Below are 72089 nucleotides of genomic sequence, written 5' to 3'. Positions count from 1 at the left end.
TACACTGGCTTTCTTCTTTTAAAAGAAGCACTTTCGAAATTAGAATATGCAAATGAGGTGTCAAATATGCACATTTACACCTCATTTGCATTTTGGCATACCTCATTTGCATACCTCTTTCGAATGAGAAATGCAAGTGTAGACGCATCCTAGATGATGATTGTTCCTCCGGCCTTGTAGTCTGTGGGTATGTCACGGCTACAAAGAGAGACCTGCCCCACAGCTATGGCTGGCCCAGCTCAGCTGACTCAGGTTTGCAGGGCTTGGGTTGCAAGACTAAAAATTGCAATGTAGGAGTTCAGCCTCACGCTGGATTCGTGGCTCTGAAACCCCACAAAGGCCAGCACAAGCCCAAACCTCTACAGAATGGTTTCTCAAACTGGGGGTGGGGGGTGAAGAAATTTCTGGGGGGGTGGCATGAGGCAACCCAGCCCTGCCGCCATTCCCCACCACCTGAAGAAAGAACCAGCCTTTTCTTCTGGCTCTCAGGCCCTGCCATTTCACATGGGTGACCCGGCACAGCTGCTATAAAAAGCAGGCAGCAGGTGAAGACCCAAGTAGAGCTAGCTGCCTCCTGCAAAGGTGAGTGAGTGTGGGTTGGGGGAAGGAAGCGGGAGGATGGGGCTAGATGCGGGGGTTGGTGGTGCCTGGCTTTGTGGGAGGGGAGCTGGCTCTGGCGGGCAGCTTGTGGGGCTTGGGCAGCCGGCTGGTTTTGGGACTCATGGTGCTTGGGCAGCGGGGCCTGGCATCAGAGGGCTCAGGTGTCTCAGGCTGGCAGGCAGGTGGCTGACCCTGGCAATATGAGGCTCAGGCGGCTTGGTCTGGCAGGCAGGCAGGCAGCTGGCCCCAGCACAATGGGGCTTGGGTGGGCAGCTGGCCCTGCCAGTGTGGAGCTTGGGTGGGCAGCTCGGGCCCCTGGCCCACAGCTGGGGATGGTGGCTGGTGTGCATATGGCTGGCCCCAGCAGCGCGGGGCTCAGGTGGCTGCTGGGTGGGCAGGTGGGCAGCTGGCTATGGCAGCTGGCAGGCGAGTGGCTCTGGCAGTGCAGGTCTCAGGTGAGTGGGCAGCTGGCATGGGAAGCTCAGGTGGCTGGGATGGGGCTCAGGCAGCTGGCCAGCTGGGGCTGCACCAAGCACCCTTCAAGGGGCCAAGTAAAACTATTTATGCTTATTTTTAATTTTAAATCATATTTAAAAATTTGTTTTGTGTTTATTTTAAATTATGAATTAAACTGTTTGTTAAAAGGGGATTGGATGATCGTAAAGAGGAGGTGGGGGGGCATGAGGGGTTCTCAAAATCAAAAGGGGAGACATGATGCTGCAAAGTTTGGGAACTACTACTGTGCTGTGTGTCGGCACACAGCCTGTGCCCTGTGAGGCCCAGTCAGGTGACCTGGGCTTCGAACCTCAGTGCTGAGGGTTTTTTTTATTGCAGTACAAACGTTCCTGTCATATCTAGAGAAGAACTTTTCCACCCTGGAATCCCCGGCGGGGCAGCCCTGAAGGTGGTGGCAGCTGAGGCATAAAATGTCAGAGTGTTGTCTACAATATACTCTTTGCCATCTCTGCCATTACCTAATGAGACTATTTAGTCCAAAAATCCTAGTAAATTCTAAACCCAGGGTAAGAAGCACAGCCAAGCCTGTAGGGCCCTAATGCTGCTATGCATATTAATGTCTATACAGTACGCTAGGTGTTTATTGTTAGTAGTACTGTTGGCGTCCACTTCTTACCTTGGCTGAATCACTGCACTATACCCCGACACCTCACTCCTGCCTATCGACCATATATGTTCTTACACCAGCCTTTTCATCCAAACATTTTTGTTACAATTGCTGGGTCCAGGCTAGGAGCACTGGGAACTCCCTGGTGCATCCAAGCTCTGGAGCTGGATGTGGGCACAACCAAAGTTATATGAGCAACAGGCAGTGGCTGGTCCAGCTGCAGTCTGAGTATGGTAACCATATTGGATGTGTTACACCCAAGCAGTACCCTGATGTTAATATATGTGTCCTCTAATTATCTGGTGTAATATTAGTTTTCCTTCCAGAAGTTTTAACTGCTCCTGGTCTGATGTTCAATATCTAGTATAAATTATATTAAATTAAGTAGAATCATAGAAAACTAGAACTGAAAGGGATCTCACGAGTTCCCTGCATTCATGGCAGGACCATGCATCATCTAGATTGTTCCTGGCAAGTAGTATTTTGAATTCAAGTTCACATTAGAGATGGACCCAGTCACTGCTTTCTGACCCAGCTGTTGGCCTTGACTGAGCGATGAACGTCAGTACATGTGCAGATGTAAGCATGTGAGTACTCCCACAGGGGTCACATGCATGCGCTCAAGTACCTTACACAGACCTGACTCTGAACTTCCCTCAAAAACTGAGGTAGCTGGTATTTGATCAGCATTCGTGGTTAGTCTCTTACCTATGTAGGCCCAAGCCATGGTGTTTGAATCAGAGCAACTCCCAAAGCTTCTGGAGGTAGAAGAGCTCACATGGGTGCTTTGCTCTGAAACTATTGATCGTTTTATAGAGAATTTAGACTGCCTAGTGGAAATTCCTGTTGAAATTTGTCAGCTGTTTTTAGCTGGCAGGTAGGTTTTGGAACAAAACAATGTATTAGTCTACTGCTTCTTGATCTTCAAACAGAGACCATGAGAGCGCAGCTGAAGAACTCTGATGGACTCAACTGAAAATGATAGTAGCCTCTTGTGAGGCAGAAGATCTTTGGTCAGAAAACTAGAATTATAGCATTCCATTACAGCTCATTTTTGTTTAAGACCAGCTACCTGCCATGGCTCACTTCACATTTTAAGAATGCGAGAGGCAGTAAATTTTGACCTTTGCTGAACTTTTGACATGAAGACACAGTACACCTTGGAGAGAGAGAGAGCTCTAGCAGATTCAAATAACAATATTCACACTGTGCCAGTTATTTGATACCTGTACGCAGCTTAATGCTTTACAAATCTATGGCTTGATCCTGACAACACCGGTATACGTGAATAACCGTGTTCACAGGGTCCCAAAGTCTTCAAAAGAAGCACTTGTAAAAGTAAATGCTCCATGTGTAGGGTCAGGCCTCATAACTCCTCCAAGATGGAGAAAGTGGAGCATCAAGAAATGAGGACGAACATGTTTCTGCATGATCTTCAGTGTGAAGATCTACACGAATTCCTGGAAGTGCTTGACTGTGTTGTGCTAATAGTTTCATTTCTGAGGTTTTTCCAGGAATTGTGCAAAATATCAGATGAGGAGAAAAAGTCAGACAGTTCTGAATTTTTTTAAATCAAATAACAAGTCATTTCAAGTTCAATAATTTCAAGGTGCATTACGAAAAAAATGGAAATTTTGCAAGATACTTGAGAAAAATTCATCAAATCCATGGCATTCCATTGTGAATGAGACTTCCCATTCTGCAGAAATATGGCTTTGCTCCCCATTCATTTTATTTAGATTAAGTTTAAAAGTGCCTCTTTGACCCTTGTGAATGTTTTATAAACACCTGCTAAAGTTACACAAAAGACTTGCTGGAAAAGAAAGTAAACAAATAAAACTCCCACCTTCTTGTTCCTCACATAGTCCATTGAAGGCACTTCCTCCAGGAAAGTCTTGTACAATAGATTGGCCCTGCAGTGTGCTCAGAGGTCACCAAAGTCAGGCTGTGTCAGACCAAGCAAGGAAGAAAGGGAATTCCAGATTTCAGGGATCCTTACTAAAAATGCCCTTCCTCCTATTTAAACATGTGGCTATTAATTCAAGTGTCCCAGCTAATTGCAATTATCGCAGTACACTGCAGGAGAGATGTAGTTTCCAACATACCCAAGTCTGAGCCACTCATTGTAAGCTGTGTAGGTCAAAACTTTAAAATTGCCCCAGAGATCAGTTGGAAGCCAATTCAAACTGAGAAACATCCGTTTAATGTGCTGTCTACTTTAAGTACTATTAAACTAATTGACAGCTTTGGTGCCTAAGTAATACAGGACAAAATAAGTTAATTTTCGCTAGTTTTTGTAAAGCTGAATAAAGGGTTAGAGAACCTGTGGTAGACTGATGGAGAAGAGAGTAGGTGGAATTCACAAGGCGAGTTCAAGGTGACAAAACTTGTAGACATGTGAAACAGCATATCCAACGCACCAGAAATGAAATGGCTACATTATCATTACCCCATTGCTATCATACAAAATGCCATGGAAACATTAATTTGGATAATGTGGAACCCTGTTTAACCAGTCTAATTGGGGCTATAGCTAAATATGATACTCTAATGTGGCTAATCAGGCAAATGAGCTGTCCATTCACTTTCTACCTTGCACCTGCAGCCTTGGGTGGGGGGCCTGACCTTGCAACAGAGGGGACAAAGGGGCCTGGAGCCTTCAAGGGAAGCTGCTGTAGCAGTGGCAGCCACAGCCCCTGGTCCATTTGAATTGCTGTCAGGGCACGTTTATTTAATGGGAAGAAGGATTCTTTTGAAGATGGGTTTACTTTCAAAAGAGCAGCGTCTACACTGGCTTTCTTCTGTCGAAAGAAGCTCTTTCAAAATTAGAATATGCAAACGAGGTGCCAAATATGCAAATTTTATACCTCATTTGCATTTCCAATTTACCTCATTTGCATACATATTTCAAAAGAGGACTGCAAGTGTAGATGCACCCTTTGTGTGTAGCAGCCCTATTTCAGAATACCTCTTCTGGAATAGCTTATTTCAAAATAGGCTACATCTACACAACAGCCCTAAGTGGCCTCCATTACCATGATACCAGAATAACTCAACATCTTTGTAGCATTTAGCCTCACCACACCCCAGGAGATAGCACTTCCCTATTATTACCATTTTACAGCTAGAAAACAGAGCCAAAGAAGATGACTTAGGGCTTGTTTGGTCTGAAATGCCATAGTGGCACAGCTGCATCAGTACTGAGCTTTCAGTGTGGGTAGCATGTATGCTGACAGGAGAGATTTGCCAATCAGCCTTCACTAATCCAACTTGTCAAGAGCCAGTTAGGTTGATGGAAGAATTCTTCCATTGACCTGAGATTGTTTACCCTGGCGGTCAGGTTGGTTTTACTCTGCTGCGGGGGGAGGGGGTGGGAGGTGTCATTAACCTGACCTAATTTTCTAGAGCAGGGCCTTAGTGACTCTTTAAGGGTCACAAAAGAAATTATGGAATTTTAACCAGGGTCTCCCAAGTCCCTGACTACAGCCCTTAGCAATTGGACCATCTGTTCTTTTACCAAAGATGATTGTCCCTGCTCTGGAGCATTTACAATCTGAGTACCAGACAGGACGCCACAGAGAAGTAAACATTTAAGCAAGGACGGGGGTGGGGTGGGGTGTGAAATCTTCCATGCCCAGCTTGTGGCAAACAGAGGCTAAATACAGTATCCCCGCTTACCCTGGCTAATAGCCACTGATGGACCTATCCTCCAGGAACTTACCTCAGTCTTTTTTTTTTTTTTAACCCTGTTACTATCTTGGCCTTCACTCAAAAATCGAGAAGAAAAGCAAAGGCTCTGCTTACCAGGAGCCTAACCAAAGCTAGATGGGAGCAATTTGTAGTTTTCCCCATGCAAAGGGAGGTGGCATGGGAAAAAGCAGAAAGCAGACAAATGGGTAATCGAGGCTACTATCATTGGCTGAGCAAAGTCAGTGATGTAGATTCATTCATAGAGTTTAAGGCGAGAAGATTAGATAATCGAGTTTGACTTCCTGTAAAACACAGGCTATCAAATTTCAGCCAGTTATCCCTAGATAGCCAAACAAGTTATTGTGCTCAAAAACATCTTCTCAAAAAACACCCAGGCTTGCTCTGAAAACACCCAGAGGTGGAGAAGCAACCACTTCCCTTGGTAGCTTTGTTCCTATGGTTAACCACTCTCTGTTGAAAATTTGCGCCAAAGAAATTTTCAGCTTCAGCTGATAATGTTTTTCTGCCAGGTGAAAGTGCCTGTTACCACTCCATCTTTTTCTCCTTGTAATTCTTATGCAGTATAATCAAATCACCTCTTGAACTTTTTGGCCAGATCTCACTCTCAGGCATTGTCTCCAGCTCACAAGCGACTTTTGTGCCTTTTTTTCCTGCCCCTCTCAAATCTTTCAACATCCTTCGTAAACATGGGCACCAGAATGATCAGCATACAGCATTCCAGTGTTGGTTTCATCAATGCTGAATACAGAGCTAAGATCACAACTAGCACTCTCACTTCGTCCCTGCTTATGCTACCAAGGATCATGTTGGTCCTTTCTTGCTACAGCAACTCAATGAGAGCTTCTGTTTGGTTATTTTTCCTCTATGATCCCTAAATCCCCTTCAGTCTTTTCTTTCGGGATGTATTCCCTCATTCCTTGTCCCTTCATGCATTTGGTGGCACTGACACTAGAGCTGCGTCTACATGTCCCCTCCCTTTCACAAGGGGCATGCAAATGAGTAAGATCAGAAATGCAAATGAGGCAATTTAACTATCTCATGCCTCATTTGCATATTCCCTCATGATCTGACTTGTGGAAGAGCCATTTCCAGAAGCCAAAGCAGCCGTGTGGCCAGGGTTCCTTTGAAAGGAAACCCCCTTTTTGAAAACACCTTCTTCCTATTTTCTTTCAGGAAGAAGGGTGCTTTTGGAAGGGGGGATTTCCTTTCGAAGGAACCCCTCCTCATGGCTGCTTTGGCTCCTGGAAATGGCTCTTCCAAAAGTCATATCATGTGGGAATATGCAAATGAGACATGAGGTATCTAAATCTGTGCCTCATTTGTATTTCCAATCACACTCATTTACATGTCTCTTCCGAAACCGAGGGACTGTGTAGACGCAGTTTAGGTGCGGCTGAATTCTATTTCTATTTTTTTTTAGTAGTTTCAACAAATATTGTTTTAAGATTTTTTTAATGTTTTGTTCTTTTAACTTGTCCCAATTATAGGAAATTATGAAGGATCATACAACTGGGGGAACTGGACAACTATTCCATGACAGTAGGTGTTGGAGATATAAAAAATCTGAATTTTTATAACTATTAATATATAAATTGTCAACATCACTTGTCAAAAACTACAAATTAAAACTCCTTAACTCTAATCAGTTCTCAAGTGGCGCTTTCTTATTTTGCCTGTCTAGACATTTTGATTAGCACGAGAAATACACGTTGCTGGATCTAACCAGTTCCATACAATTGCCTTTTTCTCATCATTATTTACCTGTCTGCCAATCTTGCTGCACCCTGCAAATCTGATCAGCAGTGAGCTCATATTTACTTCGGGGCTAGTGCCAATCCCTACAGAACCCCATTTAAACACCCTCATCAGATAATGATTTTCCATTAAAAACTTATTATTAAGATCTGTCACGTACCATTTCCAAAACGATTTAATACAGGCTTTATTCATATTATACAGAGTTCTTAATGAGAATATTATGTGATGTTAAGTCACACACCTGTCAGAAATCTAAGCATGTTACATCTATGTGGTTTCCTTCATCAACTGTATTTGTGATTTCCTCAAAGAATGAAGTCTGGCTCATTTGACAAGACCTGTTCTCCTTAAAGTTATGTTGAATGGCAGCAATTACATTCCTATCCTTTCATTATTTATTAATTAAATTCCGTATCAGTAACCAACTTTGTTACTCTGTGTGACATCACACGCAGCATCATTTGGCAGAAAAGTCTTGTTTTTAGGAGCAAAGCAGATTCTTTCTTTGTTTCTTTCCTTTTCCCAACTCAGTCTTCTGTTTCTCTCCATCTTCCCTGGTATTTGTGGGTTGCCTCTGTTCTTCCCTCTACATTTCCTTCCCTGCAGTAACACCCAGTTCCCATGCCCTGTGAATTTCACTCCCACCTGTTCCTTGGTTTGGACTAGTACTGTGAATGACTCACAGAGGTTCAGAATAGATTGTTAATTATCTATAGCACTATGTGCTTTCCAGTCAAATAAAAATGCTGAGCCCCTGCCCTGAAGAGCCTGCAATCACTTATGTGTGTGCTTAACTGTCTGTTCCTAAATATCATATTGTGTTTAGTGGGAAGCACATTCATAAACAATTGCAGGACTGAAGCCTAAATGAAGACATAACTTTGAGGGAAGTAGTATTGTAGGAGGCATGGCGAAACAAGATAAAGAATTTGCTTGCACTGTGTATCTGCTTGGTTGTACTATTTTTACTCTTTATTTTATTCCCAATTATAATTTTATGCATATGCAATATACACAGGACCAAGGGATCATAAGTACTTTATTAAAGTTGAGACAGGCTCTAGTGAGAATAAGAAGCCTCATTTGTGTTTGGCCTGTAGAAACACACAGGATGACATGATTTTCTTCTTTCAAAAGAAGCTATTTTGAAATAAGAGCATGCAAATGAGGTATCAGATATGCAAATGTGTCCCTCATTTGCATTTTAATGTACCTCATTTGCATACCTCTTTTGAAAGAGGAATGCAAGCATAGACACAGCCATAATGTTGCATTGCTATTGGTTTTAATTCTTAGTTGCACGCAGACTATTATATTGGTCAGAAACTTGCAAACGACACAGTTGTCTTTCTCTACATGCAGACGTTCTTTCTCTTCCAGTGCTTCACTAGTACTGTTGCTTGCAGCACTGGGACTACTAGTGTCGAGTGACCATTGATGTGTCTACTACCTTGTCATGCGGACATTGTCAGTGTGACTCCAGCAAAGGAGGAGAGAATGTGCCCAAATGCTCATTGTGGAAATTGACAATGCAATTTGAACAAACCAACCATCTTGCTTTCAAGGCTTCTGAAGAAAATTTTGATGAGATACACAATTAACAGAAAAGAATAATTCCTTTGGGTTTCTTTTTTTTTCATTTTTCATAAATATTTTGCCAGTGAAGGTGGTTTTATTTAATTTCTTGTGTTTTCTCCTCTTGTATAAACTGGCTGATCTGTTAAGTTAAGTTGGTATCAGCCTGCTCCACGATTTAGCAGTTACCTACAGCTTTGCTCATGACTGAACCATACACAGGGGTAATTAGCAGTCCAAGCTGGGTATAATGGAGTTAAAGCAATTGTAGAGGACTGCTTAAACAGCACTGATCTCAACTAGAAGAGAAACGATAGAGAAGGTAGGAGAATTACAGCGAGAAGATGAAGCTTCTGTGGGGGAGCCCTGAGATGTCCTACAAAGACTGGGAAGAGCCCTCAGGGAAGCTGTCAGAGTCTCCAAAGAAGGACGACTGTAGAGGAGTTCTGCTGGGGAAGAAGTAAGAGACGAAAAGTTTTGCAGGGGTCAAGATCAGCAGCCATAAAGTAGAGGGCTTCACTGAATCCCATGGGGACTAGATGACCTGTGAGTTTGGAAATTTGATTTGGACTTTCAGTTGGATCTTTTGTTACCCTGGGAGGGGACTGAACTTTGTGAGTTGTCTAGGGAGTGGCACCATAGAAGACTTGCTGTGAAGCAGAGGTGCCTGGGATGAGGACCCCTTGTAACTTAAGAGCCTGATAACAAGGGGTGATATGAGTGTGATTTTGTGATCTTACAGCCTCCTTCTAAAATGACCAAATTCTGTTCCCACACTCATGCAACTGAAAGAAGAATGTGGTCCATAGAAACTATAAGCCCTGAGTTTGTTAGGGTTAGGCATTTCCTGGTGTGATGGGTGGAATCCAAAAATCTACTCACTACAGATGCAAACTGGCTTCCACACAGTTTCAACTTCAGCTGTATCACCTCTCTTTACCAGGGACCTTGCTTTGTCTTGAACATCACAGTGTACAAAAGCATTTAGTGGCTGACTAATAGAGTCAAGCAAGCAAACATGTCACAACACTGGCTGCCAGATGCAGATGTCCTCTTCTCCCACATATCTAGTACATATAACTACTGGCTCAATAGTATTATTATGTTTCCCTCTAATGGCTGAGCCTAGTAACTATTATAATTTGCTCCTTGGTAGCTCAAGTGATTGAGATCAGAGCTATATGGCTCTGAAAGTCCTATGTTCTATTCTTGTTGACAAAACTTGTTGAGTTAGTTACAAAAGGGTGGCATGGTTGGTGACTTAGCGCTCATGGAGCTTGGATATGTGGGATGAGCTTCTCCCAACAGAAGGTTTGTTAGGCTAACAGAGCGCCCAGAAGGGAACTCTGCTCACATGTTCTCAGTCCTTGAACAAACGAAAAGAACAGGTTTATACACACAAATGCACTTTATTTTCTATAGCGCTGGGTGTGCTTTACACTTTTTACTTCTGTTTTTAATATGAAATAATACAAGATGAAATTTACATTTTGGGGAATGGACTTTTCCTGTAGGGGTTGAGTGTGGGGTTCTGGAAGATGGCATCTTCGCTTTCCACTCCCCACGTTGCTGACTTAAGGTACCCAGTGGGGAATGAACTGTAACTGCTTCATTAACAAATGAGGTAGCTGCAAGGTTCAGTGCATCTGGAGATCCTCTCCGGTCTCTGGTAGGAAGTAAAATAAAAAGGAGGTTGATGCTAACAGCACACAGCACTGGAAAGCTGAGGAGCCCTAGCTATGGAGTGAAGTCATACCTAGCTCCTGGGTGATAAATTACCATTACTGTTGGAACTTCCCCATCTCTCATCTTTGAACATTCTGGCACTTCTTGTGGAGAATGCTACATTAAGCAACTGTGGCCCATCAAGTGGCTTATTTGCTTGATTAGGATGATGTGGAAAGGAAAAAGAAAGAGCTCAGATTCCCATTCATAGATCCTTGAGAACTAGCTGCCTCTGGCTTTGGGACAGCTTGGTTGACATTCATGGGTTTTCAGACCTTTCTAGAGCTTTTTGGCATGGTATTCTGGCTGCAGCTGCGTCTGGAGCCTTTCACACTGCATTCAGTTTCAGGATGTTCTAGTAGCCTGTTTGAAGGTCTGAGGTTATGGGGTAGGCTTGTAGTGGGGTTATGTTTTGGAGGAATGGGCTCTGAGAGGAGGGCTTGGTGAAGATAACTGGCTAGATTCCCTTTTGCATAAGTTCAGCGACCAAAGAACCGTGGTCTAACCCAGGTGTGAAGCTATTGCTTCTATGATTTGTTGCCAATCTTCTGCGGACAATCTGGGAAACAAGGTGTTTCAAAGAGGGAATAATCTCTGACAAGCTGCTCCAGCAATTCCCCAAGTCTAGGAAGAGTTTGGGGATGACTAAGAGGTAAAAGTGTTTCAGAAAGCAGGTAGAGTAGGTGAGGGTTGTGATTTCTATAACCCACCCATGCTTACACAGTGTGGCTGTTTGTTCCACTCCAGTAGCTGGACCACATAGATCCAAGCTGCAGATTTATAAACCTGAAGCAGTGAGATCATTTAGCTCAGGTGATGGATGCTTTGGGCTTTAGCTCTGTAGGTCTCATGTTAAGTCCCTATTGCTGGCTGCTCACCTGGTGCACTGCTATGAGGGCTACTGCCCAGTGTAAAAGATCCAGGTGTGAGCTCAAAGCTGGTAGTGGACTTATGAATCTCTGTGGTGGCCAGACAGCCACAGTGTGATGCGTTTCACCTGGTGTATGCCAAGGGAGCTGAGATCGCCTGGGACAGTGGGCAAATGAACTGGAGTTAGGGCACCCACAGTGAGGAAATGGAATATCCTACTCCAATTTGCAAAAATCTGATTATTATTTGTAAACCTTCGGTGCCTTCTCCGGGGTTGATTTACATGGGTACTTGCATGCAAAAGGGTTCACTGGGTTGTACACCTACCTATTTTGCCCATACAAGTGCATGTTGAAAGCTTTCAGGGGAAACAGAGAGGGTTGTTTGTTTTTTTTTAAATGGTCTGTGAGATCATTTGAAACAACGCTGTGCACAGGAATTTTCTAGTGTGCGAAAGGTGCTAGGCTGACATTGCTGCGAACTGAAGTCTTCTAACCATGGAACAGGTTCAAGTTTTCATGTGGTGCTTCCATCACTTCTTGTTGCAGTTTGAGTTCTATGATCATTCAGGGCTCTCTCAGGCTGCCAGTAGAAATGCTGATTAATATCAGCTTGTTAGCCACTGGGCTCAATGAGTGACCACTCCTGCTCACTACACAGCCCAGTCCTGGGGCTCAGTCATAGAATCATAGAATCCTCAGGCTGGAAGGGACCTTACGAGGTCATCTAATCCAGTCCCCTGCCCAAAGCATCATCAACCCCAATTAAATCATCCCAGGCAGGGCTTTGTCCAGCTGAGACTTAAAAACCTCTAGGGATGGAGATTTCATCACCTCTCTAGGCAACGCATTCCAGTGCTTCACCACCCTCCTGGTGAAATAATTTATCATAATATCCAACCTACTCCGCTGCTTCTGTAACTTCAGACCATTGCTCCTTTTTCTGCCATCTGTCACCATTGAGAAGAGCCTCTCTCCATCCTCTTTCGAGCACCCCTTCAGGAAGTTGAAGACTGCTATCAAATCACCCCTCACTCTTCTCTTCTGCAAACTAAATAAGTCCAAGTTCCTCAGTATCTCCTCATAGGTCTTATGCTCCAGCCCCCTAATCATTTTCATTGGCCTTCACTGGACCTGTTCCAATGCATCCACATCCTTTCTATACTGGAGGGCCCAGAATTGGATGCAATACTCCAGATGAGGCCTCACCAGTGCTGAGTAGAGGGGAGTAATAACTTCTCTAGATCTGCTGGAAATGCTTCTCCTAATTCATCCCAGTATGCTGTTAGCTTTCTTGGCTATAAGGGCACACTGTTGGCTCCTATCCAGCCTCTCATCCATCATGATCCTCAGGTCCTTTTCTGCTGCACTACTACTTAACCAGTTGGCACCCAGCCTGTAACAATGCTTGGGATTATTCCATCCCAAGTGCAGTTGACCCATGCCCATCTCCTGGCTGGCAATGCAGGTAGCTCAACCCAAAGTCAAAAAGCCTGGGCCCTGGCGCAGGGCAGGGTAACAAACAGTCACTATGCCCAGGCCGTGGTGCAAGGCAGGGCAACAAACAGTGTCAATACGAAGGCTGGAAAACCAGGCCTTGGTGCAGGATGGGGCAGCAAACCAAGAGAGTCAGTACAGAGTCCATAAGCCCAGGCCCTGGAGCAAGGCAGTGCAGCAAACTGTCAGTAAGCCCAGGCCCTTCCAAAGTGGAGAACGCCAGATGAACCAGGCAGACACCTAGATCACTGAGGAGGAGGGCAGGGTATTCGAGGGGCACAGTGCACAGGCCATCCTACTCCTCTGCACCCTGGCCCAGGGCCCTGTTAACAGCAGCAGTCCGCCACCATGGTGAGCAGGGATCCACACTGCAAAATACCACCCCTTGCTATCCCTGGGCCACTTCCATATCTCCTCCTCTCCTCATACTTGGTTGAGTGCTGGTTGGGCTCCTCTTGGTTCAGTGTATTGCAAGTCTTCTCCCTCCAGGTTGTCTGGCAGGGGGCCTGGTGGTCCGGCCCAGTCCTCAGCCTCCTGGCGCACAGGCTTCACCTCCCATCCCTAGAGCTCAGGACCTGCCTCTGGCTCCTCTGGAGGCTGGGCCCCTACTGATCCCTGAGCTGGGGTTTCAGTATTGCTAGCCCTGCTTCTTGCCTTCTGGTCAGGTAAGGGAGTGGGGCTAGGTTCTTTCCACCCAGGTCCAGGGAGGAGTTCTTCCCCTTCTGGTTCTGTGAGAGGCCACTCTTGCTCACCACACAGCTGTTACAGTGCATGTTGTGAGGTGGGGAAGGCTACCAAATCACCTTGCACAGAACATCACTGAGCTGCCATTGGGTTGTAATGAATTTCAGATGCCAGTAACCAGCCTTTTCTGAGATCAGCAAACTTTTTGGTTTGTGGGCCACATCTAGATAGGGAAAGCGAATGGCAGGCCAGGAATGTAGGGCTGGGGAAGGGTGTTGGGGTGTGGGGAGCAGGAAATGGTTTGGGAGAAGGAGTTGGGGCTCAGTAGGGGGCTCCAGGCAGGGAGCTGGGGTGTGGGATAGGGAACTGAGGTGCAGAAGAGGGAGAGCAGCATGAAGGAGGTTCAGGACTGGGGTTGTGCTGATCTAGGTAACTTTCTAGAACCTAATGTCTGGATCCTGGTCTTTGGAAACGTATAATAGAAACCCCAGATGAGGAAATCAACAAAAATAGCAGAGGAAGAAATGTAATTATAGGCTCTTTACCCTCAGGCTCTTGGCTCAGCATTTCTGATTTCAGTAACTTGCAGTCAGATAATTCCAGGCCTGTGGGTGAGAGAGGTAAATTTAGATCTAAAATGAATGATCTGCTTCGTAATCAAATTCAGTCCAGGTAAGAGCTCATCAACAGTGAGTTATTTAAGTGGAGACAGAATCTGTGAACACCCTGTTTCTAGGAAGACACCAGATAGATTCCAGTTACTTTAGGACTTGATGAGTAGGCTTTCTCTTCCTGATAACACAGCCTGCGGCTGAAAGGCACTTTGTGAAAGGTTATTAGGTAAGTGGCAAGGAAAATTCTGGGTTTGATATGAATGATCAAGGAAGGGTGCAACTTTCCACGTTTCATTGGCAGCAGGCTAACAGATGGCAATTACCATATTCAGTTTGTGGCTTATAAGCAATATTACTTTGAGTAAAGAGTAAATTAAGTGCTCTTTTTGGCTGTGTCAATAAGGTATCCAAATATGATGAATATGCAGCTATTGCTTAGCATTTTTACTTTCCCTGATTTGGGGCCCACGAATAAAAATGGAGGATAGAAATCAGACCTCTGTGGTTAACACTATTTCTTGCTACTGAGTGAATAGTGATAGTGAGACAGTGTACCAGGCTAATTTGCCGTCTGAGGCACCTACCATGCTTTTGGTAGCAGTGTAAATAATTAATAATCCTTTGAGTTTATGACATATCTATGACTCTAACATACACTTCAGTAAGGCCCTTCATCCTGAATAATCCCCCCCGCTAATTTTTTACTGCCCATTTGTACCAGTACAGGCCCCATTCACCCGCTAGTGAAATGCAGCCACCTCAGGGGTGGAATGTGACACTCATGCTCCATCTATAACATTGCAGGGCAGTTCTTGCTTGGTTGAGAACTTCCATTTTTGTCTACAGGGTGAATTCTTCATTACTCAAATTTGGATTTGGTCAGGGTCAAGAAACCATGTTTATTGGGAGGCAGGAACCCCAGAAATAGCTTTTACATTTTTCAATACTTATGAGAGGTGGTAGAGCAACAGATCTGGAGAATGAACTTCTCTGCTCAGCCATAATATTCATGGCCAGAACGTGGGGGAGGGATAACTCTGTGGTTTGAACACCGGCTGCTAAACCTAGAGTTGTGAGTTCAATCCTTTAGGGGGCCATTTAGGGATTTGAGGCAAATAAGAGGAGATGAAAATGGGGGGAAGGATGGTGCTTGGTTTCCACTAAGAGGTCAGGGAACTAGACTTAACAACCTCCTGGGGTCCCTGCCAGCTCTGAGAGAGGTGTATCTGCAGAATCCTCAATGACTGCCCCTAGTGTTGGGGCCTCAAATGTATGTCTACACTGAGCAATAAACTTCTGCCTACACTAGATTGGAGCAGTGGTCAATTTAAGTACTGTTCCACTTATATCTGCTGAATCATCATTACAAAAGAGGTGTACCTTTGAGTGCTAAAGCAACAGTGGGCTCTAATGTGAATCATCAGTTGCTAAAGCTTGAGTCATCATTTATCCCATCCAGTAAATGAGGATGAGGCTATGATTTTTTTTTTTTTTGCCTCACAGGTGTGTTAATTTGCTATGCTGAAAATAGTCTAATACATCCACAGTTTACAAAGGTCTACATCAACATAAATCTTGCAGAGGGCCCTGAGTCAGAAAGTTCAACTGAAGAGATGTTGTGGTACAGATTTAACCTCTCTTGTCCAGTGTCCAGGGGACCTAACTGGTGCCTAACGATAGAATTTGCTGGACCATAGGAGGTCAATAGTGTCTAGCACATTGCCAACACTTTCTCTATTTACTGAGCTCTTAGAAGACATTTAGGGGTAAATTAGAGCTAAGCAACAGCACAGAACACCGAGAGCTGGGACTGGTGGCTTGAAGCAAACTTTATGGGACCATGGAAACTTGGCCACACCCGTGATAAGTGGCCGTCTGGCTAACTAAAATCATGCCAGATTACAGATGTTGCTGGACAAGAGTGGTGTGTCTTAAAGAAGTTCAACCTGTAGTAGAAATTAGTTAAAAATGTAGGCAGGATGAGATGAATCAGCAGCTAACCCGTTATAGACTTGGGTTTTTGAGACCCCACTGGAGCACTGTCTATAAAGTCCAGCTGCACCCAATGCAGAAAGACTCCAAGGAAGAGTGCAGTTGAAATGTTACCTGCCCTCCTTTGCGTTAATCTGCTGGGAATACAAGGGGCCTTGCTACTACAGGAGCACCAGCTTCAGCAAACCTCGTCCAAGCTCTGTCTGCCTTGGTCAGCTGAAAAAACCAGATGATTAACACAAAAATAAGCTAAAAAAGTCAGGGATGGGGAGGGGAAATGCCCCAAAGGCTCTTTCTTCAAACTTTTTTCCCCTTTAAAAATATTCTGAAATGTGTCTCTTTCTTCTTTTCTCTTATTTTGCCAGCTCTGTAGCTGACTGAAGGGGGGAAATTTTCTTGAATCTCATTGAACATTTTCATTTTTTTTAAAAATGTGCGTTGAAATTAAGAAAAACATTCACCCGTCCAAGATCAGTACCTTTCTTGGACAAACTCAACTTACCTTTCATATCTAATTGTTGTTCCCTCTCTCAGGTGCTGGCCCCGGTGTGCTGTTTGCTGCAATGTGTTACTTTCATCCCATGCAGGAAGGCAGTCTCAAGGGCTGCTAGAATGTGTAGATGTGAATGTGAGCTCATGCTCTGTTACAAGGATTGGGCCATAGGAGAAAGTAAACTCGAGCTGTGTGTTTCCCTGCTTATAGTTTGATTGAAAGTTCCTTGAGATAGAGACTATAGGCTCCGGACTATCAAACCTTGAAAAGGGGATCCTGCTGTGACTTGGCTTATATAAACTCTCATATTCCACAGAACCTCTTTGCTGTCAGCATAGCAAGAAAAGGGAGTGAATGCAAGAGGGCATGGTCAGTACAGCCCAGTGTGCAACAAGATCGGGGCGAGGTTTTGGTTACAGCTTAATGTATGTTAGAGCAGCCTTTGGTCAGCTCTAGCACAGCTCAGGATGTAAGGAGCACACAAAGCAGTGCAAATGCAAGCGTTGAAGCCTGTATGGCATACTGTAGCAGTAGCATTTATTACCCTCTCTATTCAATGCTGTATTTTAAGCATACCCAAGTCTGTGGCCTTATATGGCCTTTGTTACCCGGACAGCGCCAGGAACATCAGTAGTAGTCCTATAAAAATAACCACCTCTGCAGATGTACTATTTGTATTCTGTTTGTATGAATGGCAGGGAGAGTGACTCTGTTCCATCTTTGAGCACCCATTCGAAAAGTGTCTGGGAAAACCCCAGAGAACTGCAAACATGTCCCATAAATCAGATTGTGTTATATTAACAAATTAAAAAAATTAGCCCCATTTTACTTCCTGTGGCTGTTTCTAGTGACTGACAAAAGGGAGTGCTTCCTGCAGAGAACAGCTAGGAGCGTGGGGGGAAAAAAATAATCCTGTGAAAATGCGTCCTGCCTCTCTTTTGCTAAATAGAGATATCTGGTATTTAGCAGCAGTACTTTGTGATCGATGGACCTCTCTATGGGCCCCAAACAGGGTGTTATTCAGCTAAGACGTGTCTCTTAGCTGACAGATTCCAAACTGCTGCTTAATGTGTGTTAGAGCAGCCTTTGGTCAGCTCTAGCACAGCTCAGGATGTAAGAAGCACACAAAGCAGTGCAAATGCGAGAGTTTAAGCCTGTACGGCATACTGTAGCAGTAGCATTTATTACCCTCTGTATTGCATGCTGTATTTTAAGCAGACCCAAGTATGGGGCCTGGAGGGGGAGTGACTGGATGTGTAGGTTTGTTTCTGTTTGTAACTATTTTGAGGGTTTCTAAGGGGTAATAACTGAAATATTATTACTTTTCTGCACATAATATGATGGCTAAACACATCCTTTCTCCATGAGGTTCATAGAAGGCTGCTGCAACACAGGCTGGAACCTCACATAAGAGGTCAGGTGTGACTTTCCTCCCCAACATGCTATTTTGTGTGCATTGTGTTTTTACATTTTGTGTGTCTAAGCAGTGCCAGAAGCAATATGAAAAGAGAGAGGCAATAAGCCAGTTGAGTGGGGTTGGAACTGGGAATTTCAGGACACCTCTCTCTTCCTCTCCCCTCCCTCCTTTGAGTAACAGGAAACTTGCTTTAATTACATGGTGGAGATATTGTACGTGGACAGAGTCAAATGTTGATTAATGTTAATTTTAGAGTAAACAGAGACAGGAAAGGCTGATGTACTCCACAGCTAAAAATACTCCCCGGTTGAGAGACATGACATCTAGGGATTTACAACCCAGCAATTATTTGTGAATAATGATTAGCTGCGCTCACATAATTAACCTGTGGGGCTTGAGCCAGGGATACTATCCTTGGAGATACCAATCAATAAAGTACTTCAGCTTAATCCAGAAACACTCCTAAATCTAGGCAACCTTCTTTTCTTACCTATAACTACTAGCTAGTTACTCTGAAACATGGGAGTAGAACTGTTCACTAAGGCAGGGCCATTTCACAAACATTCAGGAAGCTGCAGACATTTGTGTTGTTCCTGGGGGAAGACCTAAAAATTCATACTGTACATCACAGATTAGCTAGAGGTGTAAGAACTGAGTCCATGCGAGCCATCATCCTTGTGCCTTAGTGCCCACCAACGTGCTGTACTACATAGGTTTAAGATGACACTGACTGTAAATCAGAACTTGAGTACCTCAGAGAGGTAGACATCGAGCTGGACAACTGGGAAGATCTAGCAGACGACCGCAGCAGATGGAGGCAGGGGTTACACAAGGGCCTTCAGAAGGGCGAGTTGAAGATCAGACAGCTAGCAGAGGAGAAGCGAGCGCACAGAAAGCACAATAAGGACTTGCCAGACACCCACTACATCTGCAAGAGATGCAGCAAGGACTGTCACTCTCGTGTGGGTCTTTATAGTCACAACAGACGCTGTAAATGAAGTCCTCAATTGAAACTTTAAAGGTCGCGATCCATAGTCTATGCAGACTGAATGATGCCTACTACTACTACTACTTAGTACAGGTTGAGCCTCTCTAGCGTGGCACTCTCAGGATCTGACTGGTACCAAACCAGAGAATTTGCTGAGCCACAGGAAATCAATATTGTCTAGCAGCATTACCAACACTTCCACTGCTTGCTGGGCTCTCACAAGACGTTTAGGGTTAAATTAGAGCTAAATAACAGCACAGAACATTGAGAGCTAGGACTGGTGGCTGCAAACAAACTTTTTGTGACCATGGAAACCTTGACCACACCCATGATAAGTGGACATCTGGGCAACTAAAATCATCATCTGGATGTTGTCAGACTAGAGAGAGCCAGACTAAAGCACTTCAGCCTTTATTTTGGATCTGATTAACATAAGATGAATAGACAACAAGGCCAGAAGGGACCAGTGAGAGCTAGTTTGAGCTGCTAAATTACGCAGGCTGCAGTTTCACCAAATGATTCCTGTATCAACCCCACACTTTCTGGTCGAACTACAGCATGTTTGTTGCAAAGACATTCCATCTTGATTTTCAAAAATGTCAAAAGCTAGAGACTGCACCATGTTCCTAGGGAAGTTGTTCCAATGGTTACCTACCCTCACTGTTAAAACTGCACACACTCTCAGTTTTAGTCTAAATTGCTCTAGCTTCATCTTCCAGCCTTTGGATCATGTTATGCCTGTGTACGCTGGCTTAAAAAGCACAGTACTATCACAAATCTTTCCCCCTGTGTAGATACTTACAGACCACAATAAAAGTATCTCTGAATCTTCTTTTGGGGAATGACATTGCCGTATCTTTTTAGTCATTCACTGTGAGTTGAGTTTTCCCAAACTAAAAGCAGTCTTGCAGCCCTTTTCTGCACCTAATCCAGTGTCCTCAACCTTTTTGAAGTGTTAACACTAAAACTGTGTTACAAAATGGGCCAGCTGAAATCATGTACAGCTTTTATTTTATATACCCCTGATTCTATGCTCAAGGAACATATTAGGTTTCAGCCACCACATTGCACTGGGCACTCATGTTCAGCTAGTTAACGGGGATGACCCCAATTTACTTTTAGAGGCATTGTCTTTTAGAATAGCCTCCCTTCCTATAACCTACAATTTTTAGTCCCGTGTACACCCTTGGCTGGCACCTAACAAAGAGAAATCAAATATATATTTGTAGAACTATGTGAAGCAATGCAACACATTGGAGATAACTTTTGAAAAGTCATGCCAGAAAGGAGAGGATAAGCATTAACCAAAGAAGATGGTCTCAGTCCATAACTGAAACATGACCCAGCCTTGAGCACCCTGTCTTTGATGTCATGATAGAAGTGGATCTCAAGGAAGGGTTTTAATGAGGAGAAGGCAGGGGCTTTGTGGATGGACTGTTTCTTCTGAGCTCAAGCATAAAGGCTGGCCCAGAAGAAAGTTATGGAGGAGGTGGCAGGAGGAGACAAATGCAATGTTAAGGTTGTTACTGTTGTCAGAAGAGAGGGAGCAACATATAAAAGCAGGTAAGTAGGGCAGGTCAGAGCTATGCGTGGCCCTGAAAGCAAAGAATCTTGATGTGGTAGAAGGGGAGTCCGGGGGAGAGATGGGGACTGTGAGGTCAAGGTGTACGGTAACTAAGGTAACTTAAATGGCAGCTTGTTTGTTTTTTTTTTAAATGGACTGGAGGGGACAATGTGAGTGTCAGAAGCTGGAAGAAGTCGTAGCAATCAAGTTGAGAATCTTAAAGGGATTCTTGCTCTGAGGACTGAAAGGAAATACTTGTACCAGAAGGAAGAAGTGGAAAGATCTGGACACAGTACATAAGAGTGGGACAAAGGAAATGTGATAACATGAAGATTGTCCTAAATTCAGGTTATTCATCAGATTACTGAAAGTATGGTGGATCTAATTTGACAGTGAAATGGGTGGCGTGTGTACGATTAATAGTGTGATAAATAGTCTTTAAGGACGCAAGAAACCACTCTTATCCCTGAGTTTCCCCTGCAATGTAAAACAGGTCATAGATTTCATCCAATGAATTCTTTCATCTAGTCCAATAACTTGTAGTTGAACTATAGTGTTCTTTAGAAAAAAATTCGGACTGTCTAATGACATCAAGTCATGGAGAATCTATCTCATCCCTTCGTCATCTGTCCCTAAAACAGGAAAGAAAAAGAGAAAAGGAGTAGTAGAATTCCAATATTAGAGATGGGGAACTGCGCCACAGAGACTAAGTGTCTTGCCCGAGGTCACACAGGAAGTCTGTGGCAGAACAAGGGTTTGGACCCAAATCTCTCAGTCAATAGCCTGTACTGCAGCAAGTGTCTCTGTTCAAACACTATCCCTGACCTTTTGGAGGGAAAAGACAAGGCTTGCTTCATATGATATGGAAGTTGGGCATGAGACAGCCAGAAGGAGATAGGATGTCAAGGTAGATAGGTAAATAAATAGCAGAAAGAGAGTAGATGAAGTTCTGTGTGAGCCAGTGAGATGGACCAAAAAGGGTGTAGAACAAGAAGGGGCAAGAGACCTTTACTGGTGTCCTGGATGAACTTGTATTTTGGAGCCTGTGGCCCTCATTACCTCCTTACATGTCCCTTCTGGCCTGCCCCACTCCTTGCCTCTTGACCATGGTGTCTCCCTGATCACGGAGCCCTGGGTGGTTGCCCATGTTGCCCACCCTGCCATATGAGATGTTGAAGAGCTATAGGTGTACAGGGCAACAAGGAAAAGAGAAGTGTTGCAAAATGAAAGAAGAAGATTCAAGGAATGGGTTCTGATCAACAATTTCAGAAGCAATGGAGAATTCAAGGAAGAGGATGAAGTGGAAACTCTGAGGCTGTGACCTGGAAGAGGTCCACAGAAACAAATTTTGGTCTAATAAACTGCTGTTCATAGTATGTAACTGGGCATCTAAGTCACCTGGGATTGTTTCTGCTTCCTGATTGGATGAATAAAACTTTGGGCAGGATGAATGAGGCATATCAATTACTCTAGTTTGTACACACAGGCCTTTGCTCACATGTAAGTTTGAGAATTCATGCAATGAAAAGTCAGTCCTAAAAATGTGTGGACAAAAATATTGTGGTCAGATTGATTTGCTACTTGGAATGTGAAGGAATGTTCACAAACAATTTTTGCAGCTATAGGACTGGTGCAGTATGAAGTCTTTAAACTTGGCACATGGGATCAGTTCTGAGCTTGAATTTAGCTCAGGTCTACACTAGACATTAAAGTCCATTGTAGATATGCAATTCTAGCTACAATTGCTTATCTGGCTGTCCTTATGGAGGGAGGTAGACGGGAGAAACTTCTTTATTCCTCACGATATTGAGGAGTACTGGCATCAACTGCTGACCCCGTATAGTTCAATTTCACGTGTCCTTGTTAGGTACTGAGCATTGGCACCTTGGCAGCCCCAACCTCAGGACTGGCTGGAGCGGAGAGTGGGCAGGGAGCCAAATGAGTACTGGCTCCTCTTTTTTTTTTCCTCATTCTTGAGTCTTTGCTTAATCAGAATCAAAGACTATGATGAGGCAACAGGTTACTATGAGGAGAGGCAGAGAAGAAGGAAAGAGCAGCAAAAACTGCCCCATGCCCCTCCAACAGCTACTAACACCTTCCCCTTCTGCGGCTCCAGAGTGGGGCTGATCAGCCATCGACAGACTCACAAATAGGAGAGTGATGTGAAGATGTCCTGCTTGTGACTGAGTGACCACCAAGAGAAGTGGGAAGCACAGAATAATACAGAAGTATTTGTGGAATGAAGCTCTTGTGCTTGCTCTTTCAATTGTACTTAAATAGGCAGAAACTTATGCCCATTCAGAGTCACTCTGAAGTCAAGGCCATCCATGCAGGTAGGAGGACCTGCCTGTAGACCAAACTGCAGGATCAAGGTTTAGGTTAGCATGTGGGTGTTATGCCAAACAGTTCCCATTTTCCTCTGAACTGATCTGAATTTTATTAGCAACCAACTACCTCTCTGTGAAGACACAATATAAGGTCCTATGCTCATTTGGTTTTCAGAAGTGGTTGCCTTAAAATTTCCCCATATGTACATAAAGTAGCTGCTGCAAAAGAGATTACAATTTGCTCAACACCTCTGAAGATTTTTGGAAGAATGTTATAACCTTCACATTTTTATCTGGCTGCTACAAAGAGAGACCAGCTTATTAAGGATTTTTTTCATACAACTTGCAAATACTTTTTATAGTTTATATTCCTTCAGGCAGGGAAGATTAACCTCACAAAGAGCATGAAATTGTCAATTGATTTCAAGAGAGCAATTCCTGGTGGCACTGCAAGACAGAAATAATTAGACCCCTGGTTATCTAAGACCCAAAGTCAAGTCATCAAATATGACTGATTACATTTTCTAATAGTTGCTCTATGCTCATTAAAGAGCATTCAAGTATTCAGAACTGCCTTTCATCAAGACATTCGAAACCTGTTCTGATGGCTCCTAACAGGCAGAAATGTATTCTCTAATCTTTAACTGCATACACAATAGATAACTGCTTGTAAATGGGTTCAAATTGATTTCAGGTGGCTCTACAGAAAAGCAATTTCTACAACAGATTAACCTTTTAATTAAAGAATATGAAGGGTATTATCAGGTGCAGATATTCTGCTAAAGCAGAAAATTATACTTTGTTGACATTCATTTATGATAATGAAAGTGATGCATTCTCACGTCATTATTTAGATTTTTTTTTGCATTTGAGGAATGTACTGTAAACTCTATTGGTGTAATTTTTTTTTCTTTTTAATTTTTAGCATGTGTAGCTCTTTATATCAATCAGGACTGACAAAGATCAAGATGTCCTCTGGGGTGGATTTTTAGAGAAGGAGCATCATCTCTGGAAGAACACAAAGGTCAGTGTCTTACTAGCACAACAGCTCCCAAACAAGTCATCTTGAAACACTGATCTTGTTAAAAATTAGTTTTACTGCACTAAGTTTCTTGCCATAGCTTCCACAATATACAATAACGTAAAACTTAAGATTAATCTATACACAGGTGGAAAATTATGAGCATTAATTATGGGAGATTTTTTTGCTTGAGAAAAAGACTAGAAAGAAGTTGTTTTCCATAGATATAGTACTTGCCATATAACCGCATTATAGGATTTTGTGGTAATATTATGCATGAAAAATTATAACTGAAGGGTAATTATACTGCAACTACTCTGTACTTTCCTTAGAGGTGCCCAATTTATGTGCAATTAGAGTTCATGTGAATTTCAAATTCAAGCTGCAAGTGTAAGATTCAGTTCCTAATTACTAGAACCTTGAGGTCTGAAGGTATTCAGATCTAATTTATGAGCGTTCCACCACATTGCTGCATAGAAGAAAACAAAAGCAGTCACATAGCACTTTGAAGACTAACAAAATAATTTATTAGGTGGTGAGCTTTCATGGGGCAGATCCACTTCTTCAGATCTGGAGAAGTGGGTCTGCCTCACGAAAGCTCATGACATAAATTATTTTGTTAATCTTTAAAGTGCTACATGACTGCTTTTGTATTCTTAGAATACAGACTAACACAGCTACCTCTCTGTTTCTGCTGATGGAGTCACCCCTCTGTGTGAGCATTTCTAAATCATTCCTACTAGAGATGACTTACCTGTTCCTGAGGCTCAGGAACCATGTCCAAAGAGTAAACTTTGTTTTTGGAATTAAGCCTCCCTCACTTACCCACTTATATACACACTGAGTGAGAGGTCACCACCAAACATTAAAATTTTTCTGTTCATCCTCCACTTCCATTTGATTAATGGGCTGTGCTAGCAATACACTCTATGTATATTTCAGGATCTAAATATAAGTGTATCTAGCAGAGTGTTTGTTCTCCAGTAGTTTGGCATTAGAAAACACTTTTGTTTAAATTAATAGATAGAAGCATGGGATTGCCAGTCTGGAAAGAACTTCAAGAGGTCATCCAATACAGCTCCTGGCTCTCATGGAAGGACTAAGTGCCATCTGACAGGTGGCTATCTAACCTACTCTTAAGATTCTCCAAGGGTGGAAATTCCACAACCTCCCTAGGCAATTTATTCCAGTACTTGCTTACCCTGAGAAGAATTATTTCTTAACGGCCAGCCTGAATCACCCTAACAGCAATGGACTTAAGTTGCAGCTTGTCCTATCCTCAGAGATAAAAGAAACAATTTTTCTCCCTCCTCCTTGGAACAACCTTTTTTTCTTTTTAATGTTCTTGAAAGCTGTTATCATGGCTCCCCTCAGTCTTCTGTTCTCCAAACAGAATAAAGCCACTTTTTTCAAACTTCCCTCATGGGTCACATTTTCTACACTTTTTTTGCACTTTTGATGCACTTGTTTGGACTTTCCTCAATTTGTCCACAACTTACCTGGAATGTGGCAGGCAGAACTGGACACAGTACTCTGGCTGAGGCATAACCAGTGCGAAGCAGAACAAAGAATTACTTCTAACATCTTACTTAGTACACTCCTGCTAACTGATCCCAGAATGATTTGCTTTCTTACCACCAATGTCACACTGTTGACTCATATTTAGTTTGAGATCCACTATGGCCCTCAGACTCCTTTCTGCAGAAGTTCCTCCTAGATAGCTCAGTGCTCACCTCTTTTTGACTGCAAGCATTCTAGTACAGAGAGTTTTTAGGACTCGGAGAAAATTTATGTGGAAGATGTTTGTTCATATATTGGCAGTCACCTCCTTCCATTCTCCTTTTTCTTTTTGGCCCCTCCCTCCTCCTGGTTTGCACAATCACCTCAGGGAGGTTTATTTTTAAAAAGTATAATGAACTTCTTCTTCTTCTTCACTTATTCATTATTTTCTGTTGGAGATACTAGAGAGTGTAGGATGATAGAATTGTTGCCCCAATGAAAGAAACTTGATTAAAAAAAACCCTGAATAGCTGATTGAATTGGGGTGACCAGATGTCCCAATTTTATAGGGACAGTCCCAAATTTGGCTTTGTCTTATGTAGGCACTTATTTCCTGCCCCTGTCCATCCCATACTGATTTTTCACATTTGCTATCTGGTCACCTTAGACTGAGCAGAACTCCTGGTCAGAAAATTGGCAGAAGCTGCGTCTACACGTGCACGCTACTTCGAAGTAGCGGCACCAAATTCGAAATAGCACCCGTCGCGTCTACACGCGTCGGGCGCTATTTCGAAGTTAACTTCGACGTTAGGCGGTGAGACGTCGAAGTTGCTAACCTCATGAGGAGATAGGAATAGCGCCCTACTTCGACGTTCAACGTCGAAGTAGGGACCGTGTAGACGATCCGCGTCCTGCAACGTCGAAATTGCTGGGTCCTCCATGGCGGCCATCAGCTGGGGGGTTGAGAGATGCTCTCTCTCCAGCCCCTGCGGGGCTCTATGGTCACCGTGGGCAGCAGCCCTTAGCCCAGGGCTTCTGGCTGCTTCTGCGGCAGCTGGGGATCTATGCTGCAGGCACAGGGTCTGCAACCAGTTGTCGGCTCTGTGTATCTTGTGTTGTTTAGTGCAACTGTGTCTGGGAGGAGCCCTTTAAGGGAGCGGCTTGCTGTTGAGTCCGCCCTGTGACCCTGTCTGCAGCTGTGCCTGGCATCCCTATTTCGATGTGTGCTACTTTGACGTGTAGACGTTCCCTCGCTGCGCTTATTTCGATGTTGGGCTGAGCAACGTCGAAGTTGAACATCGACGTTGCCGGCCCTGGAGGACGTGTAGATGTTATTCATCGAAATAGACTATTTCGATGTCGCAACATCGAAATAAGCTATTTCGATGTTGGCTGCACGTGTAGACGTAGCCAGAGGGTGCTTACTGGGAGAGAGCAATGAGTGCCTTTTGGGAAATGAAAGCCATCAACACACAGTGAAACCCAACTTTAATCCAAACAGCAGAGATCATGTGCAAACTTGGGGTTGGCAGACTAGCCAGCACTCTTGATATCTCTGCAGGAAATAATGGAAACAGGATGAACACACTTCTCACCACTACTTGCCCATCACTTTTTAAACTTGTAGAACAGCAATCTGTGCAACGCAAAAAAAAAAAAAAATTGCTGGTTGGATGCCTACGGTAGAACTGAGATACAGGATGCCAGAAAGATGATTTTCACAAAAGCTATGAAAATGGGCTTTCTTACCATCTCACACTTCTATTCACACCCTAAATGTACCAATAGTCTTTTTCTAATATCTCAGCATTTATCAACCTACACGACTGGCTACCAGTGATTTTTACATCCCTGATTTTCTCTCTTTTTTTGAGGTCTTGAAATTCCATCCTCTTCCAACAAGGTCCCTCTTATGAACAGTTCAAGCTTTAATTTCATCTGCTGTTTCTATTAGTCACTTTCTTTCACTTCCCCCTTTGAAAGAAGAAAATATAATGGAGAGCCAACCCAGAGATACTGAACTCATTTTTACCAGATGAAACACAGATGCAAACTGTTTTCATCTGGTAAAAACACCAGAATTGTGCCAGTAGAAAAGTGAACTTTTCTGTGAAGCTCTCTTAGGCTGCATCTACACTACAAGATAAAATTGATTTAAAGTCAGTTAGCCCGATTTTTCCAAGTGCTTGTCCTCACTCTAAATTCCATTAGCTCAATTTATGGACCACTAAAATGAACATGACATCAAAATCCTAAAGTTGTACTAACCTGACAGGTTTAGAGTTCAATTTGAATTAAAAATTCTGAATGAAGGGTAGTGGGGATGCGCCATGTCTTTAAATTGAATTAATTAGCCTCCACAGATGTCCCATATGTGCCCCACAATGCCCCACAGTTCTCCGCTCTGGCCTCTTACATCTCTACTGCTCTCAGGTGCAGAGGAATTAGGCAACAGGAAGACCAGTACAATTCGGCACCTGCAAGGCTGTGGGCATAGGGTCATGAGAGGCTGAAAAATCGTCTTTCTTTTCCTTTGCTAGAAACGCAGCTGTGGGGTGTGTACTTCTGTGTATACCTCTGCTAGCTGCCTTTTTTTCTGCACTGCCTGGAGCCAGCCACTGGCTCCCCCATGCCATGCATCAGCTAGGCTGTGGGTGGGTGTCGTGCTTGTCTGGTAGTATGAGAAACTTCTTTTCAGCCATTTACATGTTGTTCTGACCCCCACATCCCCTCCCTTCCAACCCACCAGAGGCACCCCACAGTCTGGAACATTCGCCTGCCCAGCCACATCCTGTGGCTTGACCCCGAACCAATAAAAGGACGTGCTGCACAAGGTGCCAGGCAGCTTGCGCATGGTGAGAGCCATGATTTTCAGGGACGGGCTGTAGCTGGGAGTCTTTTAGCTGCCTGGGGGACGTCTCCTTCGGCAGTCACGATTTTTGGGGGCTGCCTTTAGCAGGGGTTCTTTTAATCACCCATGGGATGTCTCCCTTGGCGGTCATGATTTTCAGGGGCTGGCTGTACCTAGGGGTCTTGAAGCCACCCAGGGGACATCTTCCTCAGCGGTCACAATTTTTGGGGCTGGCTTTAGCAGGGGTTCTTTTAGCCACCTGGGGGACTTCTCCCTTGGCAGTAATGATTTTCAGAGGTTGGCTGTAGCCGGGAGTCTTTTAGCCTCCCCGAGCCTTACATATTTCAATGAAGACAATGTATTAGCTATACAATTACCACAGTTATCGAAGTAAGGCTTGCAGAGGGGAATATTCCTGTGATTAGGGTCTTCTTTTCCAGGTGCAAATCTGGCTGTAGTCCAGGGTCTTTTAGCCTGATGAATCATTTGAGTTTCAGCATAGCAACTGTGTGTACTTAGACATAAGGGTCTTTGGTAGGAGGCCTAAATCCAGATAAAAGTTCCTGGAAGGGCCTCCATATGTGGTGACAACTTTTGTGGCTGTCAAAAATGTACTGTCCTTTAGTTGCTCTGGCCCATTACTGATGATTCATTTGAGTTTCAGTGTAATAACCGTGTCTACTTAAGCATAAGGGTCTTCTTTCCCCGGTGGCCTAAATCCAAATTCAAGTTCCTGAAAGGGCTTCTGTGGGTGGTCACAATGTTCGTGGCTGTCAAAAGCGTACTGTCTTTTAGCCACCCTACGCCATTACTGATGATTCATTCGAGTTTTAGTGTAGCATCTGTGTCTACTTGGTGTCCTCTTTCCCAGGAGGCATAAATCAATATCCAACCCCACACTAAAGCCGGGGCACACTGTTTCATTGTAGCACCCATGTCTACTTAAACATATTTAACATGGCAGGGGAAAGAGGGGAATGAAATATGGGAAGATGGTGTCATAAACTCATATCTACTTGTGGGGCCAGAATGCGACGGGGCTCAGGGAGCTGTAGGATAGGTTCCCACAATACACTGCTGCAGCACTCAATTTAAGCTTGATTTAAGCTACTCGTGTGTGGCAGCAGTAAGTTAATTTTGTGGGGAGCAGGTGGGAAGGTGAAGATGTGCAAAATCCAATGGATAAAACCCAGCATTAAGAAATCAATTTTAATAAAATTGGTTTTTATCTCTTAGTGTAGACACAGCCTTAGACAAAAGTCCTCAACCAAGTTTCAGGTGGAAAAAAAAAAGTCTATGAAAGTTGTTAACAAACTCAGCTTAACAATGTGCCATTCCCTGATTAGTGTCATTCAAGTTGTAATGAATGAAGAAACTGTAATTTAAGTGATTATACACATACATCTTTTGACGGAAAACAAAATCAGACCCTTAGGCTACGTCTACACGTGAAGCCTACTTCGAAGTAGCTTATTTCATTGTAGCGACATCGAAATAGCCTATTTCGATGAATAACGTCTACACGTCCTCCAGGGCTGGAAACGTCGATGTTCAACTTCGATGTTACGCAGCACCACATCGAAATAGGCGCAGCGAGGGAACGTCTACACGCCAAAGTAGCACACATCGAAATAAGGGTGCCAGGAACAGCTGCAGACAGGATCACAGGGCGGACTCAACAGCAAGCCGCTCCCTTAAAGGGCCCCTCCCAGACACAGTTGCACTAAACAACACAAGATCCACAGAGCCGACAACTGGTTGCAGACCCTGTGCATGCAGCATGGATCCCCAGCTGCAGCAGCAGCAGCCAGAAGCCCTGGGCTAAGGGCTGCTGCACACGATAACCATAGAGCCCCGCAGGGGCTGGAGAGAGAGCGTCTCTCAACCCCTCAGCTGATGGCCGCCATGGCGGACCCCGCAATTTCAATGTTGCGGGACACGCAACGACTATACGGTCCCTACTTCGACGTTGAACGTCGAAGTAGGGCGCTATTCCCATCCCCTCATGGGGTTAGCGGCTTCGACGTCTCGCCGCCTAATGTCGATGTTAACTTCGAAATAGCACCCGGTGCGTGTAGCCGTGACGGGCGCTATTTTGAAGTTAGTGCCGCTACTTCGAAGTAGCGTGCACGTGTAGACACGGCTTTAGACAGTCATAGCTTTCTTTTGACTCCAGACAGATGTTTCCACCATGTCCCATACACCTCAGAAAGGAATTTGGATAATCATAGAAATTTAGAGTGGACAGGGACTTCAACAAGCCAGCCAGTCCAGGCCCCGGCACTACCACGCCAGTAGAGATCAATTTTGTCACATCTTCACAGATGTGGCAAAATCTAATGCTGAGAGATTGATTGCTGAGCATCAAAATCTCAGTAAGCGTACAGTCAGCCTAAGTACATATGTGCTTGTCATGACATTCCTTAAGCACAACTTTGGGGACAAAGGTAGTGTGCCAACAAGGGAAACTGAGAAAATACATATAGCACTGTGTGAAGGAATGGAAGAAATCCCGAAGGGATTTTTGGAATTAGTAGAGGAGTTAATTCAGCCGGCATAGCCACCAAAAGTTGTGAGTTTCGTGGATAACCACATGCAAGTTCTATAATTTAAGAGAAAAGAAGGTCTTGTAGGTAAAGCACTTGACTGGACTTCTGGAGATCTTCCTCTGAATCCTTGGACAAGTCATTTACCCTGCTGTGTCTCATCTCTAAAATGTACATAATAGTGCTTTCTCTCTTTCAGTCTCCATTTTTCTAGTCTATCTGAATTACAAGCTGTTCAGGACAGGGACCATCTCTTCCTGAGTGTAAGCACAGCACAAACACAGTGAAGGTTGGATCAGATCTAAGAACTCCAGGTGTTGCTTTAACACAGGGGTCAGCAACTTTTCTATAGCAAAGTGCCAAAATTTGACGTTTTGACCTTTATGCATGGTCCCAGGGCAAGTGATACTTTTTAAAGTTGCTAATAGTCCTACTTACAACAGCTTCATTAATAAATACATTAAGATGCAGAGCTTTGCCCTTCAGACAGTAGTTGGTAGCATAAACTCATCTTTTGTTAACCCACAGGCAGCATGGCTCCGAGCAAACTCCCAGCTGTATTGGGGAAGAGGCATGGGGCTGAACTCCTGCCTCCTGTGCTGATGGAAATCCAGCTTGTATGCCACTCCTGGCAACCAAGGCAGTGGTTGCTGACCCCTGCTTTAACATGTGTTTAATAACAGACTTGTTTGAACTTTAATCATATCAATCTTATTTGGTTAAGTGGAAATTTACTTTACATATCAGTGTAGGATGAAAATTCTCATGCTTTGGGGCACACGCCAGACAGCTGCTGCCTACGTAGGGGCTGATGATTTCATTTTAGCAGTGTCATCCTTAGGTATTTGTAGAATATGCAGCTGCGTAGGGCCCACCAAATTTGGGGCACCCAAATTTAGTGGTGCCCTATGCTTCATATGCCTAGCACTAGCCCTGGGCAGGGCTGGCTCCAGTGGCCACCCCCACCCCCAGCCTGTGCTTTGCCTCCTGGCCCAGTGGCCCAATCCCCCAGCCCCCTGCCCCCCACGCTCTGCCTCCCAGCCCCAGTGACCCCAATCTGCCAGCCTCCTGCTCTGCCTCCCAAACTTGCTGGCCCAATCCCTTGACCCCTTGTTTGGTCTCCTGGCTTGCTCCCCCTTCAGTTTCCCTTCTCTGTTTCTGTCTCCCACAGGTTCTTCTCCCACAGCCCTCATGCAGCTCTCCCTCCCGCTGTGGAGCTGCCATCTCCCCAAGGGAGCATGGAAGGTGCAAGTGCTCAGGCTGTGCGAGGAATCAGAAATCATAAGGATGGTTCTGATTTCACTTTCTGGAAGCATTTGACGCTGGACATCGTCTGTGGCAGGATACTCAGAGACGTCTTGGCCAGAGGATGAGGTGGGGTGGCTGTCCCAGGGGTTGTGCCTTCAGGGTCCCATGGCAACTGCCCCACCTGTCCTATGGATGGGAGGGGAGGATTACTTGGGCCAGAGGGTGAGTGGCAGGGACAGGTGGCAGCAGCAGGAACCATGGGGATTGCCTCCACTTGGCCTCCCCCCACTTCCCAGCATTCACTACACAGTGCTCTGCCATATCCTCCCAGCCCGCTGAGCCCCATTTACCCCAAGTGGCTGGGAGGCCTCCAGCTGCCACAGAGAAAGAGGGCTCAGGGGGCTGGGATGACACAGTGTAGCGCTGTGTGGTGAGTGCATGGGGAGGCAGATTGTGAGAAGGTGGTCCCCTATGGCTGTCTTTGCCATCCTCTGCCTGTCCCCTGCCCCAGGTCATCCCCGGCCAGGCTGGTCAGAGAGGGGGGTGAGGAGTCAGAGTGGGGGCAGAGGTGGGGCCTGCATCGGGAGGTGTGGGGTTGCCTTGGGTCCCACCCAGCCCTTGGAATGGCCTTTGACTTGACTAGTTAAACTCTTTGTCTTGAACAGTATAACAATTCCTAGATGTACATTAATATTTGTCCTCTTTTTGGCAGTCCTGAAGAAAGAATGTTGCTTATACGTTCATTTGAATTTATGTACAGTTATATGTCAATCCATGAAAAACAAGTGCACACAGTAGTTAATTACTTACAACTCTCAGTATTATACGTGGTGCCTCTGTGTGGGAGCTGCAAGCCTTCAGACATACCTCTTAAATGTGCACTGTATCAATTAAGAATTGCTTCAACCAATTAGAAGCTTAAAAGATGGATTTTATACAATTCTTCAGCAGAACAAACTAAGTTGCTGCCTGTCAGTCTGAGGACACAACATGAATAGCCTTGGAAGAACTTGATGTTCACAGTTGAATGAAATTATGGGATGTTTAGGCAATTATTTAATGACAGATGTTGAGTTCAAAAAGTTAAAACTTTTGTAACCATTAAAAACACAAAATTGTCAACATGTATAAGGTAAATGAATAGATGAAGGTAAGGTCTCAGACAACCTTCTTCTTTCTTTGCCTATCTGTGAATTTTTATCATCTCTGAAAACCTATGTTCAGTCAGTTTGTGGGCGTAGGGTGTACACCTTTACAGTTATTGACAAAAATCTATTCCTTCCAAGTCGAGCTATGAAACATCAACTATTACTGACAATAGCGCCATCAGAGCAATTACAGCAGAATGATTGGAGACATAAAAGCACTACATATGAGTACTATACAGATGGTACTTGTCTTGGCTGCTATCAAGATACTTACATTAAAAGAATTATGAGCAAAGGAACATGAGGGAAAGTTTAAATGTTTAAAAATTTAAAGTTTAAAAAAGTGAGGGAAAAGAACAGCTTTAAATTTAGTTAACTATTGTAAATATGATTGTTAGAGCGAACACAAAAAAATGTGAATTTTATTCCGTGATATGCCTTCCACTTGGCTATAGACATGGCATTATTATAGCATAATCACAAAACGCTTTAAATTCTTTGGGAAACTAAAATGGGGAGAAACCTCAAGGGAACCAAACAGAAAAAATAAAATAAAAAAGAATGGAACAATTGTTTCCCGCTTTGCTATCTAGAAACTGAACCAACTGGAATAAGACAACAAGCAGGCACATTCACATTTATAAAATGTAATAAAAGACCTCTTTCTAGTGGGACAGTGACCATGTTTTCATAAAACCAGTGAGTAGCAAAGTGCTGAGACTAATTCTGCAAGGCAGTCTTGAACACACAGTATGAGCACAATTGGTACCCCCATGTTTGGCTGAAAGGAAAAACAATAAAAAAAGTCCTCATCCCTGATCAAGAACTCCATCAGCCAGGAGCACTTCAGAGACAAAATACAAAGAGAGGTTTCCTGGCATGGATAAGCAAAGAACTCAGGTCCCAGGTAGCAGCAATATGAACATCTGTTCTCAAAAATCTGTTAGCCTTATTTAGCTTCTAAGAAATACACTCAAAACTGTGCGTGAGGTGTTTCAGATCAGATCGTATGGCTAACATACACTGGAAAAGCAAGCGATGTACTGTCTAATTAACTGATGTTTATTCAGTAGCAGTTTAAACAAAATCTACCTGCACTAAAAAAACCCTGTGTTTTTGACATGTGTACCAAATGATTTTCATGTGCCACATTTGGAATTTCCATGGTTTCAGAATTTTAGTGCAGTTCATGTGTTCCACACAAGAATAAATCTACCCATAGAATTAATTTTTCGAGGGCAGCTGCTAATAGTGTTGGTTCATTTGTTCATCCCTTTCATTCCATCCCTTCCCAACCCCTAAGCTTTGGGCCAGGCTGTCTGTGCATTGTGCAAACATGCAAAATGATAAAGATTATTTGCAGACCAGGGAACACAGGAGAGAGAATGGATGAATTTTTGCACCCTTGTTACTGATGGTAACTTTAATTCCAACAGAACTCTAGAAGCCCTGATGTCAGTGACATACAAATCTGACCCACCTGAACAAATGTGTAAGCGGTCTAGATTCACTGGTGTTCAAATGCTTTGATAATTTGGGCTCAACTGTGACACTGTTTAGTTTGTAACAAACTATGTAGTATGGCAGAGCCAGGGTGAAGGGACGCCTCAGAGGGAGCCCAAACAAGCAGAAGGGCCTGCAGATCACCAGCAGAGCAATCACAGGCAGGAGATGGCTCAGGCTAATTGGGGCCAGCTGACTCCATGAGTGGGCTAATAAGAGGCCTTTAAAAGCCCTTCACAGGGGGAAGGGTGGGGAAAGGTGAGCGGAGAGGGACAAGGGTACTAGAGCAGTAGGAGAGGATTGTCTGGGGAAGTGGCCCAGGGAGGAGAGTTGCTAAGTTAAAGGAGTCAGCTCTTCCCACTAGCAGCCACCTAGGGTCCCTTGGCCAGAACCTGGCATGAGTGGGTGGGGGCTGGTTCCCCCCCACCCCCGACAACCCCTTGCTCCAGTGAGGCCAACTGGGCCCAGTGGACTGAATAGAGGCCAGAGGCCCAGGAACAAGACTGACTTTGTCACAAGAGGCACAAGCCAGACTGATTTCCCCCCGCCACCTGTCAAACTAAACTGCAGCCATCACTGAGGGTATGTCTAGTGTACCAGCACAAAAGACCTCACTGTATTTTGGTAATAGAGGTAGAGGGGAGTTCATTGGAATTTAGGGTACAATCCAAGAAGGTAGTTAAGTGCCATTTGAGGCAACACTGTGATCCAAAAACCTCCCCCTGAGCTGCTACGAACCCTGTAAGTACCTAAAGTTTTGCCTTGGGACAGGTGTGCTGCAGGCTCGGGGGGAATTTGAACGGGGTGGATTGCTTCTCAGGTGATGGCAACTATTCTGTGGGGAGGCTCCCTCCAACTCCCGCTGATGTTATTTCACTTTAACTGCACTAGGCTAGTGCAAAGATTACAACAGCTCAAGGCTACGTCTACACTAGCCCCAAACTTCGAAAAGGCCACGCAAATGGCCATTTTGAAGTTTACTAATGAAGAGCTGAAATACATATTCAGCACCTCATTAGCATGCGGGCGGGTGGCCGTGGCACTTCGAAATTGATGTGGCTTGTCCAGACGGGGCTCCCTTTCGAAAGGACCCCGGCTACTTCCAAGTCTCCTTATTCCTGTGAGCAGATGGGAATAAGGGGATTTCGAAGTAGGCGGGGTCCTTTCGAAAAGGAGCCCCATCTGGGCGAGCTGTGCGGCAGTGAGCTGCGTCAATTTTGAAGTGCCACGGCCGCCCGCATGCTAACGAGGCACTGAATATGTATTTCAGCGCTTCATTAGTAAACTTCGAAATGGCCATTTGCATGGTCATTTCGAAGTTTTTGGCTAGTGTAGACATAGCCTCCGTTTCACAACACATGTCCCTTTATGGAGCCCTCCCCAAGGAGTTTGAGGTGAGGGGGCCAGCTTTGTACCATTCTCCTGCCATCAGATCAAGAGCAGGGAGGTGATCTGCTAGGATTGGAAAGGATCTCGCACTGCTTCATTGGATCCTTGTCTGGAGCAGTGGCTGGCTGCTTCTGGATTAATGTAGAGACTCACTGAAGCTAATAAGAACTATGCCCATATATAAAGTTAAGCATGTAGAAATGTAGGACCAGAGGGATCTCAGTAAATCAACTAGTCCAGTCCTGCTCATGGAGAAAGGACAAAGTATAACCTAGGTTATTCCTAACAAGCGTTTCTTACCTCTTCTTAAAAATCTCCAGTGACAGATTCCATGACCTCCTTAGGTCATTTGTTCCAGTGCTCAACTAGCTATCTGTACAACTTGGAAGATTTTTCCCTCCCCACCATGTCTAACCAGAATCTTCTGTGCTCCAGTTGAAGCCAATTGCTTCTTGCTATCTTTTCAGTGAATAAGGAAAACAAAATATTCCCCCCTCCTTTTATAACATTTTTTACCTCCCTTGAACACTGTTCTCATGGCCCTTTTCTCACTACTCTCTTCTCCAGGCTACACAAACCCAGGTTTTAATCTTTCCTCATGGCTCGTGTTTTGCAGGACTTTAATAATTTTTGTTGCTCACCTCTGGACTTTCTCCAATTTGTCCACTTGTTACCCAAAATACAGTGTTGAACTTCAGTTGAGATCTCCTCTGTACTGAGCTGGAGGGAAGAATTGCAGCTCCATGTCCTGCTTCCACCCTCTTGATAATACATATGTATTCTGTTAATGATCCATTATAACCCCCAAATTCCTTTCTGGAGTTTTCCTTTCTAGGCAGTCATTTCTCATTTTGTATTTGTTGATTGATTACTCTTTCGTAAGTGGGTTACCATGCATTTGTCCATTACCAAATTTCATCCTATTTATTCCACGTCATGTTTTCTGATTGTCAAGATTTGGATTCTAATCACATCATCCAAAGTGCTTGCAACGCCTCCCAGCAAACTGTGTTCTTTCTTTGTCATTATCCAAATAATTTCTGAAGATATTGCATAGAACAGGACCCAGGGCAGATCCCCACAGGACCCCACTCAATATGCCCCTTCATCATGACTGTAAAACATCAACTACTTCCTGAGTATAGTTTTTCAATCAGTTTTACGCCCACCTAATAGTAGAGAACAAGAAGACCTGTGGCACCTTAGATTGTTACAAATTATGTAGTATGGCAGAGCCAGGGTGAAGGGCCTCCTCAGAGGGATCCCAAACAAGCAGAAGGGCCTGCAGATCACCAGCAAAGCAATCACAGGCAGTTGGGCAGGAGATGGCTCAGGCTAATTGGGGCCAGCTAACTCCATGAGTGGGCTAATAAGAGGCCTTTAAAAGCCCTTCACAGTGGGAATGGTGAAGTGGAGAGAGATGAGGATATCAGAGTAGTGGGAGAGAGCAGGTTTGAGACGCATGGAAGAGCAAACCAGGAACACCAGAAACCATAGCGGGAGAGTGAAGAGCTTCAGCAGATCAAGAGTGGTCTTTGCCCACGAAAGCTAATGCTCCAAAACAACTGAGTCTATAAGGTGCCACAGGACTTCTTGCTGATCTCAAAGAAACAGACTAACATGGCTACTGTTGTGATACTTGTCACCTAATAGCAGGTTCCTCACGGCTATGCTTCTTTAGTTTGCTTATGAGATGCTCATATGAGACTATACTAAAACCTTTGCCAAAGTTGAGATAGGTCCCATCTACTGCTCTGCCACTGTCCACATGTCGTCTTATCCTGTCCAAAGACATACAAGTTTGCTTTGACATGATATTAAAAACAACAAGAAGTCCTGTGGCACCTTATAGACCAACAGATATTTTGAAGCATAAGCTTTCATGGGCAAAGACCCTCTCGGTCTTTGCCCATGAAAACTTGTGCTCTAAAATGCTAGTCTGTCTGTTCAAAAACATGAAGTCTTGTGGCACCTTATAGACTAGCTCAGCTACTCCTCTGATATTTGACATGATTTGTTACTTATCACTTTATCTTTCAGGTGCTTACAAATATTTGCTTGTTCCATTATCTTTCCAGGCACCAAAATTAAACTGACTGATCTTCGACTCCTTGGGTTTTATCCTTATTTTCCTTCTTATAGATAGGTACAACGTTCACCTTTTTTCGGTGCTCTGGGATCTGTCCTGTCTTCCAGGAGTTCTCAAAAATTAGTGCTAATGGCTCAGATCACTATAGCCAGTTCCTTAAGTAGTCTAGGATGTATTTCATCAGGCCCTTCTGACTTGAAGACATCTAACTTATTTAAGTAATTCTTAACTTGTTCTTTTCCTGTGTTGACTTCACACCCCGTCCATTTACACTGATGTCCAGCATATTAGCCATCCAGTTACTATTAACATTTTTTGGAGAAAACTGAAATTAGAGACATTTAATACCTTGGCCATTGCACCATTTTCTGTTACCGTCTTTCCTTTCTCACTGAGTAAATGGGCTTACCCTGGCCTTAGTTCTCCTCTTGCTTCTAATGAAAAAGTTGTAACAACAATTTTTGGTGGACTTAGAGACAAAACTGCTGGCCAAATCTTGCTGGTGACCTTTCTGACAAGTTTTCCTAAAATATTTAATTAGGTTTAGGATCAAATAAATAAGACAGATATGGCCATATATGTCCAAATATTTGTAATTTATGTATGTAGGTTTTTTGGCAGACTCAGTAATAAAAATAATGTACGGTTATCTTTGTTCTTTTCTGGACCTAAACAGAACAGAAACACAAAGTGCTTTGCAAGGTCTTGACATTTTGTTAGTTTTTGTAATTTTGTGATTGCTTTTTTTAAAAGACTTGCTAGCTAGTCAGTCTGCTGCTGTTCAAAGTGCTGTTTGCATGGTTTTATATAATTTTCCACAACAGATTCACTAGCTAGCTGGGAGGCTGTGGAAAGTGGTATTAGCAAATAAACACCACTTTGCACAGCGGATTTAGCCCAGGGACAAAATAAGCCCTAGATGGAGAGGTAGGGAAGGAGATGGTGGCCTTGGCACCAGAACCAGAACCTCCCTGGTGAGGATGGAGCCTGAAGTCCCGTGGCTGAATCCTGCCACCTTAGGACTGAAGACCAAAGCCCAAGCCCCAGGAAAGTGAGAATTCACCAGCTGTCGGCTCTCCCAGCATTTGTGTCTCTGGATGGATGCAGGGCCCAACTCCTGCTGGCAGCTGTGGGGAGCAGGCCACGGCTTTGACCCCACCCCCAGCCTCATCCCTGCTCTGGAGGCTGTGGCCTCAAGAAAAGCCCCTGGTGGCAGCATGTAGTCACAGTAACTGAATCTGAGAAATGCTTCATCCGATGTATTTGAAAGATGTTCTCATCAACCTTTCGATCCCTAGATAGTTTAATCTCACCTTGTGCCTTTCTCATTTTGTTCTTACAGGCTTATCTGGTGCGCTTTTGTTTAAGTACCAGCTCCCTCCCCCTTCTCATCCCAGTTCCTTAGCTGGGGCTGCTGGTGGGGATCTGTGCCCTAGACAACTCCCAGCTGTAGGACTGGTGGGGCCCCCTGCCTCCCAGCTGGGGTTCCTGCAGCTGCAACAGCCAGGGTGGTGAGGGCTCAGGATGTGCTGCTGTAGATGGATGGGGGCTTTGGCCCCTGGCTCTACTCTGTTACAGGGTGTGGGAGCTCTGGCTCCAGCCCTGTGCTGTGGCAGGTCTAAACTCAAAAGTTAATTTGATCCAGCTATGTTGCTCAGGGGTTTGAAAAATCACCCCTGAGCAATGTAGCTAAATCTTCCTACAACTGCAGTACTGTCTCTTGTTAACTACAGTGACAGGAGAACCTGCCTCAGTGCTGTAGTGAGTTACTTCAGTTAAACTGCTGCAATGGTGCAGTTGCAACTGTACTGCTATGGCAGGTTAAGGGATGATATAGTCCTAGCTTCCACTTTGTGTGGCTCTTTTTTGAGTTCCAGGTCACTGTTGGTCTCTTACCGAGAGATCTTAGTGCCTTAACCATACTCCCTAGCTTTCCTATTCTTATGTGACCTTAATGTCTCACTTTAGCAGAGAGATCTCATGTCTCTTTAATGAAAAAAAAAAAACTACCAATTTGCTTTTCCTCTTCTTCCTTCAAACTTACTTCCCACAGGTTCTTCCCTGCCAGTTCTCCAAGTTTGTTAAAATTTGCCTCCCTGAAGTCCTGTGTGCTGGAACATGAGGTACTGCCAGAAACCTACTGAGATCATTTATTACTCCTGAATATTTAGACACTATTAACCTATGCACACTCCACCCTCAGCACCACTGGCAGACTGCTGAGGAATTTATTTAAACTCTTTCTTTCCTGGTCCTCTGTGCCAAATCCTGTGTTGTCATGTCTGTAATGATGACCCTGTGCTTGAATCTTTCATGCTGTGATGAAACAGGTATGTTTGTTAGGAATCAGGCAGATAAGGAGGGTTTCCACACAAGCGTGACAATCAAGGACCCATCTTCTTCAGAAGGCGGAGGGATTAGAGATGTTTGTAGTGATGGCAGCTGACGGCAGCTTGTTGGTTGGCGCATCCTTCGTGTTTTTAGATAAAATACAAGGCACATGAAGCTTTTGCCTAAAACTCTATATAGGTCCAATCTGGGTTTTTTTTTAACTCCCAGGCCTAATTTTGGATGGGATTAGAAACATCTCAAAAAAGCTATTTGTTTTCAACTTGGTCAAAATTTGAGGCCCAGATAAAAAGGGGAACCTCCCCAGGCGAGCAGAAAAAGAGGAGAGAGAGTCAGGGAATAGGTCCTTAATCACTGGACCTAACTTTGTTCACCTACCTCTAACCAAAGGCATGAGGCCCTCATCTTGTCTACCCCTCCTACAACCAGGTGGGAGGAGAGGAGGAGCTGGAGAATGCTTTAACAGCAGCTGACAGAAGAGAACTACTTTTTCAGCCCCAGAACCTGAGCAAGGTCATGACCCTCAGCGTGTGATTTGAACACGAGTCATGCTGCTATTTGGTTCTATCTTCAGGACACGTGGTGCGAAGAGGAAGGTTTTCCCACTTCACCACCTACAGCAAGAGCTCTAGAGAGTAAGGGAGACTCATTGAGAGGTCATAGTTGCGAGAGGATGTTGTGGCAAGGATCTAGGCAAGCAGACATGATTAATAATTATTTTTAAATAACATAGTTTAAAGTAGGTGGGCAAAAGCTGAGAATGAGCTGTCACAGCAAGATGCTGTGTGGGAAAAGCTGAGTAATGAGGTGGTTGGGGAGGAGAGCCAGAATTTTTGTGTCCCAGAAATTACTAAAATAGCTAGGGGTTTGGAGACAATTGGGTGCAGCCTAACAATGGATTTATATTCATGTTATGGTACTTTCTAGAGACCAGCTCTCCATTGCACTTGGCACCATTCAGGGACAGCTGAGGACAACTGATACATTTTTGTCTATTGAAATCTGAGAGCCCACTGGCATAGGGGCGGTACCTTTCCATCTAGCTCTGCAGATCCCCAACCCTAGTCTGGCTGCTATTGCAGAAAAATTAATCATCCCCACTTTTGGGTGTGTTGTTAGACGGCTTCTGGTCTGTCCCATTGCCAGCTCTTCATTCTACACAATCTACCCAGTTAAGCAGGTATGTCTGGACTTTGAAAAGAAGGTTGGATATTGCTCATGGCAGGGGCTTTCTTTGGTTATGAGTCAAAAGATTTCTTTGGGTTATAGTGCTGTGTACTAGTTGGCCTGCTAGAGGCTTCTACCATTAATACTATCTAGAATCTCATCAATGCAGTTCTGTGGAAGTGCATAGTTTTCTGCGGTTTGTAGTCTGAAAGGTGGGGCAGGTTCATAGATTTGATTTTTAAGATGCATAAGAGCCCCCTAACAAAAGAAAGGATTGGTCTCTTTCCACCCTCAAACTTATGGTTAGCTGTATCACCCAGGGCTGAACTGTGGTCAGACCTAATACCTAACTGGGGGGAAAGAAAACCTTTGGGTGTGGTGTTATGTACTGGATCAGAGTTCTAATTCATAGTTCTGGCTGAATACAGTGAGGTATCTAACATTACCCACTGCAATGCAGGGCACATCAAATGTTAAATTTCTGGGGTGGATTAGCCAATAATAATAAGAATTAAACCAATTGCACTGTCTCTCTCTGCTACAATGTTAGGTTGCTGCTGTTAAAATGTTATGTACCATTCCAAATTTCAGCAGCAATTCAGGCTTCCGAATTAGTGCTACACAAAAGTCGAATCATCTAGTACTTTTTGAATAAGCTTTTTTATAATGGAGCGGCAGGAATAGTAACCCTTTAATAACCTCTTTGCATGGATTCTTTTCCTGCCAAACATTAGGAGGAACTGGAGTCCTGCATCAAGGAGCTAGAGCCACTGGGGGGTGGTGGGTTCTGAGCATGATTATACCTGTGGTCCTCATTGTCTGTGGGTGACATCCCTAACAGCTGCATCAAAAAGAAGACAGTGGGCCCTGTGCAGACCTTGTCAATTTCCACCCAGGCATTAACTGTCTTACAAATGACTATGTAAATAATTCTTCTTCTCTACCACCACTTTAGCAAAGTAGAACCTCCTGCTCCTGTGACTATTAGCTTATTATATGTGCAGAAAGCCCCTCCACCCTCCTTTGGTCAAGGAAGGCCCCAAGCCAAGTGGAACTGGTGCCGTTCTGAAGCATGGAGTAAGTGTGAAGCAGTGGGTAGACAGGGTGCAGAGATCAGGCAGGAAGATGAAGTGTCACTGTGGCAGAGCAGAAAGGCAGTCAGAGGAAAGACGGCCACAGTGCCCAAACCATGGATGGGAGTAAAATGCCTTTTAAGTGTTCTTCAGTGAACCTTCTAAGTCTGGCCAGTGTGTTGGCATGTGTGCACAGGAGACAGCCAGCTTTTCCATGCTGTTTAATAAAGAAGAAGGCTGGCTTTGTGGTTAAGGCCCAGCCTGTGGAGTCAGACAAAGCTGGTTCTAAGACTAACTGCCCCCAGGCTCCCTGTGTGAACTTGAGCAGATGACTTAACCTCTTTGTGTTTTAAGAACAACAAGAAGATATTTGCTTTTGTGGGCAAAGACCCGCTGACTCACGCATCTGATGAAGTGGGTCTTTGCCCACAAAAGCTTATGCTCCAAAATATCTGTTAGTCTGTAAGGTGCCACAAGACTTCTTGTTGTTCTCAAAGCTACAGACTAACACAGCTACCTCTCTGATCTTTGTGCTCTAGTCTTCCTATCTGCAAACTGGAGCTAATAGTTAATTAGGCTCCCCTTATGGATTGCTTAGGCTACAGCTGCACTACCATGGGGACTGACATTCTGAAATGGATCCATCATCAATCAAGTTAGCCAGTCTGGTAAAGAGCTGCCATATGGATGGCAGATCACTCTCCAGTACACCTGGTTGCTCTATGAGAAGAGTAAAGTAAGTCAATAGAAGAGCATCTTGAGTTTATCCCCTGGCATGCAGATCACAAGGTAACTCCACTTAAGGTACTGTACATTGACAATAGCTATGTTATTCACATAGCTGGAGTTGAGTACCCTAAGTTGACTTTATGCAGTGGCGCAGATGTAGCCTTACGCATCATGGGCAGCTTTTATTTCTCCAAGTATTTCCTCAGTTAGGTTTCAATGACACTTTTGCTGTGACTGGGTTAATGTGACTGTTTCTGAGGAGCTCAGTTAGTCTAGCTCAGAACCTCTATAATCACTAACAGGGAGTAGAGGTAGCAGCTGGAACTGGTTGAAAAAAATGAAGGGGGGGAAAATATTTTGTGGGGAAGCAAAAATATTTCCATGCCAGCTCTGGGGCCACCTCTCCCTGTAAGCTAACAAGATAGCTAACACCTTAGCATACTACCTCACTTCTCTCCTTTCTCCTGCACCAAGAGCCATAGTAGATCTATGTCATAGAGAAGGTAAGTATTAACTAGGCTCATAACATCAGTACAAGCCTTTTTACCATCTTAACACTTCAAAGCTGTGTCTACACGTGCACGCTACTTCGAAGTAGCGGCACTAACTTCGAAATAGCGCCCGTCACGGCTACACGCGCCGGGCGCTATTTAGAAGTTAACTTCGATGTTAGGCGGCGAGACGTCGAAGTTGCTAACCCCATGAGGGGATGGGAATAGCGCCCTACTTCGACGTTCAACATTGAAGTAGGGACCGTGTAGTCGTTGCGCGTCCCGCAACTTCGAAATAGCGGGGTCCGCCATGGCAGCCATCAGCTGAGGGGTTGAGAGATGCTCTCTCTCCAGCCCCTGCGGGGCTCTATGGTCACCGTGGGCAGCAGCCCTTAGCCCAGGGCTTTTGGCTGCTGCTGCGGCAGCTGGGGATCCATGCTGCAGGCACAGGGTCTGCAACCAGTTGTTGGCTCTGTGGATCTCATGTTGTTTAGTGCAAGTGTGTCTGGGAGGGGCCCTTTAAGGGAGCGGCTTGCTGTTGAGTCCGCCCTGTGACCCTGTCTGCAGCTGTGCCTGGCACCCTTATTTCGATGTGTGCTACTTTGGCGTGTAGACGTTCCCTCGCAACGCCTATTTCGATGTGGTGCTGTGCAACGTCGATGTTGAACGTCGACGTTGCCAGCCCTGGAGGACGTGTAGACGTTATTCATCGAAATAGCCCATTTCGATGTTGCTACATCGAAATAAGCTATTTCGATGTTGGCTTCACGTGTAGACGTAGCCCAACAGTGCTAAAGCTCCTCCAGCCCTAATTAAAATAAACCTTTTAAATATGGGTACTTTTCTCTGTGCATGTCTCCCCTTCAACTTAATCCCCTTTATCCAGTTCAGAATTGTACAACATGTCTATTTTCCTTTGCTTGCAGGAGGACTAGGTAGACCTCATTCAATTATCAATGAAGACCACTTTTTAATAGGCTGAATGTGCAGAACAAAACAGAGCCATTCTTAAATGCTGACTGTGTTCAAGAGTATCCCTACCCACTGCACACAGCAGAAGAGGTGTCTATGAAACAGGGGGAGGAATAGCTCAGTGATTTGAGCATTGGCCTGCTAAACCCAGGGTTGGGTATTCAATCCTTGACGAGGCAGATTGGGGCAAAGAAATGTCAGGGATAGTGCTTGGTCCTGCTGCAGGGTCTAGGCTAGATGACCTCTCAAGTTCCCTTCCAGTCCTAGGAGAGGGGTGTGTGTGTGAAATGGAATTAGGGTCTCTTCTCTAGGGGAAATGGAGCACTTTGAGTAGGGCAGCCCACCAGCCAGCTCTCTTAGAAGCATGTCAAAGAGAAGCAAAGATTTTTGATTAAGCCCCAGTAACTGAAGAGGCAGGAATCCAGATGGCCACCCTCCTGTATCAACATTACATACATGAGAATCAAAAGGAGAAAATGTCACAAGTGTAAACAGTGTATGAGTGCACACCATAATGCTTGGACTGGCTGAAATCCAAACACCCACCCTCTTATCACATAACACACTATGATCAAACACAGGAGTGAGCTGTAGCATCTGTGACTGAAGCATCTAATGAATGTTTGCACGGGGAGCAAGGCTAGAGGTTGGCTCAGTGGAGGGGCGGAAAAGACAACTTAGGAACATGTGGCAAATTGCCTGACCAATGCAATGTGCAGCAGGGGAGGAAAGACATGAAACAAAAGCCTTCCTGCAGGGGCAAAGAGATGAGACCAACCGCTGACAGAAGTGGAACAACACAGCTCGCTGCGGAGGCCAGAACTGCTAGGGCAGGCAAGGCCACTCTTTGTAAAAACAATGTTTTAAAGTAGGAAAAGTAACATGAGTAAAATTGGCCTCTCTCCCATCTCCACCATGTCTAACTAGACGCTAACAAGCAATACAGCAAATTGGTGGCTGGGCAGGCCATTGGCAGACCATGTGAGATACTAGCTGTGACTCATCTCCAGTTTTATGTGGGGCAGGAAGTTTAGCGAAACTTAGGCAGCACCAAGATATGCTTTCACTTGTTGAATGGCTATTAGCTGGGGTGGGCAGGGTGGTGTCTTTAGCCTCTGTTTGCCAGAAGCTGGATGCATACCACCTGATGACCTCACTGCAAGTTCAGGGGCAGACTTCTTTCTTACCATGCAGGAGGTATGGGTTTGATTCCTGGCCAATGCAGTGACAGTTTTGGGGAGGGATAGCTCAGTCTCACATGGAGTTTACAAATAATATCTGCAAAGACAAAACTGTGGATCTTCAACACAAATTTCACGTCTCATGTTCATACTAAAAAGTCTTCAGATCACAAAATACAGACATTCATAAACAGATGCCTGAGGCACATCCTTTACATCAAAGGGCAAGACTTTGTTGCAAACGAGGAGCTTTGAAACAGAGAAGGACAAGAACCAATTGACATTGTACTCAAGAGAAGAAAGTGAGGATGGCTAGGCCACACTCTCAGAAAACCATCATCCAACATAGTCCGTCAAGCTCACACGTGGAACCCGCAAGGAAAACGCAAAAGAGGAAGATCTTGGACAATGTGGAGAAGGTCTGCTGAGACTGAAGGAGAACAACTGGGGCACCCCTGGAGCCAGCTAGAAGTTTTGTCCCAAGAGTGAAGTGGAAGAAACTTGTAGGTGACCTATGCTCCAGAGGGAGACTAAAGGAGAGTTCAGTGTTTTGCATGTTTGCCTCCTAAACCCAAGCTTGTGAGTTCAATCCTTGAGAGGGGCCATTTAGGGACCTGGGGCAAATAGATTTAAAAAAAAAATCTGTCGGGGATTTTGATAGGTCCTACTCTGAGTGCAGGGGGCTGGACTTGATACCTTGGAAGGTCTCTTGCAGGTCTGAGATAGGTACATCTCCATTTATCATCTGTTCTACCCATTACCTCTAGGGCAGCAGGTATTGGCTGCTGTCAGACAACAGGATATGGGGCCATTTGGTCTGACCAGGATGGCCATCCCCATGTTCTAATGTTAACACTGCTGCTGGGGTGTCCAACTGTGTCTGTGGATCACTTGCCTGTATGGCCCCTACCTCACCTCTCAGTGCCCTGGTTCCAGCAGCACGTATTTCTGGACACATTGCATACGCCCGCCTACCAGCAACTACACCAAGGCTCATAGTTTGGTAACTACCTGCCTAGAAGACCTTTCCAGTAACATTAATTCCACTGGGACTTCCTGCCACTAGGAAAATCCAAAACATAGTTAAAAACCAGTACAGTTGTAGTGGAGCAGGCATTTTTACCATCAGCTCATCTGAGGCGAGAATCAGGTAACAGCATGTGATAAAACACCTTCCTCCTGTTTCTGCTACAGCTTCTGGCACTGCCATCAATTGAATTAACAGATCCTCAGTGAGCTGGGTGCTCAACTTCTGTTGACTTTCAATGGGAATTAGGAACCCAAGCCGCTTTTGTAAATCCCCTATTGGCACCTCTAGGTGCCTAAATGTCTCTGGAAAGCCATTCTCTAGGCATACTTGAAAATTTTGTTCCCACACTTGTTGTCATGGCCCCATAAATCTCTGCTGTCTACTGTTCTGTGCTCCATACAGTCTATATTTGAATGGGGATTTCCTTCATTCTCTTAGAAAATCATTCTGCAGTACAATCTCTCTTGCAAAAAAAAAAAAAAGAAACAAAAAGAAATAAGAGTTTGGAAGCTGTTCTCATTTTCTCCTTCTTCCTTTCCTGCTCTTCACTTCTAATTAGGCTGCCCAGGTGCCTAATCAAAGATTTATTCAGTTAATTACTGTCAAGTCAGCAATGAAATGTACATTTTTCCCCATATTTATCAGTCTATTTCTTTGATGGCATGTCTTTCTTTTCAGTACAGAAGTCTGATTACATGAACAAAATAATGTGCTACCAGCTCAGCTAACACTGCACTGTGGTTCAAGCATTGTAGGTCTGGAGAAAGAAAGAATTGTGCATGACACACGAGATTACTCCATCTCTGGAGAGCCTAACCAAATAGTTAGGATCCTAGCCTGGGACTTTGAAGACCACTGTTTCACCCCCTCTGCTGCCACAGATGTCATGTTACCTTAGGCAAATTAGTGGCAGAGCCACGAAGAAACTTAGTTGTTACAATGCTCAGTGCTGAACACTGGGGTTGTCCTGCCATGCGGAAGCCTCAGCCCCGAGCTAGGTGCCCAGGCTATCTGTGCAATGCAATGGGAGGAATTAGACACCTGTGAAAAGGCTTCTTAGAAGTCAGCATGCTGAGAAACTGCCTTGCTAGCTGGGCATGAAATACAGAGGAAGGGAATGTAAAGCTTAGATGGGTATTGCTAATTCCTACTGATTTAGGCCTTATGTTCCTGACAGGCTAAATGAAGGTGCCTATCGCTGCTTAGCATTCTCAGGCACCCTCTTGCAGCATTGGCTGCCTAAGCCAGATCAGCCCTTTCTTGCAAAAACCACACAAGAGGGATTCCCCAACTCGATACAGTGAACAAATCAACGTTAGGCCATTTGGCTAGGATGTGTCAAACCCAGGCTAATGTCCCCAGGTTTCTCACCTCCGAGACGAGCGCCCTGATCACAAGGGTCTGGGGACAGGTCTCTCACAACCCCTCCCATTAACACACAGGAAACAGAGGATCCAGTCTATTTCCGATCCACGGTTTCTGAGCCCAGCTTAGAAATCTGTAAAACAGAAGACATTGGATGTACACTGTAGGGGAAATCTTGGACCTGTTGAAGTCAGTGGAAGTTTTGCCATTGACTTCAATGTAATCAGGGTTGTACCTCTGCTCTTTGCTTTGGATGTGCTGTCTGTTGCGCTCTGTGCCTGATTTCAGACATGACAGTTGGAGGTCATGGCTGGTGGAGGTTGTGGCTGCATGATGCTGAAACACATCTATGAATCAGCATGACAGCAGCTGAGTGAGTGAGGGGGTGAAATTGGATTTATTCAAATTTACGTTTTTCTCAGTTGTGTCACAAAAATCAAAGTAGGGAATGGCAACAAACGAGTGTAGCTAATTAAAATGGGTTCATTGGAGTTTAAAGAGCAAAACTGGAATTAAAGAAATAACTTGGTGGGGTGGGAACTCGAATTCACACAAGAAGCAGGTTATCAGAGCCTCCTTTCCACCTCTCACTTTATAGAGGAGTAAACAGGCAAGAAGCCAATTTTATCCCAGGTTTAATCCCACTAGTGAAAGCAATTAATTCACACCCATGTTGTATTTATTGTCGATAACTCTATTGTGCTCTTGGCCAAGAGTCTCCACTTGCCATGAAATGTGCTGCTACATTCACCACAATTTGAAAATACACTAATACATGGTAGCAAAGTACTTTTTAGGCCCTTGACTGAATTTGAATGGTCAAATGAAAGCTGGTGATCTCTGTGAATATGGGGCTATCTCGCAATGCAGCTTGTGTGTCAGTGACCATGCAGAAAAGCGAAGCTCTGTTTGTTCAGCTAGAAAATGCTTACTTAAGCTTATTTTCCCCCTGAAACTCAACTTTCCTAATTCTGTGTAGGAGATTTTTTTTTTTCCTTCCAGGCTTTTTAAAGTAACATCAGTATTGCAGCTAATGAGGCAGTGGAAAGCAAGCTGGTCTGTTCAGTGTAGCTAATGACTCCATTCCCGGGAGCCTAATCAAAGATTTGTACATTTAATTGCTGTCAAGGCAGCTCCAGCCACCTGCCATTTCTGCCGCACCTGAGCTCCCATCTCAGAGGCCCACGATTCTAAATGAATCCATCTCTATTTTTAAAGGATGGAAAACAGAGCTGCCCAGCAACCCTGAAACAGTGCTTTGCACCCAGAGCAAAGATCAAATACTCTGTGTTGTAAATGAGCAATATAGCTTAGCTGTGTGTGGTGGAGAAATTTTTTTTTTTTTTCTCTGATCAAGGGTTGGAAAAAAGTAGGGAATATACCCTTTCTTGGGCCTGCTTCATCTTAGAGTCAGAACTCACTGCTGTCTTCAGGTGTGGAAAAGACATTTTGTGGCCCACCAATAAACAGTGACAGACTAATTCTTAATTTATCTGATGGACAATATTATTAGTCAGTGGTCCTACTCTTGTGATGGCTTATTGCAGTACACTGAGTAACCTTTATCTGTTACTCTTAATACAGCCCTTCCTTCCCTTCCTGTTCATGCTAGAGGTGACAGATGCAGGACCAGGTTTTGTTGGCCCATGCACCCAGATGCTAATCAGCGAGTCTTTCTTTTTTTCCCTGGGAAAGAATAATTAGAAAAAGACCCAACAAGCTTGCAAAAAATGCTATAGGGAAAATTATCTCATGGTATTAGAGAAGCTTATATCCAGGGGCATAATGGTTAAGGTACTGACCTCCTAAGCCAATGATTGTGGGGTCAGGTTCAACCTGGGGTGAAGACTTCCTTCATTACTGTCAGTGGCAAATGAACTTTATTTTGTTTAAGTTAGACATTAGGAAAATTTTACTGCCAGAGTGGTTAAGCCCTGAAATAAATTGCCTGGGGTGCTTAAAGAATCTCCAACATTGGATATATTTAAGAACAGGTTAGATAAATATCTAGCAGGGATGATATATAGTGCTTGGTCCTGCTGTGATGGCAGGGGACTGGACCTGATGACTTCTTGAGGTCCCTTGCTGTTCTATGATTCTATTTGCTAAATTTTGTCCATGTAGGCAAGAATTGTTCTGGTAAGTCATCCAATTCTATTTACAGCTCTGGGTTTAATTGCCCACAGATACTTTAGAACTATGTAGGGCAGAAGTAAATCCCACCATGTAGTATTGGTCTCTAGATGATTATCCCTTTTTACTTTAATCAATGTAGCATACAACCATTGAGATACATATTGCTTGTAAAAGGGATCTGAGTGTTTACAGCGCATGCACTGCAATGAAAACATGTCAAAGGCCCAGCTCTTATTTACACTATGGGCCCTTTACACCACTGTGACTATGGAAAGGGGACTTAAAGTATGGCTTGGTGTAATTCACTTCAATTTTAACACCCATTTACTCTGGTCACACTGCAATTAAATACCATCTGCTAGGCCTCCATTCCTGGGAGAATCCCAGAGCTTAGGCTCCAGCCTGAACTCAAACATCTACACTGGAATTTTACAGCCTACAGCCTGAGTCAGTGTAAAGATACTTCTAATAGGAATTAGGTTCTGCATATGTTTGCATCATGCACCAACTGATGAATAATTGGCTTGAGCAGGAAAGCTAAATTATCATTTAGAACATTAAAAATATTGAATAGGTCTATATCTCCTATTCATATCCAGGGGAGAATTTGGACCCAAATTCTGCTTATAGTTGTGCTACTGTAAATCAGGCAGCTCCATTAAAGTTACTCTTGATTTACACCAGGTAAATGAAAGCAAAATATGGGTTTGTGGCCACACGTGCTCTGTTTTTTCCCAGATTTCTCCCCATTGCTGTCTTCTGTTCATCTCCTCTTTTAGCAACATCTCTGAGCATCATGAAATACAACAGCTAACCAGTCACATTTTCTTCACCATACTGACAGAATTCATGGAACTCTGTCAGGTGATACAGGAGGAGATTTCCAAAGGCATGTATATGATGTAGGACCTGGCTCCTCAAACGTATTTTGGCTCCTAACTTCCATTGATTTCAGTGGAAGCTAGGAACCTAAATACATTTGAAGATCTGGATGTATGTGCCCAACTTCATTGGCTTTCACTGGGTGTTGTGCTCCCAGCTACTTTCTGCAAAGTTCTCAGTGTTGCTACTAGTGATTGAAGTGAACGTATGGTAGCCATAGTGGCTGGGAAATTTTGCTCAACAGCTTCTAATATCTGGAAGACCATAAACACTGTCAATTTTGAGTTTGAAGCTATTCAGTGACAAGATTCTTGAAGTTTTGCAGGTTTTCACGTACTATACAAATACTGTGAAATGCATTGTCATTGAGGCCAAGAGCTCTGCAGAATTTAAAAATGGATTAGACACTTGCTGTAAGTCTATAAATTTTTCAAAGCAGGGACAGGCTACTGAACTGTACAGTACCTTCCATAATGGGCCATATTTTCAGTTGGTTCCTGGGCCCTACCACAATAAACATGATTAATAATTCTGAATAATAAAGGCATATTAAACTCATGCTTCAGGGCATCAACTAATCTCTAGCTAATGGGATTAGAAGAAACCTTCCCTGTGAGCAGGTTAAAATTCTCTTCTTCAGGGCTGTTGGCTCTTTGAAGCAGCTGGCTCTGCCCCCTCTGATGAAGCAGGCTGTTGGATTAGCATGACCCGCCATGACAGCTCCTATGCTCCTAAGGGTTTTGATCTATTTCATTGCTCATAGCCAACCAGGGTGAGGATAGGGCAGAGGTCAGCAACCAAAATAGCAAGAAGAGCTATTTTTTTTTAATTTGGTAAAACACTCACTAATTCGACAGCCGCAATGCATGTGACTATGAGACAGTCGTTAATAAATAACATCAAACCATAATTTTTGTAACCCCTATTTTAGGAACAGTGCGCACACACAACGATTTGTAAACATGTATCACATTACTGCATGACATTCACAAACTTTTTCATATTCTATTTCCTTGCATACTTTGCACATTCATGTTTTTACTCCTGTCTTCCTGACTTTCACTCCTGGCCCTACTTTATGCCAATATTAGTTCATGTTTAATTTCAGTTTTCTTTCTGAAAATGTGTGTTCCCCTTCACGGCAGGAATGCCGGACGCTTCCTTTTCCTTTACAAAATCAAGGCTTTATTAGTGACATGATCAAAACCCAGATACACCATCATATTTCACAGTGCGCTGCACATATTAAAGGGGAAGTTATCCAACATTTTGAGATCACATATCATTTACTGTTTAGATATGGGCTGTTCATTTTTGGGCTTTTAGATAGTCACTTTTTTTTTATTTACTTCGCAATTGCAGTGTCGTGAGCCACAAAGAAGTCCTTAAAGAGCCACATGTGGCTCCAGAGCTGCAGTTTGCAGACCCCTGGGAGAGGAGAAGCACTGTGCAGAACATCCCCACCAAAAGCTCTCCAAGTTCCTTTCACACAAACCATATAACACCGATTAGCTTTTTTATGCTCCTCAATTTGCTTTTAAGGAAATTGTTTGCTGGCTCTGTTGTTTTAAACAAGCGCTATTGATTTTGCTACCACTACAGCATTTACCTTCTTCCAGTCAGCTTTGTCGTCAATTCTGAAGACAAAAGTGCATTTGCTTTGATTTCCTGCTTAGTGTTCCAGTTATTTGTGCTTGGAGAGTCTGCAAGATAACCTTCCAATATAGCTACAGAAACTGTAAATGGTGAGGAAAACACGATCTGTCACTGGGAAGGGAAATCTCATTTTCAATTGCCATTCACCTAATATCACAAAGCCTGTGTTGGAAGATTCTGTGATGCAGTGCGTATGACTTTCATTTACCCCCTGGATTTGGGGTCAAGCTCCTCCACGCCCCCAGAATCTGAAATTCATAAACAACTTGGTATAGTTCAAATAAGCTCTAAAAGTACAACTAGAGGGTAATTTGAGCTGCCCCATTCTGGCCATCAGATTCAACCATTCTGCAGCACTAGTGGAAATTCACAAAAGGATCATGAAAGCAGTTGGAGGAAACAATTCTTGGGTGGTAAAAAGAAAGAAACCTGAGAGTATAAATGATTGGGACCATGCTTCCCTTAATTGAAGTTGAAAAGTCTGTGCATTACTAAGAAGTAAGAACCTCATTTTTATGGAACATAAATTCATCATTATTAGCTCTTCTACCATGGCATTCAAATGGTAATTTAACCTTTTGCCTGAGAGACTATATTAAAGCAAGATCTTATAGCAGGTCTTTATACTGCTTCATATTATTCTTGCTTCATTTCCTTGATTTATTCCCATTGTTAAAATAAAAAGTATGTCTGTGAAAAGTAAAGGCTCCAGAAAGCTCATCTGTCTTCTCCTCCTGGGATTTGGACACGTGTTTTATTTCCTGCTGTGAGGGAGACAAACTGCAGCTACAGAATGGATAAGACCCGGTCCTTGTAGCTCTTGTGGAACTGGAATCACTGCCAAAGTTAAGACAAATTGCACTGATTCTTCTGGGGGAATGGTGCAGTGCATGTGACAGTCTACTTGCTGTGGGTTGTACAGCCCACCCCTAATGCAGATAAAAAGTTTAGGGTTTGGCAGTGGGTGTGAAAGTTGGATGGGAATTTTCCATTGGAATGATTTTTTTTTTCAAACCAAAAATGCAGCTGCTGCACGACAAAATAGTCTGTGGGATTTGGTGGAATTCTTTCAGTTTTCCAACAGTAAAAATCAAAACCAAATATTTGATTTGGGGTCAGCGTGAAATGAAGCTGCAGCTGCCTGTGCCGTGGTGTCTCCTTGGATTTGTAGTTCGGATGCAACCTCCCGTACATCTGAGGTACATAAGGCATTGTAGGAACCACATATGTTGAGGTGTATCAGAGGGGGTGCCTGTGACGCAGAGTATTACTCTATGTCAACAGACCTTGCCAGGCTTGAAACAACTCACTAAACCGAACGCACTGTCATAATTTGTGTCTATAAGGTGTCATGTAAGGTATCAAATCCAAACTGGTGACGCACTCATTCCCAAAATCATTGTATCTATGGTAAATCCACCAAGGACTTCATAGGTATAGGGTGCAAATATGTTCTTAACATGTATTTGGCAAGCCTGTTTCAGGCAATGATATGTGGTTTCACTTGCTTGAATGTGTCTCTGATGTACATTAAGCAAGGTGCGATGTGAGACAATGAAATGCCTACTTACATAGATGGTAAGCAAAATGTGCAGGAGAGAGGTGGAGAAAGGAATACTTACAATCTGGATAGAGGGGTGGAGACTGTGTCCCCAAGATGCCTTCCCGCCTCTTGGAGCAGGGTCGGTGAGCTTGGAAGACAGGCTGGTTTCTACGCTGCAGTGGGGGAGAGAAGTATTGGCTGGGCTTACTTTTCACAGAATGCCTTTCAAAGGTTCACTGGAATAATTTAAGAAAAGGAGTGAGAACCCCCTGGTTAGTTGTTACTGGAAAGACACAGGGGGCCAGAACTCTTGCATCTATGGAAAAAGTGGAGCTGTAGCCTGAGTTTAGGTAAGAAACCGGCTTAGGTAAAGACTGTAACTTGCTGAAATTATGTTTTAGTATTAGAAGCACCGCAAACGCTCGATTTAACAGACTAATTGAGGGGGAAGGGGTGTCTGCTTAAACCTGAAAGTCCATTAAATTGGAGGGTTTGCTACCCACCCGCCCCTCTGCCAGGCTTCCCTGTCCCTCCCCAAAAATGCCTGCAACTCACCTACAGTGGAACTGCTGCTGCTGGAGGAGCCACTGGAGTCCACTGCCTCAGCTGGGGGCCCTACCACGCATGGCAGCAAGAGCCCCACCACCTGCTGCTGGAGGAGTTCCACTGTATGCCTGGAGCTGCTAGCCCTGCCTCGGCAGCCTGGAAGGAGTCACAGCCACCGCCAGAGCCACCATGTGCTCCCCCCATCAGGAGTGGGCAGGTATGAAAGTGCCGTCTGTCTGTGTATGTGCCCCGTCATTGGTGGGAGGAGCATGTGGCGGCTCTGGCGGAGGAGGAGGCAGCGGCTGCTCCAGGCCACAGCAGTGGTACATCTCCTAACATACATTTTTGGGGAATGAGGGGGGAATTTAGGCTTTTACAGACCTTGGTTAAGCGGAATTCAGGATCAATGAGGGGGCTGGTGGACATCCATTGTTCCAAAAGTCTGTGAAATCCGGGTCCGTAAAATCAAAGGTTTACTGTATATGCTGACGTTTTGTGTTCTGTAACCCTTTCTACCTGTGTTCCTTATACTTGGTATCACTTCATCCTATGTCCTTTTGTTAAATATCATTGTTTGAACCTCTCTAGTCTAGCACTTTCTTGTCTGGCAACATCTGTAAACCAGCATGATTTTAGTTAGCTGGATGTCCACTTATTGTGAGTGTATCCATGTTTCCTGTGGTCCCATAAAGTTTGTTCCCCCGTAAAAGTCCTGGCTCTCAGTGTTCTGTGCTGTTATTTAGCTGTAATTTAACCCTAAATGTCTTCCAAGAGCCCAGTAAGCAGTGGAAATGCTAGCAATGCCACTAGATGGTACTGAACTCCTGGGATCCAGCAAATTATCTCATTCGACACTTGTCAGATCCCAAGGGTGCCAGACTAGAGAGGTTCAACCTGTAAAAACCAATTCAGTGCTATGGATGAAATAAGAGAATTTGTCAAGCCCCACTTAATTTCAGCGAATTCAGGTGGGCGGGGTGGAGGGTGGGAAAGGTGGACATTAATTACCCTGACATCTGTTGGGAGACCAATATGTCAGTACACAAGCAGTCCAGGAAATTTCTGGAGAATGTTGGGGATCACTTCTTGGTACAAGTGCTGAAGGACCCGACCAGAGGTCTTGTGCAGCTCAGCCTGCTGCTTACAAACAGGGAGGAACTAATAGGGAAGGTAAAGGTGGGTGACAACCTGGGAAGCAGTGATCATGAGATGGTAGACTTCAGGTTCCTGACCAAAGGAAGGAAAGAGAGCAGCAAATTACACACCTTGGACATCAGAAAAGCAGACTTTGACTCCTTCAGGAACCTGATGAGCAGAATCCCCTCGGATGCTACCATGACGGGAAAAGAAGTCCACAAAAACTGGCAGTATTTTAAGGAAGCCCTATTGAAGGCACAGAAAGAAACCATCCCAGTGCACAGCAAGAGAAGTAAATATGGTAGGAGACCAGACTGGCTTAATGGGGAAATCCATGGAAAACTTAAGCACAAAAAGGGAGCTCACAAAAAGTGGAAACTTGGACAGATGTCTAGGGAGGGATATAAAGGTATAGCTCAAGAACGTAGGGCAGTTATCAGGAAGGCAAAGGCACACCTGGAATTGCGACTTGCAAGGAATGTGAAGAATAACAAGAAAAGTTTCTACAGGCATGTTACCAAGAAGAAGGTGATCAGAGAGGGCGTGGGGCCCCTACTGGATGAGGAAGGTAACCCAGTGACAGATGATGTAGGGAAAGCTGAAGTACTTAATGCTTCTTTGCCTCTGTCTTCACGGACAAGGACAGCTCCTGGACTAACGCGATAAGTGATGCATTGTGGGATGAAGGTGGACAGCCTTTGGTGGGGAAAGAACAGGTTAGGAGCTATCTAAAAAAGCCAAATGTACATAAATCGATGGGCCCAGACCTAATTCATCCTAGGGTTCTGAGGGAGTTGGAGTATGTTGTTGATGAGCCCTTGGCCGTTATCTTTGAAAAGTCATGGAGCTTGGGAGAGATCCTGGATGATTGGAAAAAGGCAAAAGTAGTGCTCATCTTTAAAAAAGGGAAGAAGAATGAACCAGGGAACTATTGGCCAGTCAGTCTTACATCAGTCCCTGGAAAAATCATGGAGGGGCTCCTCAAGGAAGTCATTTTGAGGCACTTGGAGGAGGGGAGAGTGATCAGGAATAGTCAGCATGGATTCATGAAGGGCAAGTCATGCCTGACCAATCTGATTAGTTTCTACGATGAGATAACTGGCTCTGTGGATAGGGGAAAATCAATGCATGTGATTTATCTTGACTTTAGCAAAGCTTTTGATACGGTCTCCCACTATATTCTTGTCAGCAGGTTAAAGGAATGTGGATTGCATAAATGGATGTTAAGATGGATAGAAAGCTGGCTAAAAGGTCAGGCCCAGCGTGTAGTGATCAACGGCTTGATGTCAGGATGACAGTTGGTTTCTAGTGGAGTGCCCCAAGGTTCAGTTCTGGATCCTGTTCCGTTCAACATATTTATCAATGACTTGGATGAGGGGTTGGATTGCATCCTCAGCAAGTCTGCAGATGCTGCTAAGCTAGGGGCAGAGGTATGTACACTAGAGGGCAGGGATAGGGTCCAGAGTGACTTAGACAAATTGGAAGACTGGGCTGCAAGAAATCTGATGAGGTTCAATGAGGACAAGTGCAGAGTCCTGCACTTGGGCCGGAACAATCCCAAGTATTGTTACAGGCTGGGGTCCGACTGGCTCAGTAGTAGTTCTGCAGAAAAGGACCTGGGAGTTGTAGTGGATGAGAAGCTGGACATGAGTCAACAGTGTGCCATTGCAGCCAAGAAGGCTAATGGCATATTAGGTTGCATCAAGAGGAGCGTTGCCAGTAGATCCAGAGAAGTGATTATTCCTCTTTATTCGGCTTTGGTGAGGCCGCATCTGGAGTACTGTGTCCAGTTCTGGGCCCCCAATTATAGGAAGGATGTGGACACACTGGAGCGGGTCCAGCGGAGGGTGACCAAATTAATGAGGGGGCTGGAGCATATGACTTATGAAGAAAAGTTGAGGGAATTGGGACTGTTTAGTCTGCAGAAGAGAAGACTGAGGGGGTACTTGATAACAGCCTTCAACTTACTGAAGGGAGGTTGCAAAGAGGCTGGAGAGAGACTGTTCACAGTGGTCACAGATGGCAGAACACAGAACAATGGTCTCAAGTTGCGGTTGGAAAGGTCCAGGTTGAACATTAGGAAAAACTTGTTCATTAGGAGGATGGTGAAGCATTTGAATGGTCTACCTAGGGAAGTAGTGGAGTCTCCATCCCTGGAGGTGTTTAAGTCTTGCATTGACAAAGCCACGGGTGGGCTGATCTAATGGGTTTGGTCCTGCTTAGGGCAGGGGGCTGGACTTGATGGCTTTTCTAGGTCTCTTCCAGCTCTATTGTTCTATGATTCTATGACATTATACAACAATTGGTTTGGGAAAAATTCAGAACTGGAATAGTGTTGGAGCCACTCTACAAAGAATAATTGGGCAGTGGATGTCAAGTGTGTGACCTACGTACTTGGAGGCTGAATGTTGGTGTCCAGGATTGTAGGCCACAACAGCACAGCATTTAAGGAAGCCAACATTTCGGGGCCTATGGTGACACAATCCCTTCCTGGTCTGGGTTGACCCCCAAAGCATCAGGGTCTATTCATAGTCTGCTGAGGAACTTGGGAAAATGAGAGCATGCAAGACGCCATGAACTGCAACTATGCTCTCCCTGGGGTACCTGTGATATGTAACCTATCACATAAATCAACTTCTGTAGAGGTGACTGGTGGATACCTAATGTGCTGCCGATTAAAAAAATCCAGAGGCTATCTCAGCAATTACAGGCTGATAAATCTTACTTCAGTGCCAGGCACATTGGCAGAAACCAGAGTAAAGAACAGAATTGTCAGATACATAGATGACAATGCTTCAGTGGGGAAAGAGTCATCACATCAATTCTTAAGTCAAATCATAACTCACCAATCTATTCAATTCTTTGTGGCAAGTGCATCCGCTTAACAGAGCCCTTGGTATAAATTAAAGCTACACCTGCTCAGCAGCAACCTCAAGGCAAGATGGCAGCTGTTAACACCCGCGAACATTCTTGGAACTTTTCTGGGAGCTAAGTATCAGAGAGGTAGCCGTGTTAGTCTGTAGCTTCAAGAACAACAAGAAGTCTTGTGGCACCTTATAGACTAACAGAAATTTTGGAGCATAAATACCTGTTAGTCTATAAGATGCCACAAGACTTCTTGTTGTTCTCTGGGGGCCAGAATTTTTTAACATGGGCAAATGGGCAAACCAAGACTTTTCCCTTGTCTTGTTCTTGGAATAAGCTGAACAATTTTGGTTGAAATTCTTCCTGACGCTTTCTGTCTGAAGCAGGTACCCAGCATAAAAGAATTTCAGCCAAAATGTTTAACATTGGCAAAATTATAAGAAACTTAAAATTCCATCTTAAGATAGCAGCTTTACTAGGCAGCAGTATGAAATCCTATGTATAATGCATACAAGCATCTAAATATAAACTCTGGTGAGGAGAGGAAAAAAAGCATTTCACCTGTGAATCAATTATAACAACATTTACTGTAACTTTTCTGCCAGCTATAAATAATCCTGTGTTTCAGCCACTATGTTTCCTTTTTTTCCCCTCCCCACGCACAGCCCGTGAATCTTGATTTTACTGGTCCTCTTTTATTCTAGGTGTGCCCTGGGAGAGGGGCAAGAGGTGAAACAGGGCGAAGTTTTCACCATTTTGAAAAAAAGACTTCAGCATGATTGGTTAACAGCTCATTTGCCAACGGTGCTCCAGTCGTACGCTACTACACAATTTTTTCTAAAATGTACGTGTTTGACAGGGCGCTGGAGAATGTGCTTATGCTTCAGAGTGATCAAGTCTCTTATTTAATTCACATTGCTTCAAAATCTTGAAAGGCTGCTGGGATGATTAAGACTAAGTGTAGAGAACAGCAGCTGAAAGAAGAAAATGAATAAATATCATCAACAATTATTTATATTTGGAGCCCTTGGCTGAGACTTTACAAACCAACCTCCTTTGATTTACTTTGCCTGTCCTAGCTGTTCCTAGTGATATCTCAAACCGATAGCTCTCTCTTTCTCATGTGTGAGTGTGTGTGTGAGAGAGAAAAAGGATATGATTTGCAAATAAGGGATTAGAATTTTCCAGATAGTGCAAACTCTGTCCTATCGCTGAATAACAGTCCTTAGAAAATCATATCAAGTTAATGATTCTTTGGGTAGTTAAATGTCAATCTAAGTATAACATCAGTATATAAACAGAGTGAAGAATTGGTAGGATATAAAATATATAGAGTTGCATAGACAATTTAGAGCAATTACCTGCCGGTATAATTTCTCTGCAACACATGAGTGACATTGAAATATTAGACAGGCTGGTTGCCTTGTAATTAAACCTCCATTCACTGACCTGTTTCAAATGAGTTTTGAAGGGAAATGAACCAAAACCTTTTCAATCAAGCTTAATAATGGCAGGTATGTAAAGAAATCCTCTACCATCAGGAACTCCTTTCTCTAGTCAAGTCGGACCTTGCACTCTGAATAGCTGCAGCGTGACAACCGAAGGAGTGAAGTATTATTCAACGTTGGTAAGGCTGATAGTGTGATTCTCTGTGAAGTATCTTCACTTCTTGGTTCAACATTTCAACAACACTGCACTGATGAGACACCCTTTCTTCCTGGGCCACACTGAAGGTGTTGGGAGGGTCTTCTCTCCAGACAGGATTCACAGACTGAACTCTCTCCTGGAGTTAGGGGCCCAGGCCAGCTCAATTCTTTTTTTTAAGTAAAACCAAGGTAGCACTGGGCTGGAGAGAAAGGGAGAATGACTCTCTGTGGCTCAGTGGTTAAAGCTCACAGCTGGCTTGTAGGAGCCCTTCATTCCCATCTTCCTGCTCCAATGCCTATGAAATTTAAACCTAGAGGAAGAGTTTCAGCTTAGAGACCTCAGCCCCGGAATACTCCCTAGCTCAGTGGTTCAGGCATTCTCCTGGGCAGTGGAAATTGGTGAGGGAGGTGCTGTGGGGGCGGGACCAGCCACATACCCCTGCCCTGCTACTTCCCTGTCCCTGCTCTGTCCATGCCCTACCTTCTCCCCTGCCACCTCCTTGAGCTCTGCCCCCCACGTTGGGGGTGGGGTGTGGTGGGCCCATCCCTGCACTCGCTGGAAGTGGCACGGTGCTCATGTAACCCCCCTTGGGTACACCCATATGTTGCCTCTGCTCTTGGAACTGAGGAGATGTGAGTACAACTCCTATGTCTGGCAGAGGAGAACTGAACCCAGATCACCTGCCTCCTGGGGGAATGTTACAATCATTGAGGTAAATGTTATAAGTGGTAGGGCATCGCTTCGGGAATGTAGCCAGGTTCTGAGTGCACCTATTGATTCAGGGCCCAGAGGCAAAATACAGGGTGGTGCCTAATTTATGACTCCTGCTGGAACTTAGCCATGAGTTAGCCAGTGAGCTGCAGGGAGATGGCTCAGGGCCATGGTGTCTGTACCCAGGCCCAGCCATTGAAATGAAGACACCTCAGGGACTTTAACACCAGAAACACGCAGGCTGAGATGACCCGCGCCTGCTGAAAGTGTGGGGAGCGGAGAAGAGACCGAGGGCAGCTGGCTTCAGCAATATTACCGAGCGAGCTCAGGCCACACCAGGATGCTCAGTTCCAGCCAAGCAGCAAATCTTTCTATTTCCCCTGTGCCTCCAGACATTCCCTCTGCATGCTGGGATTTTGGTAGCAGCTGAGCAGAGGTTTTGTGAATGTCTGAGGAACCTAAATGTTGGGCGTGGGCACCTCGTTGGCACTTGAGGCGGCCAAGTCCTGCTTGTCAATCCCGCTGTAAGTGCCCACAACTCTCATGGAAGTCTATGGGAGCTGTTCAGAGTCAGCTCCTCCTTTTGCAGGGTTGCAAGTTAAAGATTTTATCCTGCAGGTGGCTTCACTGCCACTAGAAGGTACATCACTTTTTAGAACCTTGAAGGATCAAGCCCTAAAGATCTGCTATAAGTAAAGCCCACTGAAGTCTTTCTGTGAACTTGGAGGGCTTTTGATCAGGCTATACGTGAGCACATCCTGCTTTCTGATGCCCGGTCTGTTGTTAGCGGCATGCACGAGAAAGCTGAATTGAAGCAGAGCAGCTCCATCAGTGCACAATGGCAGAAATGTTACTTGTAAATGCAGTACCTTCTGCCCTACTTTATACATGATAGCTACGTCTACACTGGGATGCTACATCAAAATAGCTTATTTTGATGTAGCGACATTGAAATAAGCTATTTCGACAAATAGCTTCCACACATCCTCCAGGGCTGGTGCCGTCGACGTTCAAGGTCGACGTTGGACAGCACTACATCGAAATAGGCGCTGCAGGGGAGCATCTACACACCAAAGTGGCCCAAACTGAAATAAGGGTGCCAGGAACAGCTGCAGACAGGGTCACAGGGCGGACTAGCACTTCCGGGGCAACAGCTAGCTGCTCCCTTAAAGGGCCCCTCCCAGACAGACTCAGCCTGCACAGCATGCGGTCTGCAGAGCCACAGGCACGCACACCCATGAAGCACCATGGACCCCCACCAGCAACAGCAGCAGCCAGAGGCCCACACACCTGCCCCTGGAGGAGCAGTGGCTGCCCTGCTCAGTGCCATGCAGGAGGCAGCTGACCCTCTTTTATTTGAGGAAGATGAGCTGTCCTTGGGGGATGAGGAAGCAGCCCCAGACCTTGCTGCCCTCCCAGCCACCCCCTGCCATGCACACCGCTGGCTGTGGAGATACCCCACAAGCACAGACTGGTGAGAGCGGCTGGTGCTCAGTGAGTGGGACAACGACCGCTGGCTCTGGAGCTTCTGAATGAGCCGGCAGACATTCCTGGAGCTCTGCCAGTGGCTCACCCCTGCCTTACGGCACCAGGACACTCCCATGCGACGTGCCCTCACTGTAGAGAAACTGGTCGGCATCACTGTCTGGAAGCTGGCCACTCCAGACAGCTACCGATCCATAGGGCAGCAGTTCGGCATGGGCAAGGCCACCACTGGGGCTGTCCTCATGGAGGTAAGAGGACCCAGGGAGTGGGGGGGGGAGCCTGGGTGGGGAACCCGGGGGGTGGAGGGCCAGACACACCCTGCACATCCCTCACTGGTGCTTTCTCCTGTCCTTCCCCTGCAGGTCGTCTGCGCAGTCAATGCCCTGCTCCTCCACAGGCTCATGCGGCTTGGGGACCCGGATGTCGCCATCACAGGGTTTGCCAGCCTGGGCTTCCCAAATTGCTTTGGGGCTCTGGATGGGACCCATATTCCCATCCGTGCCCTGGAGCACAGCGGAGGACGCTTCCTCAATAGGAAGGGATACCATTCTGTGGTCCTCCAGTCCTTGGTGGACAGCCAGGGCCGCCTCTTGGACATTTACTTTGGCTGGCCTGGCAGCACCCACGACGCCCGGGTGTTCAGAAATTTGGGCCTGTGCTGCCGGCTGGAGGTGGGGACCTACATCCCCCAGCGGGAGATCCCTGTGAGGGACACCACCATGCCCCTCTGCGTCATTGCAGACGCGGCGTATCCCCTCCAGCCCTGGCTCATGCACCCTTACATGGGCCATCTCTCAGCCAGCCAGGAGAGCTTCAACACGTGCTTGAACCATGCACGCCAGGTGGTCGAGCGCACTTTTGGCTGCCTCAAAGGGCGCTGGAGGTGTCTCCTCAGCTGCCTGGATGCAGGCCTCACCAACATCCCCCAGGTTGTGGGTGCGTGCAGCGCACTCTACAACCTGGTGGAGAGCAAGGGAGAGGCCTTATTCCAGGGCTGGGCTGTGGAGGCTGGCAGGGCCGACGTCCAGCCGCCCGCTGCCCCCAGTCACCAGGTCGACCCTGAGGGGATCTGGGTCTGGGAGGCCCTGCAGGCCCTTTTTGACCAGGCTGTGGGGTGAGCGCTGGCAGGACCAGCTGCGGGTGAGCCACCCACTGCACCCTCCCATCCTCCACAACGCTCCCTGCCCCCACGTCCACACCACAGAGAATCCAAGAGCACCCCCCCCACACAATTCTGTGCAATAAATAGATTTTTTTTTTAAACAAAACCGTGCAACCTGTATTAATTATTAACAGAAGAAGAAGGGGGAACTATGTACATGGGGGGGCAGGTACAAAACAGGTAGAACAAAAACTATTTACAAAGATGGGGGGGAATATGTCCAAAGGAGGGTGGTTTGGAGGGTCAACGTCCTCAGCCATGCACCCCTATTGTCCTGCGCCTGGTGTTGGGGGGGGGCGTGAGCCACGTGTCGGCTGGAGGCCCGGTTGAGGCTACGTGGGGGCCAGGAGAACCGGCAGATAGGGCTGGGCGGAGTCCGGCGGCCCATGGCCCCCTCGGTGGCAGGCCCCAGGATGGCTGATGGTGGAGGGATGGCAGGCGGAGCAGCGGGTGGAGTGGTGGGCAGAGCAGCGGGGCGGGGGGGGGGCGGCGGGGAGGGCAAGTGCCACGCGATGTCCTCGAAAATGCGCATGAAGGCCCCCCCAAGCCTCCTGGCGCCAGGCCAGCGCTCGCTCCTGGAGATGGAGCCGCCGCTCCTCCAGCTGCAGGTGCCACTCAGACACCTCTAGCTGACGCCGGAGGGTGGTGAGCAGCTGGGGGTCCGTGGATGCCCACAGATGGCTCCGCCTCTGTCGGGCTCGTCCTGGGGCTGGTCTGTGCTCTGCTGAGGGGCTGGCCTGGTGGGATGGCCCCAGTGGACTCTCCAGGACCACAGACACCGCGCAGGTGCTCTCCAGGCCCTCTGATGGTGCAGCTGCGGAACAGAGGGGGGAAGAAGAGTGGAGACAGCCATTAGTCTGGGCCCTGACCCATGGCCCTTGTCCCCCCACCCCTCTGCTGCTGGTTCCCCATCCCCGTCCCCCAGAGATGCTGCTGCTGCTGCTGATGGGTATCCAATCCCCCCCCCGCCTCCCGGCGGACCCTAGGTTCTGCTCCTCCCATCCCCAGGGATGGGGCATGGTGCTGTCCTGCTGGGGGGCAGGGGCTGATGGACTTTTCTGAGGGACATGCCACTTCTGTCCTCTGGGCCATAGTCATCTGGGTGTGTGGAGGGCCCTGGTCGTGTCTGTTGTCCCTGCCCCTTAACCCCGGGGGTGTGCACCCGGGGGGTATATACATGACGGTCCACTCTCATGGTCGGGGGACACCCATTGGGCAGACGCCCTGCTGGAGCTGCGGGAGCGGAGGTTGATTTGGAGCCCCCCCATCGCTGGAGGCCTCCTCCTCCAGCATCCCAGGGTTGGGCTCCTGGGGGGGCCCCTAGGGTGCAGGGCTGGCCTCTGGGGCGGACTCCATCTCCAGGGCCTGCTGGGGGTCATTGCCCGATGTGTCAAGGGTGGCCGGGGGGGGGAGGAGGTGTACCGGGGGCCCAGGATGGCCCTGAGCTCCCTGTAAAAGGGGCAAGTGGTGGGGGCAGCCCCAGATCGGCTGGCCGTGTCCCGGGCCCAGGCGTAACCCTGCCGTGGCTCCTTTACCTTACTCCTGATGTGGTCAGGAGTGTGGGCAGGGTGACTCCGGGCAGCCAGGCCCTCAGCCAGCTGAGCGAACGCATCCGTGTTCCGCCTCTTGCTCCCCATTACCTGGAGCACCTCCTCCTCGCCCCGGAGCCCCAGCAGGTCCCGGATCTCAGCCTCTGTCCAGGAGAGGCCCTGCTGCCTCTTCCCCCACTGGCTGGCAGGCTAGGATCCCTGGCTCCCCTTGGGTGGGGTGCCCTGTGGGCGCTTGGGGGGCTGGCTGGATGCCATGGGGTGCAGGGTGGTGGGTTGGGGCAGCTGAGGGATGTGCAGGCTGTGCACGTGGCTGTGCTGCTGCCTGCACAAGCTCTCAGCTTCCTGCACAGGAAATAAGGGGGTGGGGAGCTTTAAGGGGCTGCTGCACGCAGCAACCATAGAGCTCAGGGGCTGGAGAGAGCGTCTCTCAACCCCTCAGCTGATGGCCGCCATGGAGGACCCTGCTATTTCGATGTTGCGGGACGTGGATCGTCTACACATGCCCTACTTCGACGTTCAACGTCGAAGTAGGACACTATTCCCATCTCCTGATGAGGATAGCGACTTCGACGTCTCGCTTCCTTACATCGATTTCAACTTCGAAATAGCGCTCGGCACGTGTAGACGCGGTGGGCGCTATTTCGAAGTTGGCACAGCTACTTTGAAATAGCCGGCTAGTGTAGACACAGCTGATGTTACTTGGCTTTGTTCACTTGTGTTTGAGAGTGAGCTATTCCTGTTTTTTTTTTTTTCGGGGAGGAGCGGGGGGTCCAGGTCCTTTTGCTTTATGGGGGAAATTAACCCTGAGCAAGCATTCATTGGATTGGATAAGTCCACAAGGAAAACAAACTTCCACCTATGCAGTGTGTGGCTGTGTCTACGCTAGCCCCAAACTTCGAAATAGCCATGCAAATGGTCATTTCGAAGTTTACTAATGAAGCGCTGAAATACATATTCAGCGCTTCATTAGCATGCGGGTGGCCGCGGCACTTCGAAATTGACGCGCCTTGCCGCCGCGCGGCTCGTCCCGACGGGGCTCCTTTTCGAAAGGACCCCGCCTACTTCGAAGTCCCCTTATTCCCATTTGCATGGCCATTTCGAAGTTTGGGGCTAGTGTAGACATGGCCTGTGTGAGACAGAATATGGTGGAAGTGCCTGCCCAAGGGTATTTTAAAAGGAAGCCACATATTAGTTAGTTAGTTATGGTCCTGGCTGTGGCTTTGTGTTGTATGATTGCTCAGATCATTCCAAGATCATGTGATAAACCATTTGGTGGGAAGTTCTAGCTAGAGCGAATTTCTAATCCCCCAACAAAACATTGTATTTCTTCATTAGGAAGTATCCCTGCTAATTATAAGGAAATGCATGCAAGAGCTTCCAGCATGGCTTGTTTGCCTAGAATGCTTCACCAAGTATATAACCTTTGGCACTGAGTCTATATCCTTTAGGAGTGTTAGGTATTAGAATGTATTTATTTAAGCCTTGAGCCATCAGGATGTCCGTTGAGATAAAAGTCACTTTTCAAGGTCACCCAAGAACTCATGACCTTTGGAGGCACTGCATAATTCTGAAGACTTCCTGGTTAAATAAGGTGTAGCATTGTTTAAAAGAATTTGGCCTCTAGCGAAGAAAGTTGAAAAGTCATCTATATTTGAACATTTTTAGTATGGAGAAATGAACACTGCAATATTAAAGTCAAATCTACTGTATTGTAGCCTGTGGCAAGAGGTAAAAGACAATGCTGGAATCACCAGCACAATCAGAAGACCATCTGCTTGAGGAGTTAATTGAAAGGGACAGGGACAGACGCTATCCCTATTTATTTACACATGTAAATCTAGAGTAATTCCATTGGCACTCTAGAGTCAATGGAGTGATTCTGGTGCAAAGGGACAAGTTCTGCTCTCACTTATACTTCTGCAGGACAACCTTGATCCACAGGGCAGATGGGTTTGCATGGGTGTAAGTTAAGCCAAATTTGATGCAAATCTGGTTTATTCATAATTTCCAAAAGCTTACACTATCAACTAGAGGGCTGACAGTGATCTCAGTTACACACACACACACACACACACTGTCTTATAGGTATTGCATGAGGTCCAATGCTGCTGTCATTAATTCCAGGCCAGCAGCCTAGAGTTTAGCAGGCTGGATTTTCATCAAAATCACCCAGTTATAAATCTGGAATAAATCTCCTGATTTCAGTAGGATTACTCCAGGTTTATATTGGTATAACTGAAGTCAAAATGTGGTGCATGAGAGTTATACTGGCTAGTTTCAGGCAATGTTGTTCAGCTGAACCCTCGACATGCCACGTCATTCACAAAGGTGTCTTGAAACGCTCCTTCAACATACTGTTGGGGGTGCAACAAGGGCGCCTATTGTCACCTTTCCTGTTCTTGATAACAATGGTCTGGATTATGAACTGGACAACAGATGGCGACAACGAGGCATTCAGTGGACACTTTTCAAATAACTAGAGGACTTTGGTTTTGCTGATTATGTCACTTTCCTTGCACGCCAACATGAAAGCAAGAAACAGAAGGTCACAACACTAGACAAAACTGCCTCAGTGACTGGACTGAGCATTAACAAGGGAAAGACAAAGACAATGAAGATCAATCAGTCCAACAACAACACCATCACACTGGGAGAGGATGACCTGGAAGTTGTGGAGCAGTTCACCTACTTGGGGAGTATTATGGGTAGATATGGAGGAACAGATAAGGATATCATTGCCAGGATAGGGAAAGCAACAGCTGCAATCATAGAATCATAGAAGAGTAGGACTGGAAGGGACCTTGAGAGGCCATCGAGTCCAGCCCCCTGCCCTCATGGCAGGACCAAGCACTTTCTAGACCATCCCTGAAAGCCATCTAACCTCTTCTTAAATAGCTCCAGTGATGGAGATTCTACCACCTCCCTTGGCAATTCGTTCCACTGTTTGATCACCCTGACAGTTAGGAACTTTTTCCTAATGTCCAACCTGAACCTCCCCTGCTGCAATTTCAGTCCATTGCCTATTGTTCTATCCTCAGAGGCAAGGAAGAACAAGTTCCCTCCCTCTGCCTTATGACACCCTTTTAGATACCTGAAAACTGCTATCATGTCCCCCCTCAATCTTCTCTTTTCCAAACTAAACAAGCCCAATTCTTTCAGCCTTTCTTCATAGGTCATGTTCTCTAGACCTTTGACCATTCTCGTTGCTCTCCTTTGGACCCTCTCCAATTTCTCCACGTCCTTCCTGAACTGCGGTGCCCAGAACTGGACACAGTACTCCAGCTGAGGCCTAACCAGCGCGGAGTAGAGCGGGAGAATGACTTCTCGTGTCTTGTTCACAACACACCTGTTAATGCATCCCAGAATCATGTTTGCCTTTTTCGCAACAGCATCACACTTTTGACTCATATTTAGCTTGTGGTCCACTATAACCCCCAGATCCCTTTCTGCTGTACTCATTCCTAGGCAGTCCTTTCCCATTCTGTATGTGTGACACTGATTGTTTCTTCCTAAGTGGAGCACTTTGCATTTGTCCTTATTAAACTTCATCCTGTTTACCTCAGCCCATTTCTCCAGTTTATCCAGATCCTTTTGAATTATGACCCTATCCTGCAAAGAAGTTGCAACCCCTCCCAGCTTGGTATCATCTGCAAACTTAATAAGTGTACTTTCTATGTCAATATCTAAATCGTTAATGAAGATATTGAACAGAATCGGTCCCAAAACAGACCCCTGCGGAACCCCACTAGTTATACTTTTTCAGCTGGATTGAAAACCATTAATAACTACTCTCTGGGTACGGTTATCCAGCCAGTTGTTCACCCACCTTATAGTAGCCCCATCTAAGTTGTATTTGCATAGTTTATTGATAAGTATATTATGTGAGACCGTGTCAAATGCTTTACTGAAGTCTAGGTATACCACATCCACTGCTTCTCCCTTATCCACAAGACTTGTTATTCTATCAAAGAAAGCTATTAGATTGGTTTGACATGATCTGTTTTTAACAAAACCATGCTGGCTGTTCCCTCTCACCTTACCACCTTCCAGATGCTTGCAGATGATTTCTTTAATTACCTGCTCCATTATCTTTCCTGGCACAGAAGTTAAGCTGACTGGCCTGTAGTTTCCCGGGTTATTCTTGTTCCCCTTTTTATAAATGGGTACTATATTTGCCCTTTTCCAGTCTTCTGGAATCTCTCCTGTCTCCCACGATTTACCAAAAATGATTGCTAAAGGCTCAGGTACCTCTTCTATCAGCTCCTTGAGGATTCTAGGATGCATTTCATCAGGCCCTGGTGATTTGCAGACATCTAATTTTTCTAAGTAAATTTTAATTTGTTCTTTTCTTATTTCAACTTCTAAGCCTACCCCTTTTCCACTAGCATTCTCTATGTCAGGCATTCCCTCAGATTTCTCAGTGAAGACCGAAACAAAGAAATCATTAAACATCTCTGCCATTTCCAAATTCCCTGTTACTGTTCCTCCCTCCTCACTGACCAATGGCCCTACCCTCTCCTTAGTCTTCCTCTTGTTACCAATGTATTTGTAAAAAGCCTTCTTGTTTCCCTTTATGCTTCCCCTCCGGTAGATTTTTCAACCTTTTGGAATAAAAAGTTGTCTGCAATGCAATCCAAGAATTTATTGGACAGTCTGTCCCCTGCTGTATTAGTTTCCAACATATACCTGGATAGTTGAAGTCCCCCGTCACCACCAAATTCTGGGCCCTGGATGATTTTGTTAGCTGTTTAAAGAAAGCCTCATCCACCTCTTCCACCTGGCTAGGGGGCCTGTAGTAGACTCCTAGTATGACCTCATCCTTGTTTTTTACTCCTCTGAGTCTAACCCAGAGACTTTCAACCCGTCCATCTCCTACGTCCATCTCCACCTCTGTCCAAGTGTGTACATTTTTAATATACAAGGCAACACCTCCTCCCTTCTTTCCCTGCCTGTCCTTCCTGAACAGGCTGTACCCTTCAATACCAACATTCCAATCATGAGTATTAGCCCACCAAGTTTCTGTGATGCCAACGATATCATAGTTATATTCATTTATTAGTACTTCCAATTCTTCTTGCTTATTTCCCATACTTCTTGCATTTGTATATAGGCATCTCAGACATTGATTTGGTCTTGCCTCCCAGTTTTGCCTTGGCCCTCTTTTTACTGTCCCAGTGTAGCCCATACTCCTTCCCATTTCAAATTCATCTCTCATGTATTCTTGCTGTCCACTTACCTGCAGGCTTTGCTCCCCTGTCCCCGTCGAACCTAGTTTAAAGCCCTCCTCACTAGGTTAGCCAGCCTGTGTCCGAATATGGTCTTCCCCCTCCTTGAAAGGTGAACGCCATCTCTACCTAGCAGTCCTTCCCGGAAAAGGATCCCGTGGTCAAAGAAACCAAAGCCTTCCTGGCGACACCATCTACGCAACCAAGCATTCACCTCTAGGATACACCTGTCTCTGCCTGGGCCCCTACCTGTGACATGCAGGATTGAAGAGAATACCACCTGCGCCCCAAACTCCCTGACCCGTGCCCCCAGAGCCCTGAAGTCACTCTTGACTTCATTCAAGACTCTCCATCCCTTATGGGGATCACAAATAACATCTGCAAAGACAAAACTGTGGATCTTCAACACAAATGTGAAGAGTGTTCTCCTACATGGATGCAAGACCTGGTGTACTAAACATTCTTCAAATCACAAGCTACAGACATTTATAAACAGACACCTGAGGTACATCCTTCACATCAAAAGGCAAGATTTTGTCACAGATGAGGAGCTTTGGAACAGAGCAGGACAGGAATCAATTGGTATTCAAATCAAGAAAAGAAAGTGGGGATGGCTAGGCCCCACTCTCAGAAAACCATCATCCATCAGAGTCCAACAAACTCTCACATGGAATCTGCAAGGAAAATGCAAAAGAGGAAGACCTTGGACAATGTGCAGAAGATCTACTGAGCTTGAAGGACAACAACTGGGTTCTCCTAGAGCTAGCCGGAAGTTTTGTTCCATGAGAGAGTGAAGTGAAGGAGACTTGCAGATGACCTATGCTCCAAGCAGAGTACAAGGGTTCAGTAGTAGTAGTAGTGGAAGAGTGACCCTCATTAACTGAGAATTTAGCTCAGTTTGTCCATTAGAAAATACAGTTCATCAGGGAAACAGTTGTTACTTTCCCATTGGCAC

Source organism: Carettochelys insculpta, chromosome 1, assembly GCF_033958435.1.
Source record: "Carettochelys insculpta isolate YL-2023 chromosome 1, ASM3395843v1, whole genome shotgun sequence".
Taxonomy (NCBI): Eukaryota; Metazoa; Chordata; order Testudines; family Carettochelyidae; genus Carettochelys; species Carettochelys insculpta.
Note: the sequence above shows the minus strand (reverse complement) of the source record.